Source organism: Amblyomma mixtum, chromosome 9 (assembly GCF_055824585.1).
Source record: "Amblyomma mixtum isolate Tamu chromosome 9, ASM5582458v1, whole genome shotgun sequence".
NCBI classification, from domain to species: domain Eukaryota; kingdom Metazoa; phylum Arthropoda; class Arachnida; order Ixodida; family Ixodidae; genus Amblyomma; species Amblyomma mixtum.
Window position 1 is genome coordinate 49,583,912 of NC_143020.1, and position 72,089 is coordinate 49,656,000.

The following is a 72,089-nucleotide window of genomic DNA, read 5'->3' on the forward strand; positions in this document are numbered from 1 at the left end:
GTGGTGAAGCGGTTAAGCGATAAGCCACTGCCCTGCTATTAGAGGCGCTGCCATCGGTGAGGCCTGTGCGACCTAGGTTGCTCTTCCCGAGCAAGACAGTCAATATACAACTTCTTGCTGGGCTAGTTGGTAATTCATTGTAAAGTAAAGGCGGCAAAAACCACACACACACACAAGACAGGAGAACGGGACAGAGCGCCACTCACAACTAGTTTATTTTGCAGAACCCAGATACATGTATACACAGCTAGCACCTTCGTGAGTAATTTTAAATTTAAATGCGTAATTTTGTTCCTCGCGCAGGCGCTGGCTGTGTATATATGTATCTGGGTTCTGCCAAATAAAATAGTTGTGAGTGGCGCTCTGTCCCGTTCTCTTGTCTTGTTTGTGTGTGTGATTTTTGGCGCCTTTACTTTACAAAACAATCGATAATTTAGCTGCCACTTGCCAGTTTGTATAGTTTTCTCACAATCCCTTGGGCAGGTTTAGGTGACGAAACAAAATTGCTTGAGCTTGGCGGAGGTTGCTTCTCTGGTGATTTTTTGCGGATTTTTCGCTCACGGTCAACGACTCCGATGACGTCGAGGATGACGCCGGATTTTCTGCTGCACGAGCTCCTTAAAGATATCGCATTCAAGCTGATTTTGAAGATTGGAAATGGCGCGGTAACTCTCTAACTTCGCAGTAGACGCATTTAGCAGGCAGTGATGGTTATCAGGAAATTAAAAACACAGTAATTGCCGCACTTCTCCGGAGACACCTCAACCATGTTAATGCATTTAGTTGGGAGAACTGGTAATTGCTTCCTAAACTATTTATCTCTTCTAGCGAATTTGCAAGCACTACACGACACTGCGCACACGCACACACACTAACACACACTACATATAACGTGACGTACACTCGACAGTCAAGTTTGACTTGGACACGATAGATATACATTTCATTCTGTACTCGCGGGTGCCTCATCACTACCACAGGTGTCACATCTGCCACCCCGGAGACACGCTGACACACTTGTTGCCCGCCCTGTGAATTTCAATCTTTTCGATAAGCAACCGTTCTTTATTTGCCCACCCTTGTGCATCACATACGAATCTTCGTTTACTGGGAAACAACCTTTGTCGTTCTTGTAATTGTTTGCCAAAACTATCGACGGCCAGTGGTGAAACAATCGTGTGGTGCTTGCTTAGCCTGTTGTTTAAGAATATTCTGGTTTGGCCTGTGTATATCTTGATGGCAGTAGGTCCCTTCAGGGCGAGAAATGCGAAGGAGGTGATTAACTTCCTTACGATGCACCGATGGTGCATCGTGCAATACGATACACCTTCTACATTGACGTCGAAGATTTGTTTTATAGCATTCCGGAACCTCAACTAATTGAGGCTGTCCATGGCCAATCAAAAACGGCCGGCTACCCGCGGGTAACTGTGTCTTCGGTGGCTGAGGAGCTGTTAAGAGAGCTTAGCGCCGGCATCAGCGCTGCGAAAGTGAAGGTGCATATAGGGAAGCAGAAACGACGGGAAGCAATACCGAATATCCCTCGGCTGTCACATTGCCTCAAAAAAGAGGCACAAATATATGGTCTTGGTGTTTAACTCACGGCTCCCAACAAGCTGGTCCGGCTATGCTCAGCACACCCTCAAAAGAAGAAAAAGCGCTGCCACAAGAACCATCGATAAGTTGTGGAAAGTTATACATAGGCCAAACCGGAAGATGCGTAAAGGACAGGGTACGGAAGCAGCGAAAGGTGGTTTTAGCAAAGGAGGGTCGTAGTTTATCTGTTTGTGATGCACGTGGAGGGGCAACAAAAAGAACGCAAGGTTATCGAAGCGCTAGAAATTCACGCGGCTGGCGAAATGTGTCTCACCACGCCGTAGATACCGGTGGCCGTCAAAGGGGTAGGTTATCCGCGCAAGCGCATGCACGCACGAGGGGGACGACAAAAGTGAAACCTTGTGCCAATGACGAGACACCTGCGAGTTTAGAATGAAATATATATTTGTCACGTGAGCTCAAGTAAAGCTTAGGTTGAAGCCTAGCGAGTGGACTGGGGTGTTACTTATAGTGTGTAGAGTGTCTGCGTGTGTATAGTTTAGTTCAGTGTCTGCAAGTTCGCTGGAAAAGATAGACAATCAAGGAACATGAACCGCACCGTGAGGGAAGAGAGGATGTAGGAAGTGAAAGAAGAAAAAGAAAGAGCGAGGTGCCGCAGTGGAGGACTTCAGAATAACTTCGGCCACCTCATGATCATTAACATGCACTGATATCGCGCAGCATGTGCAAGAGAGGCTCTTAGGTTTAGCCTCCATCACAACGCAGCTGCCGCGGCCGGGTTCGGAAGCGGCAGCGAGTTTCCAAATAATACCTAGAGGGAAGCCTAGCAGTACCGTCTATACGAATTTCTGAAATAGCGCACATCATCCCCCGCGGGAATGCCGGGTAGGCGAGGTTTCTTATTTGCCTCGGCTAGTGTTAGCCTCAGAAAATAACTACTCCTGGAGAAATAAAAATTTTCGCAAAAATATATTCCACGTAAAGGTTCTTTTACAATCAAGCCATCCGATAATGAAATCTGCCTATTGTAAATTGCAATAAATAAGCAGGAAAAATGATAGATGTAAACGAGCGCCGAATTTGCCCAAGGTGAGAGAGGGCTTTCTCTCTCTATGTGGTCAAATATAGCTTACTATCCAAACCATTTTTTTTTGTGTTCGGAAGACACATTTTTGAGGGCAAATATTCTTTCACAAAGGGCTAGCGCTTAAAATAGTACACTTTAGAAGCTTGCGTTTTGGGAATGTGAAAAACATAAATCTTTCATTAGTCTCGTATGCTTTTGCGGGTCCGCGTTTTATTTTCGTGCCATGGGAAACTTGCCTGAACCCTCACTCTACTGTGAGCATTTTTCTTTTGCGCGCGCAAAGTGCCGGCTCTATCCATGTCCTGGCGCTGTGCTTGTGAACTAGGAAGCGGCAACCCATCCTGGAAGGACTGACGGCTGTATTAATGCTGACAAATGTAACATGGGGGAAGTTCGTGAATTAGGCTAATTCATGAAGTCGAAGTCGCTTCTTTATGCAATACGCGGCCACCTCGAGACTTCGAAATCAAGCAAGCTAAAACCACGATGAGTCCGGTTTGCATAACTGGCACTAATCGTAGTACTTTGAGTTCTACCAGAAATCTTTAGGGCGGTCACAGTAGCATGTTGTTAAGGTTTCAATTCATAAAAAGCGTTGTTCTCCGTCATTCACCTTTCCATACAGGGGTACCCGCTTGACAAACACAGCTTGCTGCTTAAATGGCTCAAAGTGATGGGGCTAACGAACTTTAGGTACAGCAGACACCAGACACTATGGTCAGCTCACTTCGAGTCAAGCGCCTTCACATGTCCAATATTCTTGGACATGAATGTTGAAAAATTAAGAAGTGCAAGATGCTGGTATAGCAATATTCAACGTCCATTCTTCCCATATGCAAAAAAAATTTTCTTTCATATTGTGTACTTTGTTCGCATCGAGCAGTTAAGATTGCCATAGAAAACCAATGGGGAACGCTTTTTACAGTAACAAAATAGCGAAAAAAAATGCAAGCCTGCCGACGGGAGATTGAGGATATATTCATAATTAGAGTGAAATCTCACACTATAAGAAAAAATTGATCTCTTAATTTTTTTTTCCGGTTCAAAAATGCATTTGTCCCGAATTGTTGGGTACGGATGCTTCAGATTTCAAATGAATTGCGTGCGTAGTGTTGAAGATTGCGCTTGAATCCCACCGCTGCTGCCAGTGTTGAAGATGGAGGGGGCGCCGCAGGACCCGGCTCCAAAGGACAGTGTTGAACTCCGCTATGAAGGAAACTGTACAGAAGGTTTATTTTACATATTTACAGTCGAGATGGGAGTACTCCGATAACAAAACAATATCCCGCTAAATAGGCTTCGGAATCCCTGACTGGGAATAAAGTCCGCAGATCGATGCCCAATCAGATGGGCACATGTGGACACTGGTGGCACCACCCATGGCAGGTGGCGTGCTGGGCTCTCTCGCTCTCTCGCAGCTCGGTCGATGGGAAGGGAAAGACAGAGTCACCAAACACTGATGCGTCACCGTGACCACTGCTGCAAGTCTTCTGTGCGTTGCCTCCGCAGGAAAGGAGTCTCCCGCAGTCTCACCGCAGGCGAATGAACGTCCTCGATCGGCCCCGCCGGATGACCGAAGCACGAGACCTCTGTAGAGGACACAGCCGCCTTTCAATCAACAGCAACCGCTTGACCTTGAGCACCATCACTCGGTCCGGCAACACGAGGACAGACTCGGCCACACTACCGCTGCTGCTGCCGCCGTCGCCAGCCATCGCCGCATCTTTACTTTGCGATGAGTCACGTCCGGTACTCATTCTTCCCAGGCTCGTGTTCTTCGATCTTAACAGTAGCTAGGTAAGTAGGCCGCAGGGAAGCTCATAAAACATGAATGAAAACAGAACTGAACAACCAGAAAGCAATCCACGGAACAGTCAACAAGCCACCAGATGTCAAGCCGAAGACACGTATTTACGACATGCCCAGCGCGTCCTTGGTCGATGAAGTGGCGTGCTGCCAGCTTTCCCTCTAGTTAATAGTAAGAGACTCGATGGAAAACGGACGTGTCAAGTCGAGCCATGAGTGGAGAGGAGAAAAGAGCAAGTAAAGAAAAGAAAACACACTCTCGAGAGGGATTCGAGGCAACCAGAGGGGCGAAGACCGGACTTGGTGGGAGTTATTGCCACATGTACTTCCGGCGTTATGAATGTATATATCGCGGATGTGATGGATAGTGAGCAAGGTGTGTGGCTGTTCGTGTGAGGAAAACGGGGTATGTAAAGAGTTCGTAGATCAATGAACCTAGTGTGTGTCATGAAATAGCTTCATGTTCATGCATTGCTGCAGGATGGAACTATCGATCGCCCTAAACTTTTTTGTTTTTGCTGGCGAAGTTTCAAAGCTCGGCCGACAGAAGTCCCTGCAATCACAGGCCAGATTTTTCAGTTGCGTGATTCTTCATCTGGCCTTTGGCGTCCAGTGCGCTTGGCCACTGAGCCAAGGTAGCTGCGTTCGAGCCCGGTCACGGCGGCCGCGCTTCGATGGAGGCGAAACACAATAGACGCCCGTGTGCTGTGCGATGTCAGAACACATTAAAGAGCCTCATGTACCGCAGCGGATGGCCTAATGGTTTGAGCACTCCCCTCGCATGTGGGAAGTGCGGGCTTTGATACCCCATGCCGCCGGGTACCTTCCGGTGATACAATGGGTGCTAGCTTTCCCCTGCCTGATGCTCGGTTGCTTTTGGGTAACATACAAATTAGTAACTACAAATTGGTAAATACAAATTGGTAAATTGGTAACATACAAAGCTTTAATTCGTCACTTTTGGAGTATGGGGAGTATGGGTCAATAATCTGGAATCCTCATAAACAGTCAGATATCAGTAAGCTGGAATCCGTCCAAAGGAAAGCACTGCGGTTTCTTTGCCGACGGTATGACAGAAATTTTTCACCTTCATCCACTCTTCCTGCCGTAGGCCTTTCCTCCCTTTGTACTCGCCGCGACAATGAGTGTTTAAAATATTTTCATGGTATTTTTAATTCATCTCGCTTTGCTTCATTGTCTGCGTATTTGCATTTTTCAAAATCTTCATTTACAAGGAGCTACCACCAATTGAATGTAACACCCATTCACGCGCGCGCTGATATGTTCAAATTCAGTTTTTTTCCTCGTGTTATCGAACGATGGAATTCTTTACCCGGTGATATACGCTCCCTGGAACCAAACCTATTTTTCAACGTTGTTGCAAATCTGTAATTAGTCTGTTGAATTACCTTTCTCTATTTTAATGGTGTTCACTTCTGAATATGTTGTCCCTCTCTGCCTTTTCTTTTCTATTTTTTTCTTCCTCCCGCTCCTGTATTAGCCCCATCGGGGCTGCAGTATCTGTAAATAAATAAATAAATAAATAAATAAATAAATAAATAATTGGGTCTAGGACCCCATATTGTGAGGAAGAAAAAACTTGTGCCATGGCGCTCTTTGGCCACAGATGCCTTTGCGCTATAAAATTTAATCATCATCACGATCTTCCGGCGGCCAAAAGTTTTCGGGAGTGCTCCACTACGGCACTTCTTTCTCTCTTTTCTTTTTCACTCTCTCCTTTATGATGTCTTTTGAGAAGCGAGAACGTTAATGCGCCTTTTTCTTTCCTCACAATGCCCTTGCGCTGACAAACTCGGGACGCCGTCCACATACCTTCCTAGTGGTTACAACAATCCGAAGTTAAGACAATTTCTTAGAACAAACGTAAAATCTGTTTTGATATCGTCCCTGATCAGGACAGTGACGAAATGACCAGTGGCGCGGGATGAAGCAGTCGCGCCACGCCCGCAGCAGCCATTAAATAATATAAATCCACGGAGGAAAAAAAAACTGAGGGAGCGTCCGGCGACAACCTTGAAGCCTAGTCTTAACAAGTAAAGATATAGTAAAAAAAAGACAATAAAAAAGAGTAAAGAAAGAGAAAAAAAAGTGAAAAAGAGCGTTTGTCTCGCAGTGATCACGCAACGTGATAGCGTGCGGTAAAATCTAGCCCGCCTGTGCGCGCGCATGCGCGGATTAGCGTCGCAGACTGACAGTAGATCAACCTCCTTGCTGTAGACGCTCCGCGCCACAAGCCGCGCATACGCGCGCTGTAAAATCTACCAAAATCGGTGGCTCAGTGGTTACGGTGCTCGGCTGCTGACCTAAAAGACGCGGGTTCGATCCCGGCCGCGGCGGTTAAATTTCTTTGGAGGATAAATTCTAGAGGCCCGTGTACTGTGCGATGTCAGTGCACGCTAAAGAACCCCAGGTGGTCGAAATTTCTGGAGCCCTCCACTACGGTGTCTCTCATAGCCTTAGTCGCTTTGGGACGTTAAACCCCATAAACCAAACCAAGACATATAGGACTGGCTGGGAGAGCGAAAAACTGACGGAGAAAACGGCTTCATAAACACTCGGCTTGCGAACGCTGGCCGCGTGACGTCATGCTCCCTCCTTAGTTTTTTTCTTCCGTGTATGAATCATGCAATCACCATCAGTGAGCACGTCTTGTTCTTCTGGAGGCCGCCAGGTAACATAATTATTGCAGCTAATGTTTAATAATGTGCTGATTAAGCCTGCCAGAACATACTAGACATTGAACGACATTTAGCGTTGCGATTAGAATTTATTCATAGGAACAAAATATAATCGTTGACGTTCATCCTCATCACCATCAGTCTGACTGCGCCCACTGCAGGGCAATTGCCTCTCCCATGTCTCTCCAATTAACCTTGTCCTTCGCCAGTTTCGGCCACCGTATTCCCGCAGATTTCTTAATCTCATCCGCCAACCAAACTTTCTGCCGCTCGCTGCTACGCTTGCTTTCTCTTGGAATCCACTCCGTTACCCTTAATGACTTTACCTATGCTGATAAATTACCGCTGATGTAGCATCAAACGGTCTGCATGAAGTCAGTAGAGGAAAATGTTTAAATTTCCAGTGACTCTCGACCAGCTTTAGGCTAACTTGAAGCTAAATGAGCGTGCTGCGCCATCTAGAGGAGCGCGACATCAATGCAGTGTGCTCGTTTTTCGCGTTGCCAGAAGTGGCGCCCTTAAAGCATGAAGCGCGCCCTCGCCCAAATGCTGCCAAGCACACAGTGTACTATGTGCACGAATACAAAAGTGCACGAGTACAAAATTTTGCGAGTACAAACCGAATACGAAAAGGTCACTTCGACTACGGAATAAAATATTTAATAATGAAGAGCAGGCCCTTTAGTTCAAGGGTCCTTTTATTTCACATCTTGGAGCACGAGCGTTCTTACCCCGAACGTAAAACGTTGGAGCATAAAAGGCGTATTTAGTAGAATAAATTGGCTGTCTCGCCTGTTCGCTATCGTACTGCTGTAGGGAAGAAAAAAAAATTTCCGACGATTACGTTACTTCCAATTGCGACATTTCAGCGTAGCTGATCAGCTGTTTCAGCATTTCGATAGACTGAGGCCAAGAATTCGAGCAATACATGTATGTACAATTACAGACAACTTGTTACTTTTCACACATATTCCTTCTTCAAGAAGCACTCCTCTGACAGTTCTTGATTGTCATGAAGGAAGCTTTGTGGTCGAAGAAACAGATGGATATATGCTCGACGTGCTGCACCAATGCCTGGTTCTCAAAGACGAGGTCTGCGCAAGTATTTCGCGAGGTTGTCACACCTGTGGGAGCCGTCACGAGCGAGAGAAACGGGATGTTGTTTCCGCATAAGTGGTAAGAAATTCCCGCTTGTCTTTAAATCTACATTAAAGTCCCCACCCACGCTGCTACCGTGGCAGGTGGCAGCGTTTCTGGCACAACGTTGTCAATGCTAAAGCATGCAGTGCACATCTGTCACTACCGCCACGTGGCCTTCCCTCTGGTTTTCGCAGGTACAAGAAATCACGATGATGACCAACTGGAGGTCATCCACTGGAAAGTCATTAAGCTGGCTCTCGATCTCCCGGTCGCCACGTCCAACCAGAGATTTCTGGCCTTGGGCGTGGTGAACACATTCTGGGAACTTCGAGAAGCTCTCTTAGTCAACCAATACACGCGTCTTGCACAGACCACGTCCGGTCGCCGCCTCTTGGGCCGGCTACACATCAAACACGACTACTACATTGAGGAAAGGGAGAGAGTGCCAGAACCCTGGAGACGTGCCCTCCGGGTCCGACCCCTTCCCCGCAGCACGTCCAGAGAAGACCATAGCGGTCGTCGCCAGGCGCGCGCGGAAGCGTTGGCGCGGTACTAAGGTAACAAACAACACGTGTATTACGTGGACGTTGCCGGCCCACACCACGGGAGGTGGTACACGGCCGCAGTCGTACACAACACAAACACAGTTAACGGGCTCACTTTCAAAGCCTACAGCGCAACACACGCGGAGGAGATTGCCATTGCTCTGGCTCTCACTAATCCCAAGTCGAAACATATCACCGACTCGCGAGGGGCCTGTCGGAACTATGAGCTGGGATGGGCTCCCCCGCTTGCCAGGCGAATACTGGAATATAGCTGCCTATGTGAAGATCCAACTCCACGCAACCTGATTTGGTCTCCTGGCCCCAGGGACTCCAGGGAAACGAACAGGCCGATCAGGCCGCCCGCGCACTCTCTCTCCGGGCTATCTCCCTGTCCTTGGAAGGTTACTCCCAATCAGACAATCTGGCCGGGCTCGAAGTGTAGTGTAGGCTTCTGATTGGTGTCATGGTAATGTTTTTGGTGCCATTGAGAGTCGGTCGGGAACGACGGGGCAATGTGGCGGCATTCTTCGGCGTGCTGTGCAGCTTCGGTAACTGTGGTACATTCACATGCATCAGGGTTGTAGGACAGCGCAGTATCAAAGGGAGCAGATGGATGCCAACCGTAAAGCAAAAAGAACGGAGAGAAACCCGTGCTGGATTGCGTAACAGTGTTGTATGCATAGGTGATATAGGAAAGGACAAGGTCCAAGTTGGTGTGATCGGATCCGAAGTACTTCGCGAACATTTCACCGAGGGTGCGATTAAATCGTTCAGTAAGACCGTTTGTTAGCAGGTGGTAGGCGGTACAAGTGCGGTGAATGATTTTGCACTGAGCGAGCAGGGCTTGAACGATGTCAGAAAAGAAAGCACGTCTTTTGTGGCTGAGCAATTTGCGAGGAGCATCGTGACGGAGAATGAAGTTCTTCAATAAGAAACCGGCCACATCACGGGCTGTTGCAGCTGGGAGCGCGGCGGTTTCGGCATATCTCGTCAGATGATCGACCGCGACAATGACCCAGCGATTGCGGCAGCTGTGTACGGAAGAGGGCCGTAGAGGTAAATGCCAATGCGGTCGAAGGGTCTAAGCGGACATATGAGAGGCTGTAATTCGCCAGCCGATCGGTGAGAGGCAGGTTTGCGGCGTTGGCAAGCCAGGCACGATCGAACGTACCGAAGAACCGAGTTGTACATACCGCGCCAATAGTAGAAGACGGATTCTAGTGTAGGTCTTCAAAACTCCGGCGTGACCGCACTGCAGATCGGCGTGGAAAGCTGTACATATTTCGGCCCGTAGATGGCGTGGAATTTCCGACCACTTGAATTGTAGTTGCGCCGGTAAAGGAGATTATCCCGAATCTTATAGTGGGAAGCTTGGCGGCGAAGGGCGCGTGAAGGGGTAATCATCGAATGGTTCAATCAATCATCAATAAGAGAGGCAATTCATGGGTGCTTTCGTTGCTTGACAGGCATGCCATTGATGTCGAGCGTAAACGCCACAGGGCCCAAGACGGAGAGGCTGGCAAGGTCGGCTGGAAGCGGCGAGCGAGACAAAGCGTCGGCGTCTGCATGCTTGCGACCAGATCGGTAAACGACACGGTTATCATATTCTTGAACATTTAGAGTCCATCGTGCCAACCGGCCGGAGGGATCTTTGAGCGATGAAAGCCAGCAGAGGGCATGATGGTCAATGACTACATCAAAAGGACGGCCGTAAAGATAAGGTCGAAACTTTTTGAGTGCCCAGACAATGGCCAAGCACTCCTTTTACGTTACTGAGTAGTTCGTTTCGGCTTTCGTGAGAGTACGGCTGGCGTAAGCGACCACGTGTTCGCCGAAGCCAGAGGGGCGCTGAGCATGCACAGCGCCCAGGCTGACACCACTGGCGTCTGCGTGCGCTCCAGTGGCCGCCTGGGGGTCAAAATGGCGCAGGATGTGCGGGTTTGGTAGGAGGCGGCGCAAGGTGTCGTAGGCGGCGTCGCATGCTGTTGACCACAGCTAAAAGTCTGAGTTGTGTCCAATTAGCTGAGTCAGCGGGGCGACAATGGAAGCAAAGTTCCGTATAAAACGCCGAAAGTATGAGCACAAGCCCAGAAGCTCCTGAGTTCCGTATAAAACGCCGAAAGTATGAGCACAAGCCCAGAAGCTCCTGAATTGCTTAATGGTAGTAGGTTTCGGAAAGGCAGTCACAGCTCGATGTCTGGCGGGATCAGGGCGGACACCCTCCTTGGACACAACGTGGCCTAAAATAGTCAGCTCACGAGCAGCGAAAAGACACTTTTTCAAGTTGAGCTGCAGACCGGCGTCCGCAAGAGATGTCAGGACATGCTTCAGGCGAGAGAGGTGGGTCGCAAAGTCCGGGGAGAACACCACGATGTCGTCAAGGTAACACAATCACGTCTCCCATTTGAGGCCACTCAGAATAGTGTCCATCATACGCTCTAATGTAGGAGGAGCATTACAGAGACCGAAAGGCATGACGGTAAATTCAATGAGGCCATCGGGGGTGACAAATGCGGTTTTAGGGCGATCTTCCGCTGCCATGGGTACCTGCCAGTAACCGGAGAGTAAATCAAGCAAAGAAAAGAGTTCAGTGCCTTGTAAAGAGTCCAATGCATCATCTATACGCGGTAGAGAGCAGACGCCTTTCCGCGTGATTTTATTTAGGCGACGGTAGTCAACGCAGAAGCGCATAAAACCGTCTTTCTTCCTCACCAGGACTACAGGAGAGGACTACGGATTGTTAGAAGGCTCGATCACACCATTATGAAGCATAATGTGAACTTGGGCTTCAATAACTCGGGGCTCGGTTGCAGAGACACGATAGGGGCGCTGACGCAGAGGAGTATGGGAACCGGTGTCGCTGGTGGGCGACAGTTGATGTGCGGCTCAAAGCAGGCTGATGAAAGTCGAATGAAGAACCGAACTGATGATGCAGTGCGAGAAGTTCAGAGTGTTGAGGGCCAGGAAGATTTGCATCGATGGAGCGAGGGAAAACGTCGGGAGAAGACTGGTCTAGCGCAACAACAGGTGGTGTGAGTGCAGCTAAGCCATCAGGCTGTGAAGCGGTTGTTGCGCCAGCGGTGGAATCAATGAGGTGTACGGTGCGGAAGCATTCACCACGACGCAGGAACACGGGAAAGGAAAACGGATTAGAAATCCAGAGTGCGGTGAGGCTAGCTGATATAGAAAGTATGGCATAAGGCAGGGGAAAACTTTTGCGGTTAAGAAACTGGGCGATGGTGTCAAAAGGACATCGGTTCTACGGTGGGTACAAGAACGAAAGAGGACGCAGGGAGGTCAGTATCTTCGGCAACGACGACTTTGGGAGAAGGGACGTCCGGCCACGGTTCGTTATGCGCAAAAAACTCCAGTCGGGCACGAGCTCAGTTGATCACCGTATTACTACGCGACAGAAAATCCCAGCCCAAGATAAGATTCAGATTTCTTTTATGCGCACAGAAAGACGACACAATAAGACAAGGTAGACAGGACGGAGATAAGATCATGAGAGCAGGAAGGCAAAATGACGAACTCTATTGCGTACACAACTTCCTGAATGACGACTCGTGCTGTGCACACCGCTATAGGCTCTACAGGCTGGGTACTTGCCGTGCATAGTGAGAATCCTGAAATAAGTGTGGTTACTTTGCGCAATGAACGGTAAAGACTTGCAGCCATGGGAGAAACAGCAGCGCCGAGAGCCACTACTACAACGCCCTCAACAGAAAATTCGAGCAGATTTGCTGGAGATACGTGAGGCCTTTGACAGATCGCTCGTTGCGCTGTTCTCGCCTCAGGAACTGCGGCATTCAGTTTTCCTCTTGCGGAAGATTGGGACGCCGTCATAGAGGAGATAGGGAGCAGCGACGCGTCGAGGTTGATCGGCGAGGAGAAACGGTGGCACGGTCATCCGCGACGGAACTTGCAGACGGATCGGCGGCTGCGTACTGATTTCGGGGCGGCTGCCAGGAAGCTGACATTCGGCGCGGTACAAAATCGTCGGGAGTGCGATTTCTGCAGTACCGGGCAACATGGCCAGCAAACTCACAGGAATAACAGATGGGACGGTTGTCACTTGTTCGCCATGGATTGCGGCGCTGCAGACGAGGTGGAATAAAAGGCTGTGGCGCCTGAAGAAATTCCTGTACAGGCCCTGGAGGCGTAGCGTAGACCAAAGGGCAGCTAGCTGGCCGTGGTCGGGCAGCGACGGCAGCGTACTTCAGCGGTGCGACAGAAGCGGGCGTCGTTGGTGAAACGACAGGGACGTCGGCGCATGCGAGGGGCTCAACGGCTGGTGCGGGCTGAGGCGTGAGAGCTGGCGGAGCGACAGAGGGAAGGGCCTCTGCCACGCGGTCGGCAATGACCTGTCGAAGGGGCGCCAAATTTTGGGACAGTTCGCAGTTCGTGGGAAGTAACGATATGTGACGAGCAACTTCCTCCGGATGAAGTCTTTGAGCTGCTGCAGTAGGGTGGAGCTCCCAGATGCAGAGGAGAGACCAGAAAGTGGTTCCACAGGCCCGGGAGGCGCTGGAGTGGTGAGGCGCTGCTTGCGCAACTTATCGTAGCTCTGGCAAAGGTTGATTACTTGGGCAACAGTAGTCAAATCCCGGGATGTTAACAATTGAAAGGCGTCATGTTCGTTACCCTGCACGATGTGCTTTATTTTGTCTGTCTCGGACATCTGTGCGTTGACGCGACTGCAAAGATGGAATGTAACTTGTAAAAGTTTCGCCGAGCCGCTGTGATCGATCGTGCAGGCGTTGTTCGGCGCGGAGCTTGCGTACAGCAGGACGACCAAACACGGTTGTAAGATTAGCCTTGAGTGAGTCCCATGTTGTGATATCGGCTTCATGGTTACGATACCACAAGTTGGCAACGCCGGTGAAATAAAAGATGGCGTTTGTTAACTTCGTGGCGTCGTCCGAACTTACTGTATGAACTCATTCGCTCGTACGAAGGAAGCCAGTCATCAGAGTCTGTGTCATCAGTTCCGGTGAAGAGCGCAGGGTCTCGCTGGCGTAAGGAGAAAGCGCAGACAACCGGCGGGGTCATCGTGGCGGCAGGTGGGTGTTCGTCTTCACCCATACGAGTTACCGGGAGCGTTCGGGTGCAAAGCTCCAGCGTGAGGCAAGGATATCAGGCCGCACCTCCACCAAATGTAGAAGGACGACGGGGCGGCGTCGAGGTCGGCGAGGAAGCGGGGTGATCAAGACCAGCACGATCTGCGGGATGGCAATTCCACAAGGGCTGCATCTTGGTCGGCGTCCAGCGAAGGGGTTCATCTCCTTCTTCACATTACTAGTAAAGCTGCATGCTTGTTTGCATGTGTAATGGGAACGATTGTACGCATTGCTCGCGCGATTGAGTTGCGATGAGCTCAGTAGGTCGCGAATCGCAGCAACGCTAATTCCATTAAATTTATGCCCGCAGCGCCGCGCGAATGCCATTGAAACTTAAGATACTAAGCATTTCATGGCATTAAATTTGTCCGTGTGGAACGGACTTTTCTTCAAGACCGGGATATTAAAAAAAGAACGAGACCACTAAAAATCTCACCTTTCTGGACCTTGGAGATGGCCTCACTTAGGTGTGAAGTTGACACACGTGCAAAAAAATAACAAGCCGCTGCAGAGTACATGCTTATTTATAAGACGACTAAAAGTCTTTGAAATGCGGTCTTTCCTGATATCGTCGAAAGGACATCAGCATTTCGTGCTGGCCGAGTATGAAATCGATTTAGCCGTCTCCGAAGGAACGAAATTGCCAGTTTCAGGAGGCTGCGGTAAAGCGCTTTCCGATGGCTGGGAGGGTCCGTCGCTGGCAGCGACCGAGCCATTCTTGGAGTCCCTGCGGGAGCGAGACCGATGACCGCCGTCCAGTCCGGCGATGGCGTTCTGCTCCACAATCTGCTCTCTCTTGATCTGCAGCTGCACCGACTGCGGTACGTCCGGAATGAGGGCCGCCACCAGTCCAGTTACAGAGAACACCACGTGCTGCGAAACATGGCAGGCGCAAAACATGTGCGACCAAAGGATTCGGTGTTTCCGTGGAATGGAACACCGGACGGCTTAGGAATACAGCGTACGGCTGTGCTAGAATGCATGCCATTAATTTCTCCCTTATTACAGGGTTAAACCGTGCCCATAGAGTCAGACCTGTCATGCTCGATGTTTAGAAGGGTACGTCTTTGTCCTTAAAGCTACTGCGATATACTAATGATTGCAAATGTTTTTAAAGTGCAGAACTCTCACGGAATACATTTGTAGAAATTCAGGTTCACTCAGGCAGCTCATCGCGTTGCTCTGATTCAAAGCTCACAATTTCAAAGCGAAAGCCCTACATCATGAGGTCTAACTGGCTCACCGAGTTTGTGTGGAGCTTAACCTTGAAGATGACCTTGGGCAAACCTAGCATAGCAACAGCCTATGCAGAAGTAAAAGAAATATTGCCGCGTCTGCTTTTTCGAAACCGCGGCGGAGGGAACAAATCAGCTTCGCTGGCCATTGCACGAGAGCTCTATAATATTGCCGCAACCGATTGCGCCTTGTGCTGAACTGCAACACACTCTCGCGCTGGGCATTGCACATTGTCGTGTTCATCTACTAATTAATACCACTATCGATCTAATATTGTTGAGAGACGTACCGACGAGCCAGCAAAGCAAAACCATGAGCCAACCAGGCTAAAGTCATGCTTTCACACGTTTACTGCGTTTAACGACGTTAAAAACCCGCCACTTTTTTTCTGTGCCACCGTAATAGAGCATGGTGCCATTTTTCCTTGTATGCCTTCTGGTCGCAAGGTGGGCTCCGGTAACAGAAAAGTAGCTAAACAAAAAATTACACTAAATTTTACCGAATGTCATGAGACGAGATTCGTTTGACCATGCACGCCAAAGCGAGCAATGTGTTTCAGACAAAATAACGCACACTACCTGCATCAGTCGTTTGTTTTTTGCTTACTGCTCCTGATGTGCATGCTTATCTACTTTAGCGTCCTTTAAACATTTGTACAGCAGCGGGACAGAAGTGTCCAACTAACATCAAGTGCTGGTAAACGGAAACCTGTGCTCCTACGTATCATATGTTTGCGTGCTTAATACTACCGAATTCTCAAACAAACCATTCAGTGTATTTCTATATTTCGCTAATAGGCCTCACAAGCGTTGTGTATGTTTTTAAAAGCGCGGGTGTACAGGCAGACAGAGACGTATCTTGGCGGGGAAAAAATATAGCACTAGAGCGTTTTCTGTCTGTCAGCTGCGTCATATTATTGTGTGAAGCAGTTTTCAATTCTAATACAAGTTATCTAATACACCCACCAGACTGATGTAAGGATACGTGGCACATTTGAGGTCCTTCTATGCAGTCACCGGCAGACAGCTGTACTACTTTTTTTTCAGCAAAACCAGTGCTCGAAATGCCTTGAAAGTGATGGTTTGCCATTCTTAAAGTCAGTCTGAGTGCAATTTTGCTATTTGTTTGCATCTGAACAAGCACAAAGCTTGTGCCTTATAAAAAGTTAAAAAGAAAACTCTAATTCCTGATGATGCAACAATGGCCTGTGTACTTCGACATGCTCTCTTGTTTTTTTTTTGTTTGTTCCGATAATACCCGACATATACTACTATCCCGCGTTGCACCTTTCGCATGCCATCTCAGACGAGCAATGCGACGCGAAAGGGTATCACGAGGAGGAAAAAAGTTATTCGCTAAAAGCAGTTACGAAGAAAGGCTGCAAAAAAATTTAGACGTGAATTCACACTAAGCGTATCAAATGGCGGCAAGGAGAGCGTTTCTGCCAACAATGCGGGCCAAGTGTAAGATTGGACAAGTTGGTTCAACATAATCAGAACTGCACAAAGACATGGATGTGGAAAGAAGACAAAGAGAGTGCCCTCGGTTTTTAAGATGATGATGATTATGATGTCCTCAGGCTTAACGGCACATACCCACGTGGGTGGTTGGCGCTGTGTTTGGGTGTTTTTTACTTCCACGTCTTTGGACCGTTTCAATATTGTTCCATTTATTTATTCACATTACCTGCAGTGCACGAAGGCATTACTGCAGGGGGAAAAATACATATGGTTTGCATGAGGTGGGCGTAAGAAAAGAAAGCAAGAAGAAAAGATAGAGGCCTAAAAATTAAAAAAAAAGAAAAATAGGTAGCGAACAGCAAATTAATGAAAAACAAATGCACCACGCAAGCTAGTATACACCCGACAGCAGAGCAAAAAACAGCATTTGACTCCGGCAATTAGTAATTTTCTGTTGTAGCTGATTTTATTCGTTCGTGCTGTGTGGAAGAAATGAATAATGAAAGACATTAGTTCGACACTCTAAGTCTCCTATTTTCAATTGATGGCCACGCCTCACAGACGTAAAATGAGGATGCAAAAACTAAAGTGAGTTTCCTTGTCGACTCTAACTATGCCCAAATATATTCTAAAGAACATTTACAGCCGCAAGCTTCTTCTGCGACTCCTTATAGTTCCCACCCAAACCCATCCTTAAGGAATGTAACCCAAGATGCAAAATTATAATAATTTACAAGCAAAGCAAGCTGCACGGTTTTGTAGCCTTTCAAGCATGTCGGAAAGAATTTGAGTTTCAGAGGCAATTTAGTTAGTTTAGAAATGGATTCTGGCTGCAGCTAATTAAGCTAGAAAAAACTTTCACTGTTGTTTCAGAACACTGTTAGCATTGCTAACAACGTTTCTGCGGTGACTAGGCCCCAACCACACAACTGTCGAAGTAGTAAAGTTTAAACAAACCCAGGCACGAAAAAAAGACAAACTTTTAAGCAGCTCAATTAATACGTAAAAGCGGCCAGTGACAGCTGAGCTTGTACTTCATATGTGTTTTTTTTGTAGACTGTCGAAGTTGGCTTTCAAGGGAAAGCAGCCTCGTTGCGTTCAACGTGTTAATTATTCGATATAGGCTAAAGTGCACAAATCCACAGTTGCTATTTACTTGATAGCGTAAGTGGCAATGAGTTTCTTTGAGCACTTCGTTAACATACACCCAAATTGATCGAATCTATGAGCAAAGGAAAGAAGCCTTAACTGTATTCTAATGCATCCCATGATATGGATCTTAAAGGCCTATTATTTCGACATGGAAGGGAGGAGATGAAAGCGTACCTCAAATATCACCACGAAGATGAGCCTAGCGGCGAATATATGCCAGTAGGTGAGCGTAGGACGGTACTCGTTGTCCGAGCCTGGAGGCTCACGGAAACCCTTGTACCTGAGTAAAAAAAAAATGCAGTGGTTTAAGCTCTGGTTAAACCGGGAGGATTGCGAAAGCAACGAGGACAGAGGGGCGATGGAGAGCGCGCGGCAGCGGCGGCGGCCCCGGCACGCTAGCTATGCGCTGCTACTGCGCATGCGCAACTGGCGAGCGCGGCGGCGGCACCTCTGAGTCACCCGCGCAGCGACGGCGGCGGCGCGCCAACTGTGCGCCGTGTGACGTCACTGCTCCTCGCGCATGCGCAGTATGGCCTTTTGTCAGCTCCGCGAAATGGCTCGGCGACTTGCGTAGTGTTGCTTTCGCAGCAAATAAGAAACGAACTGCGTTGCGACGCGACAGAAGTCGCGGATACTTCGCCGACTCAAAGGCGAAAGTAAAGTGGACTCCGTAATTCTCTGGATGATTATATCTTTCTCCAGTAAACAAAGCTGCTTCCGGTTTTTGGGCCTAGAGTAGTTATTTACAAATCACAAGGACAGCGATTTGGGCTAGTTGGATGTAGTTCATCTTGAAAACAAAAAAAAAAAGAAGACGAGAAGGCAGCTTATGGGTATTGAGCGTTAGCAATATCAACGAAAATTGCGTCCTTAGCCATATTCGCTATATCCCGCAAAATGTTTCATTATATCCGGATATCTACTTTTTGATGCCAACGTATACATCGCAAGAAGACAAATCGTTCGACACCACTTCGAATGTCCAACGTCAGTTAGCTTGGCCGTAATGATCAAGAACTTCGCGGGTTGGGGAACCCAAGATCATCGGCGCGAATCGCTATGATATGCTGCGCATTGATTCGGCCAGTAATCTTTTTCTCCGTAAAACGCAGAATTGTTTGATACACTCAGAGATATCTATGCCAATGATACCAATGGTAGCAGCCACTGGTCCCACTTGAATGATCTTGTGTTACGTACTAACGTGACATTGAGTAATGCGATCATTAGAGCTAACGCTGCACTCGGACGAAGGACAAAAGAGAAGGGTAGACACTACAAGCGCTTGTAGCGCCTACCTTCATCCTTTGTCCTTCGTCCATGTGTGCTGGTTTTTGTTTTCAAGGTGATTTACAAACCAACTTGGTTTGCAAATCCTCCTCTGATTTTCTGTTGAACTGTTATTCAGTTCTAAAGCCGAAGGCGAGAGAGCTCCCTGAATTTGCTGAAATATTGTTGTAGTTGAAGCTGCTAGTGTAAATCCCAGGGCATTGACTAATTATAGACGCAAAACAACGGTTCGCTTGAATGCACAAAAAGAAAACATAGGTTCAGTTCACTCTCTAAGCCTTAAAGCATCCCGATAGAGCAAGCAAGAAATAAACACTTCTGTTACGAGTCAAAGTGTTTTAGACAAAAAGAGATGCTTATTTCCGTGCAAACAAGACTATATACATTATGGGGGCTCAAAAATTGCGTTACGTGTGATATTGACGTAGTGGAGCCAATTCGTCTCGCCAAGGTGTTTTTGCAGGCCGTAAATTTCCGAAGAGAAATTCACGTTGTCATTGCGACGTGTACACATTAGCGGAAGGATGAAAAAAAAAGGCTACAACTACGCCATGAGTGTAATATAGCACGTGGTTCGAAAACTTTTAGTGACGCATCAAAAATATATGACACTCGCACGGCATGAACGTTAATTCAAAGTAAGATAAATTTACTACCCTAACGTAGTTGCAGTATTTATGCACCACCTAACCCTGTGTTCCGCATTGATAAACATTAGTCAAACAGATGCGACCAGTTAGACGCTGAACGCTACGTCAATCTAACATTGCTCGAATCATGTTGTTTAAGGGGACTATAAACCACAGGGACACAGAGTGGTCGCATACAATCTTCGTGGCTATATTCGTGTACCTTACATGACTCCGTCACCAACCTGCACTCGCGTACGGGGACGCCATCCAGCGTCGAGTTGTCAGGACGCGTTTCGTTGTCGAAGTCGCTTGTGTCGAAGGACGATAGCGTGAAGTTTATGAACCCGCGCAGGCTGTAGTCGGGGCTATGTAGCACGCGATAGAGAAGCCGGGGGATAAAGTCACTTGTGTACGCGATCTGGAACGCCTGCAAAGTATACACAACCTTTCACTCTACGTGCGGACTCTCCCGCGATCAATCAATCAATCAATCAATCAATCAATCAATCAATCAATCAATCAATCAATCAATCAATCAATCAATCAATCAATCAATCAATCAATAAATCAATCAATCAATCAATCAATCAATCAATCAATCAATCAATCAATCAATCAATCAATCAATCAATCAATCGAATAGTCGAACAATCGAACAATGGATTGATTGATTGATTCATTCATTCATTCATTCATTCATTTGTTGTTCGATTGATTGTTCGATCGATCGATCAATTGATCCATCGATCGATCAATCGATCGAACAATCAATTTAACAATGAATGAATGAATGAAGGATGTCATCTGTGTATGTTCACTCAGCCGCTCCGCCCGCTCAAATGGAAGCGAAATGCTCGGGAAACGCGTTTGTCACTACACCTGTTGAAAACGAAAATAGCTCATGCCATGGCTCCCTTTGACCAAAGTTGCTGTTGCCCCATGAAAATTCATGATCGTCATCAACATAAAGTTTTATGAACACTGAAAAGAAAACAATGCACCGATTTAAAACCGAGCATCTTTTACTTTACAAATTTTCTTCAGACGTTTCCGCCGCGAAATATGAAAGGGTGATTTATTTATTTCCAGCGCAGTGCACGGATTCTGCAATCTTCAAAGAGAAAAAAAAGGAGAAAAAGACACCACAGGCAGGCTCCAGGCTCTGATCGCTTGGTTGGCTGCTCAAGCACTTCCAACAACCAGTGCCATATACCGACGTGTGACGCAATTACGTCAATAAAATCACTGCCGCGATATAAAGGCCACTTTACGCTCGATATGCGCCTCATACTTACGTTGCATACGACGGCGAAAATCGACACCCCCTTCACGATGACCTGCCAGGCTCCTGTGTAGGAAAATGCACAAAAAAAAATTCAGGAGGCACTTTAGCTCTCTAAAGTGCTGCAAGGCGAAAGCGTTTCCTGGCGCACTGTTTACTTATTTACTTTTTATTTTTCATATTTTGTTTATTTATTCTTTTTTGTTTTTGCTCATTTCCTTATTTTTTTATTTTTTTTTTATTTTTATGTTCATATCTTATCTTTATTTTGTTATTATTTTTGTTTATATTCCTATTTGTATTTTTATTCTTCCTTTTCTTGAATTTATTCCTTTTATTTTATTTATGAAACCCATGCGTTCACTAAATGCGCCTTTATTCATGCTCGAACCTGGAGCCTTCGTGGCGGAGTTGTAGCGTCTCCGCTTCAAAGCCAAAGGCCCTGGTTCGATTCCCACCCTCGGCGAAGTATTTTTAAGCAGTGACGCCGAAAGGCGGACAAATCTGCCGACACGGCAGCCGACACGTCTGTCGACATTGCTGCCGACGCGTCTGTCGACGCGGCTGCCGACGCGTCTGCTAAAGACAGTATGAGGCATTAAAGGCTTTCGCCTTAAAAATTCAGGGGGCACTTTGACTGTCTAAAGTGGGTAAGCGTTTTCCGCACCACCTTCGCTGTTTCTGTGGCACTGGTGGCGTCACATATATTTGGGTACTAATTACTAAGTCATGGCAAATAACTAATTAATTGTTAATTATTGATTAATGCCTGCATGGTAATTAACTGCTAATTAATGACGCTTAAGCTTCGCCTTTAGGAGTGGAACGCGACAGCGCGTTGTAGCGCTGCCAGGGAGTCCACGGAACGCCACTACCCGTTCGGCGCGATGCCTTGCCCTTTGAACGCAACGCTTTTTGAGGAAAGGAAATGGCGCAGTAATTCTCTGTCATCTCAGTGGACACCTGAACCGCACCGTAGAGGAAGGAAGGTGGGAGTGAAAGAAGATAGATAAAGAGGAGCCGTAATGAAGAAAATGAAAATTGTATTTGAGGAAAGGAAATTACGCAGTAACTGTCTCACATATCTCGGTGGACACCAGTCAAAATTCAGGGGGGGGCACTTTTTTTACCTAAAGTGTGGTCACTGATGTGTGGTTAAGATGTTAAGCTTCGCCCCTAAGAGTGGAACGCGACAGCGTCTTGCAACTCTGCCAAGGAGTCCATAGAACGCCATCGCCCATTCGGTTCTACGCCTCGCTCGTCGGTAAATTGGTTTTTGAGGAAAGGAAATGTATCTGTCTCTCATTTGTCGGTGGACACCTAAACCTCGCCGGAAGGGAATGGAGGAGGATGAGAGTGAGTGAAGACACCGTATTCACTAGACGCGCCTTTGTTCATTCCAACCCATCGAGCTGGCATGGTGGAGTGGATATCGTGCTCGTCTCTCACGCCGAAGACCGGGGTTCGATTCCCGAGCTCGACCAATTTCTTAATCGCTTTTATTTATTTATATGGCCTGACTAGTAAAGCTAATTAGGCTAATTGGGTAATTAAGCAATTACCTAAGCTTAGTCCCACTTACTTGGAGCATCACTATACGATCCCTTCTATTGGTTGTATGGTTACTAGCCAAAGTGCAATTGGCCCCGTTTGAAATTCGCGCACTGTGACGTCACGACTGTTTCCACCAATTGAAAAGCGTGACATTTTTTGTCGACAACTGCTGCTTACAACGATGAGACATTAAAGGCTTCCGCCTTAAAAACGCAAAAAATGTGTGGCAACACCTAAAGGTGCGCAGCACAGGCGAAAGCCGCTGCACGCGGATCGAATGAGCCCGGCCCGCTAAGGCTGTAGCAGTGTGTAACAGAGTAAGAAGATCAATTACCCGTAAATATGCGCTTCGAATCACAGCCCACTTCGGGCTGAAAGATCGCTCAGCAAGGTTGTTCTGCAGTGGGTTACGGTTATTACAACGTTTAAACGGTGCACTTATCTGCGTTGCCTAAAAGTAAACAGAAGAGTGGGTGCTCTGCGGTGATGGCAAAGTGAAAAGTGGATGAGTTGCGCCATCTGTTATTATTTCGGCTGAGCTTGTACGGCATAGGCTAACCAAAAGACCAAAAAAATTAGGGGCGGAGTCACGTCTCAGCGGTGACAGATGGCGACACCAGCGTCATTCTTATGGGTCCGCACATACCATTGAGTTAATATTACGCACTATGGCGCGCAATCAGCGAGCGCACTCCCATGCACTCGCCCTCTACATTGTTAATCGTGGAGGCTGCTATTCTTGACAGTTGAATGTTGTTCTTTGGATCAGAACGGTACATACTAACCCGGCAACATTAATTTTTGAAGTTACTTGGTGTGGATAGCACGATGGCCACTTTTATTATAAAAAAAGAAATTGAGAGACCATTTTTCAAATGTTTATAAAGTACTAACAACTGGGGTGTACAACATATCGCCTTGAAACTGATTGCAACGCGTTTTGAAACAACGAGTCGTTCATTTTGGCGAATTTTTTTGTGCAAGAATTTTCGTCAGTACCATGACGGAGCAACCGGTAGTTTGGAAATTTAATTGAGACTTAGTAGGCCCGTATTAACTCTACCTTGGAGACGCCCTGTGCCCAGCAGTGCAGTGCAAGCGTGCAAAGGAGTCGTGTTGTTGCGACTGAGAGAAGGATGAAAAGGAAAGGGCACGGGCCTGCCAACTGGCTCAAGCCGAGCCACCACCGCTGCCACGTGCAGATAGAAGAGAGTTGAAAGATAAGAGGAAAGAGTGAAAGAGACAGAAGACGCGCGGCGCAACAACCGCCTCCGCCGAAGCGGACGCTGGTTGAAAAAAAATTCAGTGCCCGGATGAGTGGATCTCGGTCTCGGCGTGACGTCACCACACTGCCGACAACGGGAGCTAAAAGCATTTCATGCTTAAAAAACACATAAGCGGCCGTAGCCTCCCCAAAGGAGTCTTCAGAGACCAAGACGCTGCCACTGTCTCGAAGGCTCCGTGGCGCAACAGTATTAAGCATGAAATGCTTTTAGCTCCCGTTGTCGGCAGTGTGGTGACGTCACGCCGAGACCGAGATCCACTCATCCGGGCACTGAAATCCACTCATCCGGGCACTGAATTCCAGTTATCCGGGCACTGAATTCCAGTTATCCGGGCACTGAAATCCACTCATCCGGGCACTGAATTCGTCATCCGGGCACTGAATTCCAGTTATCCGGGCACTGAATTCCAGTCATCCGGGCTCTGAAACGAGAACATCCGGGCACCGTACGAGACTTAACGAGATTTAACGAGACTCTCTAAGCCCTCCTACGCGACCGGCATGCAAGCGCCGGTTGGTCTCCAAACGAGACAAAAAATAACTGCTGCCAGTGCCTTCTCAATGTTTATCAAGATATCAGTGGAGCTGTGGGTTTGATAATGCACGGAATTATAATTTCCGATTTCTAATAACGCGTGCAAAAAGCACATAAATGCCACGTTACACTTCGTTGGCATACGTGATCCGGGGGAGAAGCGCTGCGTTCAAAGGACAAGGCATCGCGCCGAACGGGTGGTGGCGTTCCTCCCTTCCATTACGGCGCGGTTCGGGTGTCCACCGAGATGGCAGAGAATTACTGCGCCATTTCCTTTCCTCAAAAAACCTTGCGTTCAAATGGCAAGGCATCGCGCTGAACGGGTGGTGGCGTTCCTCCCTTCTTTACGGTGCGGTTCGGGTGTCCACCGAGATGACATTAGGCCCGTAAACATTCCATGCTTACTCTACTCTCGGTTACGGGAGAGGCAGAGAATTTTTTAAGCATGAAATGCTTTTAGCTCCCGTTGTCGGCAGTGTGGTGACGTCACGCCGAGACCGAGAGCCATCATCCGGGCACTGAAATACACTCATCCGGGCACTGAAATCCACTCATTCGGGCACTGAATTCCAGTTATCCGGGCACTGAATTCCAGTTATCCGGGCACTGAATTCCAGTTATCCGGGCACTGAAATCCACTCATCCGGGCACTGAAATCCACTCATCCGGGCACTGAATTCCAGTCATCCGGGCTCTGAAACGAGAACATCCGGGCAGCGTACGAGAATTAACGAGATTTAACGAGACTCTCTAAGCCCTCCTACGCGACCGGCATGCAAGCGCCGGTTGGTCTCCAAACCAGACAAAAAAATAACTGCTGCCAGTGCCTTCTCAATGTTTATCAAGATATCAGTGGAGCTGTGGGTTTGATAATGCACGGAATTATAATTTTCGATTTCTAATAACGCGTGCAAAAAGCACATAAATAATGACACGTTACACTTCGTTGTCATACGTGATCCGGGGGAGAAGCGCTGCGTTGAAAGGGCAAGGCATCGCGCCGAACGGGTGGTGGCGTTCCTCCCTTCCATTACGGTGCGGTTCGGGTGTCCACCGAGATGGCAGAGAATTACTGCGCAATTTCCTTTCCTCAAAAAACCTTGCGTTCAAATGGCAAGGCATCGCGCTGAACGGGTGGTGGCGTTCCTCCCTTCCTGTACGGTGCGGTTCGGGTGTCCACCGAGATGACATTAGGCCCGTAAACATTTCATGCTTACTCTACTCTCGGTTACGGGAGAGGCAGATAATTTTTTAAGCAAGAAATGCTTTTAGCCCCCGTTGTCGGCAGTGTGGTGACGTCACGCCGAGACCGAGAGCCATCATCCGGGCACTGAAATCCACTCATCCGGGCACTGAATTCCAGTCATACGGGCACTGAAATCCACTCATCCGGGCACTGAAATCCACTCATCCGGGCACTGAAATCCAGTCATCCGGGCACTGAAATCCAGTCATCCGGGCACTGAATTCCAGTCATCCGGGCACTGAATTCCAGTCATCCGGGCTCTGAAACGAGAACATCCGGGCACCGTACGAGACTTAACGAGATTTAACGAGACTCTCTAAGCCCTCCTACGCGACCGGCATGCAAGCAACGGTTGGTCTCCAAACGAGTCACAAAAAATAACTGCTGCCAGTGCCTTCTCAATGTTTATCAAGATATCAGTCGGGCTGTGCGTTTGATAATGCACGGAATTATAATTTCCGATTTCGAATAACGCGTGCAAAAAGCACATAAATGCCACGTACACTTCGTTGTCGTACGTGATCTTTTAGGGGCTTCGCGCATCGAAGCAAAGCTGCGCAGGTGCACAGGGGCCCGGGGGAGAAGCGCTGCGTTCAAAGGGCAAGGCATCGCGCCGAACGGGTGGTGGCGTTCCTCCCTTGCTTTACGGTGCGGTTCGGGTGTCCACCGAGATGACATTAGGCCCGTAAACATTTCATGCTTACTCTACTCTCGGTTACGGGAGAGGCAGAGTTTTTTTTTCTCCTCTTTTCAACTGCTTGAAAGCGTTTAGAACGAGTTTAGAAAGACTACTTGGAATCGTTTAGAAAGGGTTTAGAAAGACTACTCGAAAGCTTTACAAGAGCGTCTCCTGTCGGGTTCACTGAGCCAAGATTCCTAGCCCCTGAATGAGCAGACAAGACCAGAATCCTAGCATCGTCTACCTGTCCATGACGCTCGCGAGAGTAAATTGAATCTGTCATGCCGCTTTAACCCAACCCAACCGGGTTCATGTACACGTCTTCGATGAAAATCTGTACGCTGTGCTAGAAATGCCCGGAGTACAGCTGTGCTACGCAGGCTTTGTAGGCAATGGAGTGTATATTGCAACCGCGCAAAACGACGCAGGATGAAGAGAGGAAAGCACAGGACAAGACCTGCGTCGCTTTGCGCGGTTGCAATATGCGCTCCATTGTCAACCACCAACTAGCCCGCCTTCACTTGTTACTTTGTAGGCACTTTGCGCCTTCATCTCGAATTAGCTATAAAGCTTGAACGCACCCTAACGGGGAACATTGAAGGTCAACGCGGGAAACATTTGTCGCCACCTGCGATGGAGTTTCCCTCTTTGGCAAATATTCAGCTAAGAATTACTGGATCGACAGTCGAACACGGTCGCATATGGGTGCGTCGTTAATTTTTCTTGCAGACTCAGGACTTTCTACACCTTAAGAGATGTTTCCTGCTATGAAATGCTTCCTTAAGGGCCGACCTTCCGAAGTTTTGGCATTGTTTTTAATGGCGGTTGATGGCGGATTAAAACAAAGCTTACAGGTTTGCTCGAGGAGAAAAAAAAAAGACTAAGGCAAGGAAGCGAAAGAGCTACGAAAGGAGGCGCTGGCCACAGCAGTGGACAAATGGTTTTAGGATTCATCATGTAGGTCGAAGGTAAAGGGTTTGATCTCAAATGTCGCCAGGTAGGTACGAATTTTCCAGTGGGCAAAAGCTTTCCTTTGGCCTCGCGCTCGGTATCCTTGGGTGAAATTCTTCGGAAATGGGTCTTTCCTTCCACCTAGAGTACATTTTAGACAAGCTGCTGTTCTTAGATTAAAATTTATCATCATAAAAAGAGCGCCCTAACACCGATACCCGACGTGGCAGCAAGAGAACAGTAGTTGATTTAGTATATTAGGTGAGCCATGCGGTCTGAAAAGAAATTGAAGTTGAAGGCATGCTGCTGCTGCCCTAAAGGGTCCCGTGGATTTTCTGAGCACAAAGCAGTAATGCTAGCAGTTGCTCACCGATGTTGGACACCCTCTCGGCCAGTGGCCTGCGCAACTGCGACGTGTATTTGTAGGCGTCCAGGCGGATCTCCACGATGTTGTTGAGGAGCGCGAACAGCGGCGCCAGCGGGAAAGCAGCCACGAACAGGGTGACGAAGCCGAACTGCACGGCTGCGGGAACAGGGAAAAGGTGCTGCGGTGGCCGTACATAGACGCGTTTGTGCAAGCTGTTGAAAAATCCGTCCCGTGTCCGACGTACCTTTCGTAATTCGTTTACTCGGACGGTTGACTTAATAGCTGTTCTAATGACTTAGGCTGGTTGCTTCAGCTTAAGTTGAGGACAAAGCAGTGAGCTATGGAAAGAAAAATGACAGGTCTAACGTTAAGTGATCAGAAGCGGGCGGAGTGGGTGAGGAAACAAACGCGGGCTGATGACATCCTAGTCGAAATCAAGAGGAAGTAATGGGCTTGGGAAGCGCACGTAATACGAAGAAAATATAAGCGCTGGTCCTTAAGGATAACGGCCAAGATAAGGCAAACGTGGGAAGAGAGGGAAGGCAGAATGTTAGATGGGCGGAGAGATTAAGAAGTTTGCGGGCATACGGTGGCCGCAACTGGCAAAGGTTAATTGGAGAGACGTGGGAGAGGCCTTTGCCCTGCAGTGGGCGTAGTAAGGCTGATTATGATGATGTTGATTTAAATAGCGCGCTTGCACCAGCAAGCTGTCCCAAGAACATGACAGGAGTCAGAAGCTTGCATTCTTCTTTTTGTTAGAAAACCAGACCAAAGAACTTGCAGGGGTCGCCGCCGTGTTGGTCCCAATAACCCTCGCCTAATTGAGGACATGTGCTAGCAGTGGCGGGTCGCAAGGGTCAAGCGACGTGTTTTAGGCGCATCACGATGGTCGTGAAGTGGTAAAGCAGCTTTTAGGGACCCTTCGATCACTTCATTTTCTTTGCTTTCTTATTTTTCGGCTCTCTGATTCTTTGTCGCAACTTTACTCGTCGAATCAGTGATGATGCTGAAACTGGTCTGGCAGGTAACACCTATTCACGTCCGTCTCGCAGTGATTACATTTGAAATTATTGAAAAAGCGATTTCAGCCATTGCCGCGAAAAAGAGGACGCTTAGCTCTCATGTCAGACATGAGTCATCAAGTAACCGAACTATTTCTCCTCAGACATAAAGCATACCGCAATTTCTGCTGTACAGTCTACTCTCGGTGTATAATTCGCAGCGTTGGTTTTTGCTAAAAGAAATATATTCTGTATTGTCAGCACCCGGAGGAGCAGTGTGTACGACCAGAAACACCCTCCCCAGAAAATGTACCTGAGCTCACAACGCAGGTATACAAAACGTTTTAGTTGAATAAGAGTTGGAAAATTCGCTCCAGATTGGGTTAGATTAAATAAAAATACCGGGTAGCCCCAGCTCATAGATAGTATGCAAAGCACAAAATTTAACTTTTAAATATGCACACCTCGCACACTGCGCACCGGCTTCTGTGGTACTTTTATTTTTGCCCACAAGACACTGCAAATGGAGGTAAAGCATTTCCACTGCCGTTTTACTGCTCAGTACATCAGAACATAAAATGGTGTATGTAGGACACGTCAGCCTGAATGCGAAAAACAGGTGCACTCCTCTGTGTAAGTTCCACGTAACAGTTGACAGGTCTTCGAAAAAGGAAGCCCTACACCTCAGTTGTACTTGCATGACACTTAGAAAAAAAAATGACGTGTCAGCCAGCACAGCTTGACGGCGCAGACTATACCCGTAAGGAGCGATAAGTATTAACACTTGTTTTCCTTAAAAAAAGTACCAGAAGAACTGCAATTCTTGTTTTCTGGCGCTTCAAACATGAAACAAACAACACGCAACATAATGCGAACGCTTCAGAATAAAGCATTCAAAAGTTGCATTTCGCATTGCAAAACGAATTGGTTGCTACTTGTTGCATACTCAAGCACGTTTCCTCACTGATAGTCACGGTTTACTTATATTCGCGACGGTACTGGCGAGACCTTCGTGCCGTATTGCTGGTCATGACTTGAATGGAAAAATGCCCTGGAGAGTTCGTACCCATTTCGAGATATTCGTCGAAAAGAGACATCGAACGCCACGGTGTCAGCACGTAGTCTTCTTCCCAGCGGGCCAGAGCCCCGTTTATGTTCGCGCTTCTTCGAGTCATGCGTTTCCGCTGCCAAGACCGCCACCGGTTCATGAGCAGCCTGCATTGATGCACAGAACCCATGATACACACATTTGGGCAACAGTTGTCATGAAAGGTGGTGCAGTACCGTACGATTTGTCTACAGCGTTTGTGGAAGGTATGTATTTATTTCTTTATTTCAATACTCTGAAGGCCCGGAGGCATTAAAGAGAGGAGGGGCATGCAAAATCAGAAGCAATTTTCTTAAAACTTTCGACATCAGCCCAATGGCACATCTTGATATAATTGAGCCAAAGAGAATGTGATAGGGAATACACGAAGTTCGGTTATCCTGCCGATATAGGTATTTACGAAAGTATTGCGATAATAACGAGATAAAACATTAAGGAAGCAGGTAATACATTACATTGTTAAGATTTAACGGAGGTATACATTAGTTTGCGTCAACCTCCCGACTTTAAGGGCACTTTAGTCATCTCGTATATCGGTAGCAGCGTAACAGTACAAGATATCAGCGCAAATGCGCAAATAAACTTTCAACAGCAGGCATTGCCGCGAACTGGGAGCACCGTGCACTATATCGTTAAATTCACTAAAAGTGCACAATGCGTAGCAAGTAAGTAAAAGCCCAAGCATAGCGAGATTAATGGCATTGGCGACATATACGAAAATGCACCATATGACATTCTGCCTTCGGTCCTCCAGCGCTGGTTACGCATGAAAAGACCAGGCATTTGATTTTCCGAAGTGTAGAAAGGAAGATTGAATCGAGCTTTATTTACGAACACAGAACTGAAATGGCTTTGAATGGGCAGAAAGGAAAGCGGGAGCTTGAAGCAACAAGCAATGGCATTGAAAGGGCAGCTTGTTTGTTTGTTAGAAATTCCAGAAATATTTTCAAACAAATAAATAAAAAGAAATGAAAACGGGGCAAAACTATGAAAAACAATTACCGCGAGAGAGAAAGAAAATCATACAGGAGTCTTACAGTTGCGCGAACTCCTGGATGTTGTTGACAACCTGCTTTCCAACCATTACAATGGCCAACTGTACAGAAACCTCGTACAAGCAGCCACCTGCGCACTGGAAAAGTGTCACACCAGCCACTGGTAATTTGTCCATGAAAGGTAGAAATACTGCAGTGCCTAGTGGTTTATTAGTCAAGCTGGAAGCATGGGCAGAATACCAAACAAAGCAACCAGTTAGGTGCGTCCGTTACTGTAGAAAGATATCAGGGAGGGCTGAACAGCGAAAACTACGCAAGGGCTAGGAGGAAAGCTTCCATCAGTTGGCTAAAGTTTAGAGAACACCACTCTGTGCAGACGAAGACACTTTATAATCTTGGAGATTTGTTGGAATTACACGTGTCTTGTCTGCCCAAAGTTCTGGCCAATGGATCACCTACTTTGGAAACTTTTTCTTGGGTGACTCGTGAACGCGGGAGTTACGGCTCAGATAGATAATGACCTTGGAGGTCCTACCCCAGGAGAAAATGCGAGAAACAGCTGTTACAGTGCAAGAAAGAAAAAAAAAACGAAAACTCTAAAGCTTCCAAGCAGAATTCGAGCTGTAGAACAGACAGGAATTTTCGTTCTTTGCTCCTCAGGATTGGGAGGAGAGCACGAATCAGAAGTTAACTCAATAGTTGATGAATGCATGTGCATGGTCAGAGGGGAGTATTTTACCTCTCTAGTTATATGCGAGAAGTTTTCTTTGTAATGAACGGTGTCGAAACAGAAATCTGCCGTGATAATCTGCTCGACTATGGGAATGTTATCCATGGGAGACTGACCATTGGTGGACATGCCGTAACAGACGGGGGCGCTTTAAAAAGTGTGCTTCTGTAGCCATATGAGAGGAGATGAGCTAAGAAGGTGCTTGTGATTGGTTTATTGGGTTATAAAGTCCCAAAGCACCAAAGGCTACGAGGGACGCCGTAGTGAAGGGCTCCGGAAATTTCGACCACCTAGGGGTGTCTGTGATGTCCAAGTGCTGTACTACTATTACTGTTGCCTCTCTGAAGAGTGGACTTCAATTAAACGAATAGTTTTAGGTCGACGCATGCGAAAGGTAAGTTTTAACCTCGTACAAGTGCACTTGCTGTTGACTTATTAGAAATACCCGTTGTAGGTTTAACCTCTGCATTACTAAAAATGAAATAGTTTTGAACAAGTTTCCAAAATACCTTGTCCAGGGTGTAGCCGAATAATGTTCCTTGCTGGCCTGGGTGGTCAGAGAACCTTTTTGGACAAAACAGAGCGCATCTAATTTGCAACAGTTCGCTTAGTCGTGGGGATCTTTTCCTCTAGCAAGGGACTCCGTTTAGGCAGGCTCAGTAAGTAATAGAAGTTATGCAAATGTGAACTTTAGCACTGCTGCAATAAATGCATCAAAGACAAATTTAAGAGGCTATTGTGAATGAGAGTGATCCTAATAGGGGTCCCGTTATGGAAGATCCTGTTTTTTGTATCTAGACCTGGGGAGTGGTCAAAGTAGCAATCAATAACGGCAAATTTAACTAACCTTAACCTAACCTAACCAAATATTCAGCACGAGGGTGTACTTTCAATTCAGTACGGAGAAGATAGTTTTAACACTGGTATTATGAATACGATAAAAAGAGTTCGAGGAATGGTTATTTCAATATTGCAAGTTCTTTGGCATGGTGCATGTGAACGCTGAGCTCTGCATGACAGAGATACTATGGGCCTTGCCGTTAGAAGAAATTTTACTGTAAAAAAGCAGCTTGACATCGATACGAGAATACAGTCGCTATTCTCAGGACATACATTTCAGGCTTCCAGATTTGTCGACGTACCTTCCTTTAAAGAAAGCAATGTATATGAGCGAAGAGTACGTATTAAGAAAAGTGAAGAGGAACATCTTAAGCGTAAAGCTGTCTTCATATTCCTGTTGGGTCCTTGGCCGCTCTGAAGAAAAAAAGAAGTACAAAATGATAAATGCGTTTTTGTATGTTCCAAGTGTTGCAGGAGAGGAAAAAAGCTAAATAATGAAAATAACACTGTTCTAAGATACAATATTTGCATGTTTCAAAGCTTTTACTCTGAGTGTGTTTGATAAGATGCCGCAGGTTTTAAGGATGTACAAACAATAACAGAAAGAAAGATAAGCAATCCCTGAAGGAATGGCTTAAATATTTTAAGTTAAGTCTGTGAGCTTTCTTTAAAGTTTTCTTTTGAGTAACGTTTTAAAGCTTATTTAATAGGTTTTTGTTGCAATTGTAAATTACGCCGACGCCTACCTCTTTATTAGAGGTCCTTCAATGACTATTGAGTAGCTCTGTGACTGAGGAGAAGACACGAAATTGGTTTGGAATAAAGCAAAACTGCAGTCTTAACAGGCCGAAGTGGTGACCGCAGAAATCTCTAATCGGCTTTCTAGGTGAGTTTGACAAATTGCATGTACCTACCCATTTTAGTTAACCGCGTTGCGAGGGGCTGGTACACCTGTAATTTCAAGAACAGAATGCTAATAAAACTAGAACTCATCGAGGGCTTCACGGAAGAGCTGAGGACGAACCTTGTTCATGAGCAGTATGATGACGAGGTTAAGCAGCGAGGCGGTGATCGCTGTGGTTATGTGGGCATGGGAGCGCCACTGGGGACTCCGCGACAGCCAGCCCACCGATATGATGCGGTAGCTGATGATGGCGAACACCGAGCACACCACCAGGCACAGCTACGAGGTAAACACAAGAGGTTCAGATTTCAGCGGCTGCATGAAATGAAAACCGAATAATGAGTGGCGTCAACATTATTGCCTGTTAACTGATTTATTAAAACATGAAAGCCGGATTGCTATCCATGCCACACCTTTTTGCGATCTCGAAATGTAAATGGTGGATTGAGTGGTTTAGGCACTAATGGCTCCTGTACAGAACTCTGATATTGATATTCAAATACGCGTGTCACACTGGCTCTTTGTGGTCTGCGTCGTATGTTTTAGGAGTAGTGGGTGTTCTGGAAGCCACATCGGCAAGGCACAGTTAAATGAGCTTCAGATAGTAGTTTCTCGAGCCATGTGGACACCATTCGCTTGCACTGTTCAGCGTGTGATATACTAACCATCAGCAAAACAACGGAATTGGCTCCCGATATCCTCGCTACCTTCTCCCAGAAAGGCACGTATGGCTCGTACGTCTGCAAAAAAAAAAGAACATGTGTTACGCAAACGAACCACACTGTGCTGTGTCGTGAACTGCAGCATAGGATATTGCAGCTCAAAAAAGCCAGCCCTTAATGCTGTTTGCAAACCAATGAACATATAGTATATTACAGGCGTTTAATTTTACAAACTGCGCTTTTTGTTTCCAGTGTTAACACTTCTTCGGTCTCGTGAAGTGACTGCTCAGCGGATGATTTCTTTTCAGTAATGAAAAAAATTCGTTATTTGAGGCGCACGCTCGACCCAACAGGAAAAGATGGCTGAATCCTGCTACAGATATAAAATATTTTGTCGTTTCGTCGTAACCGCAATACTTTTGTAGCATTGTAGTAGTAAGGGTAACGGAGTGGATTCCAAGAGAAGGCAAATGTAGCAGGGGGCGGCAGAAAGTTAGGTGGGCGGATGAGATTAGGAAGTTTGCGGGAAAACAGTGGACGCAACTGGCAAAGGACAGGGTTATTTGGAGAGACATTGGAGAGGCCTTTGCCCTGCAGTGGGCGTAGTCAGGCTGATGACAATGATGAGTATTTTTGCACAGTAATGTATTTTTCGGTAGTTCTTCCGTTATGAAGGGACAGCTCAATGCTACAGAAAAGCCAGTTGTTGCTACAAAACCTTCTGCGGTTAGTACAAGTTCATGGCCATAGAAAACTAGAAAAAGCTGTGCGTGAACGCAAATTCTACCGGGGGCGGTCATCAAAAAGAACAACTGAGATTATACTTACACTGATTTTACATTAAACTCGCTGCAAGTCTGTTTTGCGTAGTGTTTTGCGTAGCGCATGAATTCCGTCATATTCTAATGATCGGAAAAGGTTTTAATCTCGGTGTTTACTAGGCATTCGGGATACCGTTCAGTTCACTTGTTCTGGCACCACGCGGCGCATCACAAGAAAGTAACGTATGTATTTTCTCTTTCGGGCAAAAAAAAAATACACAATGGTACCGGAGGCTTCATTTAAAAATATTTTTACTTGTCGGGTGTAGCCCGACAGATAGTGTTATTCGGGTGTAGCGTTAGAGCAGTCGGCTACGTCGCGACATACGAGTGCGCGTATAGACGCATATACGTATACCAATATGGCGTGAAATGTGGTAACGGCATTGTAAAAATGTCTATTTCGGAAAACTTTTCTCTTTCTTTCGACAAAAACGACATCCAGAATTAAAAAGCCCTGTATCTGTTCTGTTTGAAACTAGAAAAAAAGTAGTAGTACGTGTACATTCTTTAAAAATCATGTTTTTTGACCTATAATGGCTTTAAATGTTTGCTGTATTCATAGACGGCCATTGTGTCAGCTTTGATAGGTTTGAGAACATATGCTGGGTGAGGCATCGAGACGCCACTGACTTTGACGTCTGGGGAAGATAGCCTACACATGAAGCCCATGGAAAGCCCAGTCTCTATTGTGCAAGATTATTTATCGAAAAAAAAAACGCGGCTTCTCCTATTGCGGTTCTATAGGCTACAAGACTTAGCGACGCTAGCTAGGAGCTGTCACAAATTTCTTATAACGGTAGTATTCGATGGAATTCAATGATGTCAGTCATGACGTCCGTCAGGATAGTTTTAGAGCGCTGTATTTTTTGGAAAAGCTTCTGACCATAGTCACTGGGTTCAGCTTGTATACGGTGGCTCGGGCCTCATAGTCCGGATACACAACGTCCTGGAAAATAAGAAAACGGTTAAAAAAGATCTCAGAACGCTCAGTCTACAACAGCGTGAAGAAGAACGATAGCGGCGCCACAGCATCCCTCTGAGAGAGGCTGCTCGTTTGTGTGCCCACATGGACCACGTAGACACGCATAATGTGACCTTTGATTACACTAGAGATTTCGCACTCCCTTTCTACTCTTGCATCGCCCAAATGCTTCACATCCTTAATGAGCGTTAAATGCTTGACTCAAAGCGGTACATTTTTATTACGACACTAATCGAAGAGGCCATGATCCCCGGTCAACCTCGCTCCTAGCGGCATCTTTGCAAGACGTTTATTTGTTGCTAGGGTTAAGTGTTGCTGCGGGAGCTACAACGGTAACACCGCTTTGAAAGCAAGAAATCATTGTAAAACCTGTACTTCGTAACAATGACCTTTCAGCTATATTTCAGAGGGAAATCAATTAACACCGAATTTGAACAGGAATGATTGGCTAAAAAAAGTGCAGAGTAGCCCCCCAAGATCTATTGTTCTGCATTCGTAAAGCCTCGCTCGACCTTTACCTGCCCTGCCTGAGAAAAACATTCAAACCACATTCCATAAGCGTGTACTTCTCGTCATCACAATAAATTTCGAGCAGTTTCTGATTGCTCGCCATTGTTTCAGAGCTTTCCCAGTGTAAGCCGCCCAGTAGAATGGCGAGAGAAGACACTAGTAATGAAGAATTTTTTTGGAACTTTCATTCCTTCTGCGATAGACATCCCGTTACGTTAAGTTGTCGGGTGCTGAAGACCTTTTTCTCTTCACTGCGTACTTCAGGCAGCATCAAAAACCGGCTTCCAAGCAAGAATACACAGTAGGTACCATTTCTACAAACGTTGCTTGCTGTTGGATAGCAGTGGAAAGATGCTGAAGTGAAAACTATCTCGAAGTGATTAGCACTGAGTATTGCTTAGCAAATGCGGCCTTTGATGCCTTAGGAACCTTTCATTAAAACTAATGATTCAGTGTTGAGGACATTCAGACAAACTTCTAAGATTAGCCCGGCCATTCTGTAGTTGGCTGCCTGTTGCAGCAATGAGTGCCGGATTGGGCGTAGTTTCTTTGCAGACAAGAAAAAAAAAGCGAAAACCTAGCATCTTATCATCGCTCTCACCGTTAGCGTGTCGATGTGTGAGAGATTCCACTGCCAGCCAAGAACGCACTGCCGCCGCTTCCAGAGCTCCATGAATATGGTGGCTGCAAATGATTTAGAGAAGGTTAAAAGTAAGCTTTCTTTAGTGACATGATTCCACATTTTTCCGGAGTCAGGGAAGATGTTTCAAATTTCTCGTATGAATCTCGCGGGAATGACATAAAACAAAGTCAGCCGGTGTTTGCAAAGTAATTCTATTCCTTGTGTGTGCGGTGTTTGCAAATACATGTGGGGGCGGTAAAAACAGCCCTTAAAAATGTTAAAATTAATGACGCAAAGCGTAACCAAGCGATCTCGAAGTATGTCACAATTTGAAAGGGGAAGTAAACACTTTTTCATTCGAACACAGATGGTATGAATATATCGATTTGATATAACGTTGTGAAGATTATTTCACATTTAACGAAATTGCCTTGCAGAAACCGAAAGGAGACATTAAAGCTAACGATCGAGCACTGACCGCGTTTTTTAAAGGTTTTCTGTTAAGTAAAATGGCCAAAGAGTTCGCATCTAAGCCTTGTAATAGAGCACTTGCTGCTTTGAAGCCCTGTGTGTTAGACAAGCATGGAGGACTATAACATTCACACCTTCATGAAATTTGGAACACTGACCACGTGTATTGAGCCAGAAAGCACTGCCCAAAGGCAAACATTTTTTTCGAAGACATTCCCTGTATTAACGAAATAAGTGAACATATTTAGGAACACCGTGGCGTATGCTTCTTCGTGAAGAGGATGTATCGAAAATAACGCTGTGCTAGAAATAAATGTAGATTCCAAGACAGGTTTAGTTCTGCCATTTATCGCTTCTTCTCTTGTCCTTGAGTTGGTTTGCACAGTTCTAGCTGTTTGGCTCATATTAACGCCGTTAAAAAGAAGCCCATCAATTTGTGTTTAGCAAAGCTACAGTAACCTTCTCCGCCCTAACGCGAAGCGCAAATTTGCCTTCTGCTCCTCCGATCTTTGCCAGAACACGAGCATTTAACTTCAGGAAGAAACTTGAAGAAGAATAATGTTGTCAATCCTATATATAAACAGAGTGAGGTTAAGAAAACTAAGGCGACAACCTAATAAAGAAGACACCCTTTGTACAGCCTTCACTTTGGCTGCATGAATTCTCAAGTAAGACAATTTTCAGCCCTGTATGTCCGTGCTTTTGTTCACCTTTTAAGTATTGCGGTGCTTATTGAACCTATTGCCCACTTTCTTGTTGCCAGCGGCATTTCTAGTCGCCAGGAGCATTAACAATATTTGCTGTGTACCGAACCTAGCGAAAGCATGAACGAAATTAAAGAGAGCAGTTCAGTTCTCTTTAGGTGTACGGTGCTGTAGTTATCCTGCTTTGCGCGAGTTGATGTTAGTGACGTTGCGCTATTCTGGGACAAACAGAAAGCACCAGATGAGACACTTACCCCAGAGAGCCATAAATACCGAGAAAGCAGCGGTCGCCGCGTTGTCTACAAGGTACACGATCTGGAATGGAAACAGAATGTGAACACTTTCAGCTAGGTAGCGACCACCTCGAGAAATGTGATGGTGGATCATTATTTGTTTATGAAAACCACACTCTGCATGCCATTGCCTTCACTCATCAATAAACACATCGTCTAAATAAAGGAAGTGTTTATGGTGCGTCTCAAGTGTGCTTGAATAACCATAATGCTTATTTGGTGCAGGCGGTAAAACTTAAGTTATGGGAACCCTGTAGAACTAAACTGAATTGGGCCTTCACATCAAGATTTAAAAGAATATGCACATCCACTTCTGAACTTTCTTTTTAAATCGGAAAATGCATGAAAATGGGGAGAAAACATCAGTTGAATGCACTCTCATTGTGTAATTTTTACACAGGGCGCACACTCATCAAAAGAATGCTTCCGAAACTCCTCTGTAGACAAGGCTATTCAGGAGGGGTTCACGTGGCTCAAAAATCCAGTCGACTTCGACCATGTTAGGAAAAGGTAAGTGACGCCAACCAAGTAAAATACAGAAAAAAACACGATGTTTCGGGACCGGCTCGGCCCCTTCTTCACGGTGTGACTACGGGCGAGCGCAGCTTGGCTTTTTTAAGCCCCTGCGTGGAGGACCTCCGGGTCAATGGCCGCAGGCCATGGACGTAGGATGAGGCGAGTGCCCCCAGGGAACGATTAACATTCTCTCGTGTTTGCTGAATGTGCCACGACTCGAGTAGAAGCCTCCTGCGTGGGTTAGCTTCCGTTTCCAATACAATGGTGCTGTCGAAGTCAATTGGGTGGTCGCACCCTTCGCAGTGTTCGGCCACGGCGCTGCGTTGACGATTCATGTGACGGACGTCCGCTTTGTGTTGGCTCATCCTTTCCGCGAAGTTCTTCGTTTCCCCTATGTACGACGCCGGGCAGACGGAACACGGAATTTTGTACACGACGCCCTGGTCCTTTTCTTTGGGCTGCAGGTTTTTTGGGTGGGGGAGAAGGCGACCGATAGTGCTGGTCGGTTTGTGCGTTGCCAGCACCCCTTCTTTTCCGAGAATGCGAGCCAGCGTCTCGCTCACGCCTCTCACGCCTCAGAGGCGTGAGCGAGACGATGGCTCCAAAAGCGCCGTGTTCGGTGAGAGTGGTCACTGTGTAATCAGGACGCAGTAGACTACCATACAGGCCAACTTCAATTCGTCTGGACTGTTCTTTTAAGCAAAGCGCATAAGCCATAGATGTACGGGAAATATTGTGACGAAGACGAAGCTGGCAGTGGCGCGGGACGGAGCGCTCGCGCTAGGCCAGCAGCCATTAAATCATCTCTTGGTCATTGTTCACCACGTCTCATTCTTCGGCTGGCCGCCACGTTACATTTGGTGTGAGGTGCTGGGGTCCCTTCATCGCAATCCTTGTCACGGAGCTTCGGCGTCCTGGGCCTGCCGTGGCCGTCAGCCATGAGTACCTGGTCAGCGCCGCACGGCCGTGCCCCAGCCCGCCCGACCTGAACCGACCTCGACGCTCACCCCAGCCCCGTCCCCCGCCCGGACCACACGACACGACGACACAAGACCCCACCGACCCAAGATCGCACCGACCCAAGAACCCACCGACCCAAGACCCAAACATGAAGACACCGCCCCCCTGCCCCCGCCGTTCGGTGCGTCCAGAGACCTCGGCCGTCAGCTCCTGGCACCCTACGGCGCGGATGCTTCGTGGACTGGGACTCATTCTTTCATCTTTCTCATCGTTGTGCGGCCAGCACTGCACCATCTTCTACATATTGTTCGATCCTTCACTCAAGACCATCGCCATTTCACCGTCTGTTCGTCACCGATCGGGACGATCGCTCGGAGGCCCCGGGTAGTGTGACGAAGACGAAGCTGGCAGTGGCGCGGGACGGAGCGCTCGCGCTAGGCCAGCAGCCATTAAATCATCTCTTGGTCATTGTTCACCACGTCTCATTCTTCGGCTGGCCGCCACGTAACAATATACTCAGCAACTGTACTGCATCTCTGCCTTGCGTTTACATTTTTCGCGCTGTGTTTTCACCAAACCGCCTTTCTAGCTACTCCATGGATTTTATAAATAAGTGATCGGAGACGCTCCCCGTTGGTACCATGTTCACGGAGGTAGTGAGTACTGAAATACCTTATTCTCTGCCTGTTCGTCTTTTGTGCCATCACTACCTTCGTTGAGGCTACAAGCGGTATAGCTACCTGAGGGTCCTTCACATGAAAAGGATGCTTAAAGCTACTGTTGTCTGCGGCTAATGAATCGCTCGTAATCTGTAATGATTCTGTGCTCTGTGAATGCTGCAGGTTTGGTGACAGTGAATGTCAACAAACAACGCACGAAATCTGAGTTGTGGAGGAGATTTTTGATTGGGGAACTAAGCGCCACATGGTGATGTACTTTTCATTGCTGGCGGACGGGGAAATTGGTGTTAGCTTATTTGCGGTTGAGTTAACAAAATTTGAGGCAATATTAACCGTGGTATTAATAATGAATATACCTGTTGCATTCTCTGCGTACGGATATGCTTTGGTGCGACACATCACAATGCCCTGGTTAACCGTGGGGCATGAAGAAAAACTAATCACTCTCAGGTCGAAATTCTAGAGGCCCGTGTACTGTGCGATGTCAGTGCACGTTAATGAACCCCAGGTGGTCGAAATTTCCGGAGCCGTTCACTACGGCGTCCTTCATAGCCTGAGTTGCTTTGGGACGTTAAGCCCCAGTAAACCAAATCAAACCAAACTCTCAAGTGCAATTTTTCGATCCATTTAGTTTTGCCAACACTGGCTGCCGTGATATTCACCGGCTCGTATTTAGAAAGCCCATGCACGTCGCTAAAAGACGTTAAAGCAATTGCAGGTCTGGAGATGGCTCCTCTAAGAATTATTGATTACAGATTATGGTCACGGTGGGCACACAATAAAGCTAACACCCACAGATATGCATTCAGGAATGCGTCTAAAGACAAGTACCTATTTATTATATTTAATTCCACAATTAATAAATGACCAAGGTATGAACAAAGGAGCTTTGCTGCTGCTGATGATATGTGAGGTACAACGACCAGAAGAGGTCCACAGTGTTAGAGAGACGGTTCCGGATTAGTTTAGAACCCCACGCGTCCGTTAACGTATACTGATGCGCACGGAACACTAGTAGTTTTGCATTTCGAAGGAGGCGAAATGCAAAAATGCCACTTATAAAGACATTTTATTCCATACTGCGACGTTGCGATCAGCTGTAGAACGCGAAAGCTACTCAGCTACTGCAGAGGATGAACTAAGGGTTGCGTTGTTTCAATAAAGCTCCGACGCATAACTACCACCCGCGCAGTTTGGCGTTTTGCTGCAGGCCAACCGGCAGGATTAGAGCCAGCTATACTGAAGAACCAAATGTTCCTGCGCTTGGGTTTAGGATTTAAAAGTCTCTCAGGCACTGCAAGACATGACGCGGAGCTGGGTTTAAGCATAAAACCTGCTGGTAGCATGAACCTTACACGACGATCTGAGAGTTGTGTTTTACATTGCCGAATTATAAACGCTATGAAAGGTTACTAGAAGCTTTCTACGTGCATATGAAGAATCCGCTTACCATACTAAAGGTGCATTTGTCGCTCAGATAATCGTAAGGACAGGTCTTGTTGCACGCAGGGCACAGGATGAAGTTTCCGGCTATGGTGCGGTCACAAATCTCAACCCTGAAATGGAAAAAAACAACAACTAAGACCTTGGTACTGAAATTTTTTCAAGTCTCTATTTAAGGCCATGATGCTTCAGAATGCATTTCTTTCTTCTAAAAAACTGAGAGGAAGAAGCCTGAGTGACACGCTCATCTACCGTGCTTGTATACAATCAATGTATACACGCATGGGAGGACAGCGGCAGGAAAGAAATATAAGCAAAAATAAGTACGAAACATTTGCTATATGTTCCAATGATTGAACTGAAAAACAAGCTCTACGTATAGCAGAAGCTTATCGTGGAAATAAAAGAGCTCCATAATGTAAAAGCGATCTTTGTAAAAAGATGGCGTCAAGTTTGACATGGAGAGAAAAAAAAGCGATCCATGATGTCAGTTAAAAAAAAAAAAAACAGTGGTAGGTAGCAACTGCTGTATCAAGATATAAAATTGTAAAAACCGGTCATGAAAATTCGTACAATTTTATTTTTCTTATACGACGAGGCTTTCTAACTTTTGCACCTCACAGGGGCATGACAAACACTCAAAATAGCCTAGCTTATTTTTCGATGGTCCTTGAGTCTGGAAGCGGTATCTGAAGAACGCTGAAAAAAACAGGCGGTGAAGGGCTTCCCGGTGAAAGATGGTGCATCAAAGGAACTTAACAGACCCTTCTGTTTCAGTGTGGCTTGCATTTACATAATACTTTGCAAAACTACACAGTCAATGCCAAGGGTTACGGCTGTTATGGTTCTAAACAAGCCAGTAGTTACCGAAGGAGTTGGCCTTGACTAATGTTTTTTTATTGGTATCTAACATACCTAAACACCGAAAGAAAGGGGGGGAGGTCATTGGAGAACGCCTTTTATTGTTATACTTTTAGGTTTCTTGGACCCAACAAATAGCGCATGACAACCATGCGACGGGCGTCACAAGTAAAAGACGTTAGTAAACTGGTGTCAGCTTTGTGCTCAACATGCACAAACGATTATAACTATAAAGGCCTTGCATCATGGTGATATGAGCAGTGTACAGAAATACAATTTAGCGGATGCGTGGAAGCAGGTTGCAATAACGACACCTGGACCGAGTGTATAAGGACTGAATCTTGAAGGCGTAGTCACGTTAGGATTAACGGTAGGCGTGCACAAAAGTGTGTATTCACCGATTGCGTGGCCGCTTACTCACGTGGGCGTGTTCGTGGTCATACCGATGAGGCCATACAGCGTCGTCAGGACACCCACCGCAGCTGGCAGGGACAACATGGAAGTGTAGAATCCAAGCCAGGCGAAGTACAGACCCGTCTTCTCACCAAAATAGCGCCTAGAAGACACGTGCGAAAAAGTGTACCATATATCTAGCATAATATATTTCTTCTGTTGAAATTTAGGGCCGAAGCATGTCTGATAGCCTAGGATTATTGTTTTACTAGCTTCCATATGTCGGTGCTTCTTCGCAGACGAAACAATAAATGCCATTTTTTTTTGTTTCTTGGTCATTAGGATTCAAGAAGAAGCGTTAAGGCAATACGGTAGCCGCCTGGTATTTCCGGTGCGAAGTAAGTAGTTAACCTCAATTCAAAACTTTGTCGAAAAGCATAATGAATATTGCAAAAATGAAAAAAAAAGCAATAGAAAAATCTAGACTAGCTGAGACTGTCGTCATAAAGCTCTCTTGGTGCGGACGAAGTTTCAATGACAGTACCCGGATACAAGAATTGTTTAAAGCAAAATGGATGAGACCGAGTTTAAAGGCTCTTTACACCGCGGTGACTAAAAACAAGGCTTGTTAAATTTAGGTTTTGTTTCCACTGGGTGAAAAGGAGATGGGCAAAGTAAGGATTATCTTTCAGCCTTAACAGATTACGCTAGTAATTTTGCAATCATAGATAACATAAACTCTAGAAAGGAACAGAAAATTACCCTATGGTTTCCATCTTTGTGGTAACGTTTGGATCCCATAATACGTCTACGAATTCATTTAGTTCTTAATAAACGCTTGCGGCAAAACTACAATAAACGGGAAAAGAACGGCTTTGTCCTTTGACAGGTAACATAACGTAAAGGCCTTAGTGCAATAGAAGTGGCGACATGACAGGCATTATTGCAACAACTGGACATTCACTGATGCATTATGCGTCGTGAGATTCGCATTTTTTCATTATCAGAGCTCTTTCCTATCGGTCCCTTATGTCCTTGAACGTGTTCGCGCTGCTTAAAATATGATCCAACACCAACTAGCCCGACAGCTTGTGTTATTATTCTATGAGCAATGGTGAAACGAATGACGGTCAATTTGCCTAGGTAGTCAAAATTCGAATTAGGTGCGATACCTCTGTGTGGCCACTATTTTACACCGTTTTTCGTCAATCTGCCACCTAGGTCACGTAACCTTGTGACGTAATCTGAACCTGCCAGTTGGTTATGCAGACACGTGCGCAAGTTGGTCACAGCCGGTGAACAGGTGGGCAGCCTGTCGCAAAGCAGGCTTCAATTAACCGCAGTGCCAGCTCAGTAAAAGTGTTTTTATTTCTGACAGAGATACTAGATGTGGAACAGTAAGTGATGAAACCAATTGAAAGAAATCGGTCCGTGGGCGAAAAAAAATACAATAATGTTGACGAGAGAGAGAGAGTGAAGCAGCATATCGTTCTAGATTTTCCGTAAACCTACTCCTCTCAGGTGCCGTATGTGAAATGTCTAAGATTTCCCACGAGATCATTCAAATATTGGTTTGTGAAGAAAAATATGCGTTTGTGTCGACGACTTCATGAGCAGACAGCTAGTACACGACACTGTCCATCTCAGAAAACAGATTCCGAGGACGACTTCAGCCAACCTGATGAGGGAAAGCGGCTGCTCCTTGTACCAGGATGCTGGCCGGGCCCATTCGCTGTACAGTAACTGCAAAGAAGAGAGAGATGGACAACAAAGGGAAACGAAGAACGGCTGTCACCTTTAGAAGTGGCTGCAATGAAGATGTATTTTCGGTAAAGGAGCTTACCCTCCGTTCGGTTGCCGCTTCCTTGGCGGGATCGAACGGCCCCGTGCCGCAAGGCCCCTGCATACAGTTGTAACCTTTTTAGACGTCGAAGGCACCACAAGTTCTAAATCACATTAAAAAGGTGACATTCCTACCGTTTGCTTTAACGCAGGTAGTATATTGTGAAGAAGGTACACTGGACTTATTAATAAATCATCTCTTACGGAACAGCGCAGAAAAGGACACGGAGCTCGTGGCGTTGCGTTCTTTTCTACAACCCTGCCCTTTTCTGTGCTGTTCCATAAAGGAGTATTGTGCCTCACGAGGCAGATGCTGAAATGCACTGATTATGACGTACGCCTATTATGACATGCGCCAAACAGTTTTACAGGATTGTTGGGCCGCCAGAAGAGGGATAACAATTTAATAAGCATGTAATAGATAAGCGGCGTAGGAGTACTATATCCGTACATTCAGCCCGATTAGAAAGATTATCTGCGTTGATTTACAGGTCGGCGAGTAGCGTGTTTGAACAACGCACACAATTTTTTTCTGAAAACTCATACTTAAGGCGTGCACCGGAGCTGTGCCAGGTCGTTGAGTGACGTACAGTATTGTGAGATTTGAAGGTTGTTACGTTCGTTACGGCTGAAGCGGAGCTAGAAATATTTCCAGACGTGATGGCCACTTAGTCCGTAGCAAACCTTAGAATGTAGGCTACAGAAATCCTTCAGCTAGCTGAGCCCATGTGTTTGTTGTAGCGTTCTTGCGATAATGAGCCGTGCTAGAACAGTTTATTCTGGCCAGGTTAAGCCTCAAGTGACTACCTTCAGATCTTGATAGATTATGCTGCTCAAATGTACTGCCCCGAAAGAACGGGGTTGTTTCGTTGCAAACGTAAATGGCAAGCTTGCAACCAGTTTGTCAGACACTTACGTCGTGCAGTGGGTAAGCTTCTATGTAGGTGTCTTCGTCAAGGAGCCTGTAAATACCTGCGATTGCACGTGAAAAATTTCGGTGCTGTTACTTATAATGAACGTGGAGGAATACCATTTTTTGGTTTATTTGCAGGGTAGAGGATATCACGATAATAACATATCCAAAAGGCACTGAACGACTTCTAACGCTACCAGAAGAATGGATTGCGAACGTACTAGGTGAAATCATTGTGCTAAAGGATATTTTTCGTTTTCAGATATTCAATGAGGGTGTTGAAAGTTTACATATAGTTCGGCAATCTAACTTTGATGCCGAAATTATTACAATCTTTTGGGCGACAGAAACAAGACTTTCTCTAGCCTCGTTTCGTGATTGGCTAAGGAAGATTCGAGTCGACGACACGAGAAATGTTCAATTTTTATTAGGACCTTTTGTTTGTGATCTCAGTGCTCATAGCTACGTGACCTCATGCTCAGCAGTATTATCCGTAACCATAGCGTTATAACTATTTCCGTATTAAGCAATTCGACGTCTTTTGGTACCGTAGATAAATAACACCATTGAAAATTGTGATGAGAGGTGCAAAATTATTGCATTTGATCGCTGATTTCATACAAAATTTATCCTTAGTTGCACTTTTTCTGGATATAGAACCAGCAGCTGTGCCAATCACATTAGCCAGCTGTTCAGAATATTTGGTAGCGCTGCTTACTATTTATTTTGCACTAGTTTTCTTCATTATTACTTACTCTGATATCAAGCTACTCGAACATGACTCCATTATGAATAAAACAAGGGGTCCAACGAAGCTATATTTTAGTAAGTAATTCTCTACAAAAACGAAGCGAAAGGTGCTAGAAATGAGAAATTTCAAAAAACGTGGCCAAATGAGCTGGCATGAAGGTGTAAAGAAATACAACAACGATTTGATTACGCTCACTTTATTAACCATATCCGCTGATTTCAGATGGGATGCGCTTATAGCTAACTCTGCCTCAAAAGCAGTACGCAGACTGTTTTCTTAGAAGGTGCCTCCATTTTGCATCAGTGCCTACTTTGTTCCGCTAGTTATCTCTATAGAATTTAAACCTACAAAACGGTAGGTCCTTGGCGTAATCGACTTTTCAATAGAATGCATGAAAATGTTGAAAAATCACACGCATTCTTACCTACTTGTTTCCCGCTCTCATCGAACGCAGTCCGCATTAGAACTTCCCATGTTATCCTGCTCCGCATGGCTTGCGAGAAAAAGGACTCCTTGTTCTCCATTATGTACCTGTCGGGTAGCGGTTGCATAATTGAGATCCACTGTCATGTTTCCACCGCCTTAGTGTTCAAAATTAGCTACATTTTAGTATGCTCTGATTAAACTTTCTCTGCTGACATGCGGACATGTAAATTTTCTCTTTGCATCCAGTGAAGCGTAAGCCTTACACCATTACAGAAACCAAAGATACGGTATACGTGGCATTTGCTTTGTTCTCTACAGATCTGTCATTTAATAGAAGTGAAAGATGCGACTAAGCGGTTGGTTGTACAGCACGTGAGTGAATGAGTCCGTCAAAGCAGGTAGTTTAATTAAAGGAATCAGTTATTTATTATTAACCAATGAATCTAGAATTTTTTCTTTTGGGCACAATATTATATTGCGAAGTAGGAGGCCCTGAACATAGAAGGAGAATCCAGTCTTAAGAATCTTAAGATCGGAATAGTCGTTCGAGATATCAAATGAGCTCGAGATTTTCTGTTTCAGCACTGGGTGCTTTGCTAAGGTCTGGTAACGGCATTTTTTTAGAGATTAGTGAAGTGCAACTGACGACATGTCTAACTGCGAGCGTTGATATTTAGCTTTTCCATATCCATAGTTTTTTGTGGCTGTAGATATTGAACACAAGGGTATGATTTCGTGTTCTAACGTTCAGCGTTCGTGCATTCGGGCCAGCGCTTCTGATATGGCTACCAACTTTAAGTTTGAAAAATACTCACATTTTTTCTCGCTGTCGAACAAATTCGGCAGTGAAGAACTGCTTCTCGTCGGGTATTAGCTTCTTGTCGTAGGGGAATGGCGTACATAACCTGGCCCACAAGGCTTCTAGTGCATTGAGCTTGCCTTCAAATTCCAGCTCCGTAGAGCCTTCTTCCAGCTGCAAGAATAAAATATAAATTGAGAAGTACGCGATAGTACGAATCACTGACACACACAATGCTCTGTGAATGTGCAATCACGATAGCTGGTACAGTGTACACCAGCAACGAAGTAGATATGACGTGGTTGCAAGACCTGAACTAAGAGATAAAAATAATGTGACATGAAACCAGATTTATGCCCTTTGAAGTTGCGTTAAGCTCTACGTATACTGTTGTAAGCTACTAGTGTAGTGCTCCGACTGTAGGAGCACATGCAATGCAGGCTATTGCGCATGCGCCTAGCCGTCTTCACGATGACCGCAGTTGAGAGTACAAAAATTACTAGTGCAAAATCAGTAGGTACGTCGCGATCTTCATAGCAATATTGAACATGGTTATGCCTTTCCCGGAAAGTATGTGCTGCTTTATGAGTGTATCGTGTAGTGCTCCATGATACCGCTTCCTCTCTTGATGAACACTAAGAACTCATGGATTAGAAGGAAGCTGAGTAATGACTGAAATTTTCACGAAGTTTTGCAGGAAAGTTGCTAATGGTCATTAGATTCGTTGCTGTGCAACTCTATAACAGAAAGGAACTATGCTATAATTATTGGTACTGTTACGGTTCCATAAGTGAAACAAAACTTGATATTCTACCTTTCAGAAGTGTTCTACGCGCTAAATAATCAAGCTATAGACGTGATTATAATTAGTGCGCATCTGTCACTCACCTCCTTGAGTGTAGGAAGGACAGGTGCCTCGCCCTCTGAAGCAACCACAGTGGGTAGGTCGGCCACTTTGCCCCTTTTCTGCGAGTATTGCAACGATCAGTTAAGTGTCGCAAAAAAAAAACGGGAGTTAGGCTATAAACATACTCGACTATTCACAAATAAGAGGAGTAACCTATTTATAGTGCTATTCTCTAGTGAACTGCCATGAAGTGAGCCGGTGACTACATAGCTGCCGCTGCTTTTTTTATGCTATAAGAAACGCCTGTCAAAAGCTGAGCGTCGAATACACAGTGGCAGGGCAAAACATGAGAAATGTTAAAAAAAGACACGTGGGGAAGCCAAGGGTGACGATTGCGACATGAGATCACGCGTGCTAATTTCAACGCAAATGCTCCATGGTATATGGCGCTGAAAAAAAAAAAAAAAACTAGCCGTGCGGGGAGTCTTCGCTGCGTATGCATATGCAACTGAGGGGGGTTTTCATACCTCCCTTCTTCGGTCAGCTTGTGGTATACAATCTATTTTGTTAAATCTGAATGCTGGAAATTTGGGTAGAAGGGCAGGGAAGCTGTTAATATGAGGCTACAATCTCTTTTAGGTTGACGCAGGAATTTAATTAACTGTGCACATTTGCTGTTCAGTCAGCGTACTAGTAAAACGTCTCACTGATTTAGACAGTGAGCACTGGGTATTTAAAATACCAGTGGCTTAAAGTGGTTTTCAGTAATATTTGGAATTGCGTTATCAAAATTTGACTCAGTTGGGCGACCCTGCTGGTACTGACACATAGCTTGAACTCAAAATTCGAATGAAGTGATTCAAGTTGAAAGTAAAGAGATGTAGCATAGTGGTGACTTTTGTGTTTTTGGTGGAGGATTTTTTACTTATTTGAAGCCTCAAAGAGAAGCCCAGAGGCAAAGGGCGCAGCTATAAAGTCCGAATAAGAAGCATTGTTGCCACTGCGGGACCCCGCTTGCTTGCTAACTTTTTCTAGGCTGACTCATGCCAGCGATGACTACATGCTTCAGGGCTCCAAACTGCGCTTGAACGAAGATGTGAATTTTATTGAGAGATTTTTACCTACATTCTATCGTTCAGCCTAAAGTATAAGTCAATAGCAAAACTCATGATATCTCAGTGAACGTGCTCATACGGTAAACGGAAGCACTGGGACGATGGACGAGGGGGATGACAAAAAATGATCGGGTTGAAATAGTGAAGGACAGTGCGTAAATTTAATCACGGATCGATGGGGGCGATTAGCGATTAGGTGAAAGGACCATTAAGGGAAATGAATCAGTGTTTGTTTTAACTAAAAATTAGACGACGATTACGTTTGTCGGTAATATTGGTTTGTAGCCCAGCCGCAGCGGTCCTAGAGCCGTAGGCGACCGCATAGGGAATATGCGAGGTCGAACGGAGGCGGCACTGGGTTTAACTGCTTAATTGCCTTTGATCCCCCATTACTACCTTATGGTACACTGCTGAGGGCATGGTGATACCCTGACGACGCCATAAGGTTTTTGGCGCGCGACTTCTTGGTAGACATCAGGTATCGCTGCGGATGACTTTTTAATGCTTTCGCGTTAAAAAGTGGAAAGCCGAAATAAGGGTTGCATTGATACCTTGATGGGCATCCGAAGGTGAAGATTCTCCGCATACTGCAAAAGCACCTCCCATGGAGCGTGGATTTTCAGGAAGTTCGTCTTTCCGTCCTGGGATGTCTGCACAGAGGCAGTAAGGTGTCACGAGGGCAGCAAGTTTACTTTGCTTAAGCCCGACCATTCCTGTGTCCACTTGTGGGCAATGCGCATAATGCACAATTTAAAGAACGTCTACTTTGTCAATCAGGTCTAATAAAGTTCTACGTAGTGACCGCAAGCGCGATAGCACTTTCGGATGTTTTAATTCTTGCGCTGTTGAGCGCGTATAGAAACTGAACAACCGCTCACATAGCTTAAGACACATCATCATCAGCTGAACTACCTTTGAGGGCTGCCTCAGAGCGGAAGTAGAGAACAGACGCACGTAGGTACTTGTATTGCCAGATGTGATGTGAAAGTCCCCTGTATGTCATTTCTTGAACGCATGGACCGAGCTGTCAGACGGCGAATGAATTAAACTCATGCGTCGTTCATTGAAGTTAAAATCAACGCTGCACTTTGTTCAGACTATGTGTCCTCGAAGCTGCTGTCTATACCTGAAATCTGCAAGCTATCTCTGCACTGAAAGTGTAAGAGTCTAGAATGCTGGTCCTAAAATTACAGTTATAAAAAAAAATGAAAGCGCAGTAAGCGCATTCAACAAACTTATTTCTGCAGCGCAGCGTAGGTTCTAACCACTGCTTACTCTGTATACATCTTGAAAACGTAGCAGCACAATAAACGGGGACAAAAAAGACACAGGTACGACATGTCCTGTCGTACCTGTGTCTATTTTGTCCCCGTTTTTTTTGTGCTGCTATGTTTTCGAGATAGATCAATACTAACTGGCCCAAATTTCGGTGCTTTTACTCTGTACAACATACCAGCTTCAAAGGTAGAATGCACTAGGTTCTGATCAGCTTTCTATTGAGCTTCAAGAAAGTTGAACATCCTGTTATTTTAGCAGTCAAGTTTGGCACTTGTACTAATTTATTTACTCAGTGCTTCAGTTTTCGCACGAAACTAATTGAGGCGCATAAAACTACGTTAGCTAAGAACAAAATTTTCACACTGCTTAACGCGGCGAACATAAATATTTAATTCTCAGGCTTATTTTTATAGAGAGCTTTGTAACTGATAAACTGTTCAAACAAATGATCTGCTACAAAACTTGAAACGTACGGCAGGAAGTGCGCGAGAGGCGCTCAGTATTTTCGCTACGACGTCATCCACATTGCCTCACCGAAGCGCCCTCGAGTTCCAGCTGCAAGCCTTTCTTGAGGAGGTTATCTTCGAAGATGCGGCGATGCTCCTCTAATGCGGGATCTTCAAGCTTTTCGTAGGCCAACACGAAGTCGATACGGCGTTCTCCGTCTTGAAAAAACAGGCTGCGTAAAGTGTCGTGTTGAACGGGAAGGACTGCGTCCATGGGACGTGTGTTTGTTTCGGCTCCACTTTGGGTTTTATTTGCGTCTTCGGCTGCGGCTTGAAATGACGCCGTTCTGGCTCTGGTTGGTAGAACACCAGTCCCAGAATCCGTGTTCTGCTAATGAAGATGGAACATAGGTATCTCAAAGAAATGATAATGATGTGCAGCATAATTAATCCAGTAGCCACAATCGAAATGATTCTCGTCGGCTTAGTCTTTGAAGAGCAGCGTCAATTTATGATGCAAGTCTGAATTGCTAGATTTCACGCGGAGAGGCCGCAGAGATACCTGTTGGCAGTAGAACTTTGCCGTGTGTTTTATATCTCCTGAGCGCATAAGTGAATAAATTTTTAAGCTCTACTTCAATTTCATGCCATAAGTGCTTGCATGAAAATAGTTGCACAGGGAAGGACGGACAACATTTCTGGGATAAAGTTCACACTAAGTAGGAGAACAAGACTCTAAGCGGCCTGATGCAGAAGGAATAATCTTTAAGCAAAATGGCGATATCGCAAGTAAGACAACAGTAAGGGAAAGAATATATATGTGCTCACTGGCAACTGAAGTCCATTTAGCTGAAAAACTTTGTGGACACTGGAACCCACTTAAGTTTCTTTGCTTTTACTTTGTTGCTAAACTATGGTGATCTTGTACGTTTCCTTACGCACGCCAGGGAACGCACTAATGCGGACTGTTGTTTTCATGCAGGGTGTTTCATCTAGGATTCTTGGTTTGGTTTGGTTTATGGGCTTTAACGTCCCAAAGCGATTTAGGCTCTGAGGGACGCCGTAGTGAAGGGCTCCGGAAATTTCGACCACCTGGGGTTCTTTAACGTGCACTGACATCGCACAGTACACGGGCCTCTAGAATTTCGCCTTCATAGAAATTCAACCGCTGCGGCCGGGATCGAATCCGCGTTTTTCGGGCCAGCAGCCGAGCATCGTAACCACATAGCCACCGCGGCGGCTCATCTAGGATTCTAAAGAATGTTTAAAAATAGGCTTTTCCAGTTAGAAGAGCGCTTTTTTCGGCGTATAATTGTCATTGGTGTAGCTCGTCAGAATACAGCTAAAAGGTGCTAGCTAGAAGGCTGCTTAATTATAAGTCAATTTTTCAACCATTGCTTTTAGTCTCCTTAATTACTGAGAGGCGTCTAGGACGAGTAAGTAATATCCATATCAGTTTTTAGAATTGCGAAAACGCCGTTATCCCCGGCGCTATCTCGCAACAAACTTTGGCTGTATACCTCCAAATACACGCATTTTCAAGAAACTTGCGGGCCATGCAACGCATCTAGCGCACGTAACTTCTCGAAATATTCAAAATTCGTTCACCCACAGCCCCGAGGGTAATCTAGATTTCCAAATTCTAAAACTTATATGGATATTACTTACGGTGGGCTACACGATTCTTAATAATTAAGTAGCCAAACAGTAATGATTAAAGTTATATATCTATATTGATTAACGAGCCCGCCAGTTAGCACTTCTTAGCTGTATTCTGATGTTACACCGCTTACAATGCTATGCCGAAAACAGTGTTCTTATAACTCAGAAAGTATATCTTAAAATATTGTGCAAAGTCTGCGGTGAAACGCCCTGTATATTGGGCTAGGCCATGGCAGAATTCATGTGAAATGAAAGCTACTTTTCCATGTTTAGATCCTTAAAAGAGAAAATTTTTAATTAGATCATCTAAAGGCAAACTACCTATAACAATGCAAAAAATAAGTGCGATGCTTTTAAATAGCTAGCCTTACGTCTATGAATCAGGTAGAGAGACAAGCATATAGAAAAGTCTTTCCGTGCAGAAAGTTCTGTCGTTCCGAAGTGCTGCGCTGCGTTCCGAAGTCGTTCCGCTGCGCTGAATGAAGATCGCAATATTTTGTTTAACCCTTCACATAACTGCCATAACTGCCGATTTCGATGAGGGACATTTTTTTTCTAGTATAATAAATCGAGTTTTGAATATGTTGCCAATTTCAACATGCTGCCACACTACTAACCCCTATAGTAGCGCTGTACTGCGACCGAACTGTCTTATTTGAGACTAGGGAAGCCTTCTAGGTGCAAGGGGTTTACGCCTTCCTCTCTCGAGCTACCTGCTTTCTTGCGCGTTCAAGCAGCGTCTTGCGCGACTAAGTAAACTTCCTTGGCACGTTAACCGTTTGTCGGTGACATATTTGGTGGAGTTTCTGGGTGCTGTCTCATGTACGCCGACTTTCAGGACACCCTTGACGCCATTTCTCAGCGCGCGGACACAACACCAGTTCACAAGGTTTGCCACCGTCAGCAATGCCTACCGCCAGAGTTCGGTGAACTGCCAACACCGGTAAGGAACATGATACCAAAAACGGGTAGCCAGAGAACTGAGTACTCCGGGAATCCCCCACAGTCCGTCTTCACACACCTTGACCGTCACCATCGTTCCACGGTGACAGGCTCGAGGACGTCGACGACTGGTTGGCCAGCTTTGACCGTGTGGCGGGCTTCAACGAGGGGGATGGCGAGCGTAAATTGCGGAACATCTACTCCACACTGCAGGACTCGGCCGAACATGGCTTGAGGTTTTTTTGCCGATAGCTGTTAACGACATTCAATACCAGCGAGAGAAAGCAGAAGGCTCAAATCGCGTCGAAATCGAGGTCGCAGCAGCCGAACGAGAGCGTCGCCAAGTTCATCGGCGACTCTTCAGTCGCGCCGACCGTACTATGTCCGAGGCCAAGAAGGTACGCTACTTAATGCGCAGTGTAAGAGAGCAGTTGTTTGGCGGGCTGGTCCGCGACCCACCAAGAACAGTGGCCGACTTTACCAAGAAAGCAACGTGTATGGAGCGTTCTTTGTAAGAACCGACGCACACTACGGTCGTTAGGCTAGTGCAGAAGCCGCTGACCACTGCACACTACGTCGCTACCCGCTGATGAGCTTCTAGAGCTTCTTAGGAGCCTTGTGCGCGAAGAACTCGCGAAACTTCGCCACGAAGCTCCAGAGGCAAGCGTCGCTACTGTACGGACCTGGTCCGTGATGAAATCCGGCGAGTTCAACCACCACCAGCTCCACAGCCGTCACCGTTTGTGATTACCTACAGCGAAGCACTACGAAGTCGTCCTGGGCAGTGATGCCAGCCTTTTCCCCCGTCGTTCCTGTGCCTTCTCTGAGGTACCCAATGGCAGCAGTACCCTCCGTGCCGCAAGAGTCCAGGCCGACTATGAACAAAGCACACGTTTGGCGTACGCCAAACAATCGCACAACTCAGCTAATACTGCGGGGAACCCGGCAACATCCTCCGCCACTGTCCCTGCCACAGAATGGATTTAAGAGAGCTTTCGCCTGACACACCTCAACCACACTACAGGGAACGGCTGCGGGATATCGAGCAGCACCTGTCCAATAACGTGCAGCCATCGAACTCGCAGCGACGCGAGTCCCAGTCGCCATCCCCAAGGTGGTTCTCCTCGCCAGACGCCGTCGTCCTCTGCCCTGTTCAGAGGCACGTCCCCAAGAGGGAAAACTGAAGACAGCGTCCTCCGGGGGTAGGGCCGCGGCTACTGAACCGAGTCAGGAGCCTCCACCAGATGATTCGCTGCGACGATCCGATCGACGATGATCTCACCCGAGGACCTCAACGACAACGACGTGCTGTGTCCGACTGGTTTCTGCCGAAATCCCGGTAACCGCCGACAACCGCGGCGTGACCGCACTCGTGGATACCGGCACTGATTTTTTATTACTGAACAGTCGGCTAACCACGGCCCTCAGGAAGGGTCTCAACCTTTGGTCAGAACCACAGAACCGCACGGTGCTACTTTCCTGGCTGCTTTGCTGTGCTGCCTGAGTGCTCCAAAGAACTGATATGCGGTTTGAATTTCCTTAGGGAGTACGATGCCCTCACCAACCTTCAGGAGCTAGTCATCTTTTCCCACCCAACTCCATGTCGACGGCGATACCGAGCCGTGCAAGACTAAGTTACACGTCTGTGACGACCATATACTGACCCGGCCAAGCGCCAGCGTGTTTTTTACCGTAGAATACGATAAAAGCCCCGGAACTCGCCGCGTCGCTGAAACTAACATGTTGCTGCTCCTTGGTCGGCAGGTCTGTGTTGCTCGCGGAGTTATTCAACTGAACGAAGGGCTAACATAGCTTTTGGTCAGCAATTTTGGTTGTAAACCTCAACGTTTGCCTAGCAAAAGAGATATTGCGTATTTCAAGAACTTGTCGAATGAGCTTGCGTTGTGTGAAACTACGCCATCAGTGAGGCGCCGAACACTACCACAAAAACTGACGTGAACCCGAACCTTTAGACTAATCAGAAACTCTGCCTTGAGAGAATCATCGAATCTTTCCGCGACTGTTTTGTTCGACGTCCAAGGTTATGCAGGCGCCGCTCACAAAGCATCGCATCACAGTAGATGCAAACCAGCGACCGTAATGTCAGCCGACTTATCGAATCTCTTCGAAGGAACGTGATGCCATTCACCGACAAGCTCAAAAAATGCTCCCGGATGACATGATATAGTCCGCGACCAGCCCGTGGGCTCGCCTGTTGTCCTGGTGGCGTATAAAGATGAAACCTTGTGGTTCTGTGTTGATTATAGGCGCCTAAACAAGGTCACCAAAAAAGATGTTTATCCTTTACCGCGCCCTGATGACTCCCTCGACCAGCTTCGCCACGCCACGTACAGGTGGCAAAACGTTTGCCTAGAGCACGTTCTGGGCGTGTTTCGGTCTAAACACGCGATACCTAGCAATTGCCTGTGGTTAGAAATGGTCAAGATGTAAGCATGTTCAGCTAAACTCATAGGATTTCATCTTCATTGTTTTCCTGTTCGCGGCGGATATAGGATTTGCGGAACTCAGTTCGGTTGGTCTAGACATGTGTTTTGCCCTCTGTACTTCTCATCACTTTATTTACGTAGTGCCTACTGGGTAACTGAGGTGGACGAACGCCACCGGGAAAAGACCGCTTTTATTACCCCGGGTGATTTGCACAATTTCCGGGTGCTCCCATTCAGTCTGTGCTCGGCTCCTGCAACCTTCTAGCGGATGATGGACACCGTACTTGCCGATCTGCAATGGCAGCCCTGCTTCGTGTACCTGGATGAAGTTTTAATTATCTCCGACACTTTCGAGGAGCACCTGCAATGCCAGCGCAGCGTGCTCGAAGCAATTCGTTCGGCTACTCTTTCCCTCAGGCACGAAAAGTGCCATTTCGCTTTTAAAGAGTCGAAGTTTCTCAGTCACATTGTGAGCGCTCAGGGAGTAAGCCCAGACTCCGCTGTCGCTGCTTTTCCGGTCCAAACCTATAACCGAAATGTGTGCCGCTTTTTGGGTCTATGCGCCAATTTTTGGTGTGGAGAACTTCTTCCACATTGATGAGCCTCTGACCTGCCTTAAGAAAGATGCCGAACCGTTCTTCTTGGGCCAGGAGTAACCACAGGTCTTCGGAGACCTCCCAACTCGTCTAAAAATGAAGCCCATACTTGCACATTTCTAAGAGTCCGCTGACACTGAACTGCACACCCACGACAGCAACATCGGCCTTGGTACGGTCATTGCGGAGTGGTAGGAACGTCTCGAACGCGTAATCGCATACGGAAGCCGCACCTTAATTGTCCCAATCCGAGGCGAACTATTCAGCCACCGAAAAAGAGTGCCTGGCAATTGTGTGCGTCGGTGACAACACGCTTCTATGGGCTCTACGACTTCATTTCAACATTTAATATCGTTATAATTTTGTGATGCAATGGACAAAGAAAAGAATGCATGCACACATATTACTGAAAAGAGTGTTAGAATGTGTGCAACGGTTTGGTTTACTGTATGGATCCGTGTGAGCCAAGCAAACATTGGGATATTTATCACGCGGGATAGAAGTGTACCGGATTGAAGTTTCTCGCCGCCGCGGCCCGTTTATAATAAAGACGCATGAACATGCGCATTATCACAGTTTCGGCGAAGGTGGTATTTTATCGCAAAACTACTTGTTTTTAATATTTTCTTACCTGCCTGTTTTGATGTGGCCGATAAAGTATGTAGTTTGCGAGGCACGAAGAGTCGACCTGCAATACTGTGCCAATATGACCAAGCTGTGTTTTGATCATAGGTTTAAAGCTTTTGGAAAAATCGGGTATCTTCGCTGATCCCCATTTCATCGTTTCTGCATTTTGTTCGTCTCAAAGTTGAGATAGCGACTGATATGAAACTAAAAAAAAGTGTTAATTTTAACGTCCCGAACGACACATTGGCTACAGGGAACGCCGTAGTGGATGGCTACGGAAACTTATCGAATTTGACTCCACCGAAATACGGCTGGCATGGCCTAGATGAAACCACCGGCTATGGGTTCAGCAGAAGAATGCCGAAGTCACTGAGCCACAGCAGGGGTTTGCCTTGAATTACAGCGCGTCTGTGTGCACGTCTTCGACTCTTCATCATGTCATAGCATGTAATTGTAAAGGCCCCGCCGGCAAGCAACAGTGAAATGAAGAAGGATTTAGTAAATATATATATATATATATATATATATATATATATATATATATATATATATATATATATATATATATATATATAAGGGATAACAAAATCTTCAAGGCAACTGATTAAAAATATAATAAGTTGGGGAAGTCACATTGAAAAACTTAACAGATTTATTCAACGTTTCGACCAGGGACTGGTCTTTTTCAAGAATGATCATACAGTGCATGGAAGGGTCTTCTTATAGCAGTGAACATGGCACACACAGGGCTTGAAAAAGAAAAATGAGAAAAAATCAAAGGGGAAAGAGGAAGACAGCCAAGACACGAAACCCAAACGCCAAGGTGCGCCAGCAAAGGCGCCGCCGTGAAAGAGGTGAAAGAGGGTGGTGGGCCTGGGCGGGCACGCGACTAGTTAAGGAAAAAAAAAAAAAAGAGCGTAGGGGTGGTTAACAAAAGAAGGCAAGTGCCTGCCAATTGTGTGCGTAAGTATCGCCTCTAGCCACCTCTGTGTGGCCCCGCGCGACTCCAGAAAAAAGCACGAGAACGCACAGGTTGCGGTTGAGCTAAGTGTCTCCACGGGTGGCACGCGGACCCCCAAAACCAGATGAGGTTGCATATGAAGACCATATGGAAAGCTCCTTCTTTACAGGAGTAGAAAAAAAGAATAAGTAAAGACAAAAATGGCACTGCGATGGCCGAAGGAAACAAAACCACATGAGGGTCGCACGTGAGAACCACATGGATAGGCTCCTTCTTTACAGGAGTGGGAAAAAAAAAGTATAAAGACAGAAAATGGCACTGCGATGGCCGAAAGGAACAAAAACACACACACGCAGAGGCGACATGAATACACAGAACATACACAAAATTGTGTCACTTTTGTAGCATTCTTTAGCAGAGGATATGTGGGGAAATGCGTAAAAGCCCACAAATTAATTAAAGGCAGCGCCAGAGTGTTAGAAAGTGTACCAAAAAGGCAAATTTCATTACAGGAAACACCGCTTAGGAATAACACAACAACAATATTAGAATAAATACAAATGGCACGCGAGATAATACAGGCGCCCAAAATAATAGAGTTCAAGAGTGTGAAAAATTGTCCCAAGAAACAAAGTTTACCCAAACGCCGTGATCAGCACCAACAAAATGATAATAATGCGGTGAATACACATAAGAGAGAGCGTCACAGAATTCGTGCTTAACCACAACAAAAATAATGTCAGTACCTCGACTAGAAATGAAAGTGTTAAATACATAACAAATCGTTATTCAACTGTCATCATAGTAGATTTAAGAAACAATATTTTCGATGCAAAAGAGTTCACAAGGAAAAGAAAAACAAACAAACAAAACATTGCAGGAAGATTTAGCCAGAAAGGCAGGAGAGTTTGCCAGGGCTTTCATTAATTCCAGCCGACAAGGTGTTAAATTTAAATATTAGATATGATTCACAGGCTTCCCTGTCGTAATGTGTCTGGAAGCCAGATTGGAGTATGGTGGCCTTGAAGTTTCCAAATGAATGGCCTTTTGTCGTTACGTGTCTTGAAAGAGGCGGGTCTGGCAGTGATCTTATGTGTGCTCTGTGGTTATTTATTCTCAATCGGAAAGGAGTTTCAGTTTGCCCGATATACTGAGCACGGCACACACCGCACTCGAGGAGGTAGACTACGTTGCTGGTGTCACAGTTGAAATCTCCTCGAATTTTGAATGAGAAAGACGACGCTGTGCTGCGAGCTTCTGTGACCTTATTCATCATTGGACAAAGTTTACAGCGCGGTTTATTGCAAGGTGTGCACCCTGAGACTTCACCGTTGTCTAGTTTCGAGGAGGTTACGGCATCTTTGATATTTCTTGCCCTCCGATATACGACACGGGGTGGTTCGGGAAGCAAGCGCTTCATTTTGTCGCTCTGAAGGAGAATGTTGTGATGCTTTCTGAGAATAGCGTTAACATTCGGTGCTGTTGGAGAGTTTGTTAATATCAGATTAGTTTTGTAGTTCGTCTGCGCAGTCTTGGTGTTATTTAGCATTGTACGGCGGTCTTGTACTGCAGCTTTTTCCAAGGCATCGTCGATGATAGGCTTCGGGTAGCGCTGTCGGACCAAATCCTTGCGGAGTTTCTCACAAGCCTCGTATACATGGAGCCCGACGTTGCGGGTCGGGTCGGGGTGCGCCAGATGTCGGGCTGACCAGCCCGACCCTACCGCGTATACATGAACCGGTTTTCTGTCGGGCAGAGACCGTCGCTACCCCTAGCGTCGAGCACGCAAACTACACGCATGCTAGAGGAGGAAAGACGCCCAGACGAAAAGTTCCCTTTCCCGCTGCTGCTCTTTCCGGCCGGTTGGTTCGCCCGTTCACGTGCGCGCTGTCTTCGAGGCCGGCAGCGGCTCGCTTTGATTTCTAATGGGTGTCTCCGCTGCCGGAAAAAAAAATCTCCCAGCACGGCCGGTCTCGACGCGCGCGCTTTCTCGCTCTCTTCTTACTGCCTGAGCAGGTGCCGAGAAAACAAATCACGGTGAAAACCACTATCCAAAGCCGGGGTTTCTAGTGATTCCGGCGTTTTTTTTTTTTTGAAAAGGCGGTCAAGTATCTCCCACGATCGAAATTCTCGAAGTCTTGTAACTAATCATTGAACCACATCTAGAAGATTCACCCGTCCTATGCTGCCCGGAATGGGTTGACAGAAGCCACACCAAATGCTTAACACACCTCATTTCTGAGAAGTTTCTCCGAATTTTTCTCGTCAACTACACAAAGAAATTGACAAACCAAAATGACAAGCCGTCTGGTTTCATCCACAAGCCAACGCGAAAGCATTTAAGGCTGTAACTGACATCCCTTGAACTGCGAGCCGCACAACAATGTTGTATAGGTCATTACAAGCAGCGCCTGTTATTGTTTTCAGTCCTTCTAAGTATGTGAAACGATATCGGAGTTCCAAAGAGCAAAGGATCTTTCTGATCTGGTGTGTTTCACGCAGTGAGAACAGATGGCACAGATACTTCGAATGTTTTCAAACGGCAAGTGCTATTATTTTATTCATACATTTCCAAGTATCAACAGAGATTGTGCCAGCCCTGAAGATGAAAATAAATGTTTTCCTAACCGTGGCTTCGCCCTGTAATATCTTGCCTCACTTTTATTCCTGCTAGACGCAAATGATACAGCCCTATTCGCTAATACTATGCGCCATCATTGCATGCCGACTTCAATGTTTTGAGATCCATCTACTAGTTCCCTGCTTTGCGTGCCGATAGCAGTGGCTGCATAAGATATGGTCGTCAAGTTCTTCTTCAGTACTCGGAGCAGCCGTTCAGCAATATGTGCAAAGTAACCGAACCAGCCCCCGGAGAGTTGCGGCGGTAGATAGCAACTGCCCCTCATGCACAGGCCGTTAAGAAAGAGCGCGCGCGCCGAGTGCTCCGAGTTCCTGCACAGCGCGAGCCAGACCGGAGAGGAGGCAGGAGAGGAGGCGCTAAGCCGATGCGGCAGCGTATACATGCTCCTTCCAGCCGGGTCGGGCAGAGCCAACCCACCCCCTGCAGTCGGGCTGGCCCAGATCGACTCGACGGTCCCTTTGCTCGACCCCCTAGCGTATACATGAGCCCGACAACCGGTTCTCGGCCCGACAGCCTGCTTAACCCGACTTTTGTCGGGCTCATGTAAACGCCCAGACAGTTAGAAGCGAAGTCCTCTTCACGGGAGCAAATGCGTTTAAATCTGAGAGCCTGGCTATATGGTATTCCTTTCTTGCAATGATTTACGTGGCTACTTTTAAAATGCAAGTATTGGTGCCTGTCCGTTGGCTTCCTAAACACGGAGGTGACAAGCTTGTTTTGCGAGATCTGAAGTTTGACATCCAGAAAGCTGATCGAAGGAGCCTATCCATGTGGTTCTCACGTGCGACCCTCATGTGGTTTTGTTTCCTTCGGCCATCGCAGTGCCATTTTTGTCTTTACTTATTCTTTTTTTCTACTCCTGTAAAGAAGGAGCTTTCCATATGGTCTTCATATGCAACCTCATCTGGTTTTGGGGGTCCGCGTGCCACCCGTGGAGACACTTAGCTCAACCGCAACCTGTGCGTTCTCGTGCTTTTTTCTGGAGTCGCGCGGGGCCACACAGAGGTGGCTAGAGGCGATACTTACGCACACAATTGGCAGGCACTTGCCTTCTTTTGTTAACCACCCCTACGCTCTTTTTTTTTTCCTTAACTAGTCGCGTGCCCGCCCAGGCCCACCACCCTCTTTCACCTCTTTCACGGCGGCGCCTTTGCTGGCGCACCTTGGCGTTTGGGTTTCGTGTCTTGGCTGTCTTCCTCTTTCCCCTTTGATTTTTTCTCATTTTTCTTTTTCAAGCCCTGTGTGTGCCATGTTCACTGCTATAAGAAGACCCTTCCATGCACTGTATGATCATTCTTGAAAAAGACCAGTCCCTGGTCGAAACGTTGAATAAATCTGTTAAGTTTTTCAATGTGACTTCCCCAACTTATTATATATATATATATATATATATATAGTCCACACGTCCATTTAACAGAAGCCAAGGTCCTCAAGACAGCCAATGATTTTATATATTAAACTGTCTTCTGTGTCGCCGTCCAATGGAGAGGACCTGAGCGCACTTATGAAGGGCGAGCCGGAACAGCTCAAAGTAAAACTGCTTCCAAGCAGTGTACATTTAACAAGAAGCCCAAGCATAAAGCTAGCAGCTTGTAGCGTAAATTGGAGATTAAACGCCGTGACTGTCTAACTCACCTTCTGTGCACTGCTGCTAGATGCCTCTTTCTTGGCGTCGGCCAAGTCTGTCTGGCTCTGTGACAGCGTGTCTTTCAGGCTTTCTTTGCGCTCGCCTGTAGAAAAAGAGGCATGCAATGACATTTAAACACTAAGAGGCAAATTGGCAGTTGACTGACACATCATTGAGTAGTAGACAACGCTTCCGAGACCTATTTTACATCGAAAATTAATGAAGAAAACGCCTACTAGTGCATAAAACACAATTTTTTATAAAATCACTTCCTAGCGGCTAAAAACATCTGCCATGTTCGTTTGTGGAACTTTCCCTGGGTGAAAAAAGCCCCGACGCTTTCGATACGGCTTCATCTTGCGAGAACACATCTTGTCAAACGATATTCGGCAGCACGCAGCCCGGTAATACGGGTCAGCACCACAGGAATACATTTTTTCTTTTGTCACGAAACCATTAACTATCCCAGAAAAAAGGCAGGTCAGAAAACTTATGGAAATCAATAACAGCAACTCTTATTTACTTTCATTGCATTTCAAAACAAGCTTAGATAACGCGTATTTAAGGGCCAGAGCCGCCTTGTGGGCTATCGTACACGTAGCGAGAGAACCGCGGTCAGAACAATTACGAGGATCTGGGTACACGTACACCGCCATGTTTGCCCCAGGTTAGCAGTCCATCGCACATAGGGCCTCACACCTTAACCTGGTAGCAGCCTTTACCAAGCGAACCAAGTGTTCCTCTGCTTACCATTTGTAAGGTGATCGCTTCCCGACCGCTGGTTATCTGGACGGAAAGCTATGCTCAGGTGGTCGTCCATGGCTGCCCTTCTTTTCCTGGGGTAAAAATTATGGCTACACTTCTTAGCCGGTTCTTTTCTTCTTCTTTTTCTCCACATGAAAATGGCACATACCCACGCGGGGGGATTGGCCAAGGCACGGTGGTGAATAACAAGGAGGTATATGTGCGAAAAAAAACAACTAAGTAGAATAGTAGAATGATTGAAATGAGAAAATATATACGAATTGTTAAAATTTTTAAATATATAAACAAATCAGATATAGCAGGAATAAAATAAAATACCCTTTTGGACATGCGGTGGAATTTTATACGGAGTTAACAGGGTAAGCGACCAGTTGCAATGATGTAATCATGAAGGTAGCCACAAATAGTTCTTAACGAGAATCTCGTGGCGCTCTTCTTTGCCCACTTCTTTTTCTTTAACTCAGTGCTTTTAGTGCCTTTCTTGCACCTGTATGCAATGGCACGAGATTACAGTGGGGATTGGACCGACAGGCGGACGGTTGAATCCAAGAAAGTAACAAAAGTTTTCACTCGCATTCTGTAAGAATTCGGCCAACGTATAGCGGTGATATTTGAACGTGCAGTTTAAGGCTTTATACATGGACAGTACGATAAACAAGAAAAAGAAAGAAAGGTATAAAATTGCAAAAAGACCAGCAAATGCTGTACAATATTGCACGGCAAACCATGCGACACCAGGATAAGGGGGTTGTCATAGGTGCGTTCTTTTGGTTTACTCGGAACATACGCCCAAATTGATGAAAGGGCAACAGGAATAGTTAGGTTCCGGGGTGTATGAAGAAATTTACAGAGCTCCTGTTTTCATTGCTACTGGCTATGAAAACTGAAAACGCTGTTTGAAATGTATTCAACCGATGCAGGTTGTTTGGAGCAATGACAAATATCGGATTCTGCCATTTCAGAATTTTAGATCAGAGTCTAGACTAGAGCGCAAATACATGGTGGAGAATTAAAGTAAAAATGCACAAATAGTGCATCGTAGGCCTGAGTTTGGTAAGAATACGGATAATTTATACACGTTGCAAGGAAAAGGCTTAAAAAAACGAAACCAACATAATGTCATCATCTGACATCCCGAGACATCTGCTGTCCATGCAGAACAATTGATTGCTAGCTGATGCACAGATGTCGGCTCTAGTGGAAAAGATAGCATTCCAAAGCCTCCTCAGTAAACTTTTGACGTTCCCCAACCGTGAAGCAATGGCGTGCGGGCGCATTCCCGGCCATCCTGGATAGACAAGATATTTCCTGCTCATACAGGCGCAAATAAAGTTTTTCTCTCTATCATTCGGAAATACATAAACAGAGCTATGTTGGAAGAAAAATACCAGTATAGTAAAAAAACGTCTTAACACACACCTAAGACCAACGAGTTCACAGTCATCGAAATAAAAGGGGCGCAACTTAAGCAACTTGGGTGTAATGTGAAGGTGCCATGGGGCACCATAGGGACAACGGCTAAGGTCCCTAGCACTGTGGTGTTAGGAACCCCAACGGCGCCTAGATACAAGCCGCTATATTTAGCTGGGTGTGTTGAGGCAAGGACGGCCGGCGAGCTCCCACACCCAGTATCCCTGCGGTTTTGCGTAGAACCACCTTTCGACGATAAATCAGTGGCGTGTGTGCGTGTTTGAGGACGCATGCTTTTCTGCACACACAATTCAGTTTCAGGGTGAAGGCGAAGACGCTTGCGTGCCTTGGGGATTCACGTTTGAGAGGCGTAGGTTTGAGAGACGTAGTGTCCGTTATTAAGTTTGGCATTTGCTGTCACGTCTACTACGAAATTCACACATGTAATGAAAGAACACCAGCGCGACATGCAAGAACAATACCCCGTCCATCATGACTGCACAGTGCTTCTCTATCCAAGCAAAGCCGAAAGTTAGGCGAGTTGGTGAATGTTCATGATGTAAAATAGAGCGCAAAAGAAACAAGAATGACAGACAGGACGACGCAGAAAAGCGCTAACTCGCAACTGAGGTTTATTGCTGAATGTGCGAAATTTATACACGGCACGACGAAAAACATGAAACAAACTGGTCCCCTCGGAAGCCGAGTCAAAGGTTAAAAAGAAACGCGTGCAGAACGTGTCACTCATCACGTGAGAAGGAGAAATTAGCATAAACACACTTTATCAATCCTCGCCGCGGTGACTCAGTGGTTAGGCCACTCGGCTGCTGACCCGAAAGACGCGGGTTCGATCCCGGCCGCGGCCGCTGAATTTCGATGAAGGCGAAATTCTAGAGGCCCGTGTGTTGTGCGATGTCAGTGCACGTTAAAGAACCCCAGGTGGGCGAAACTTCCGGAGCCCTTCACTACGGCGTCCCTCAAAGCCTGAGTTGCTTCGGGACGTTAAACTCCAATAAACCAAACCATAAACCAAACTTTATCAATACCCAAGAAAGACATAGAGCAAAAGGCGAACACGGACGTAGTGAGGGAACAGTACGAGCGCTTTACTTGAAACAGGCTTTATTTCACTACTATCGATTGCATAGATCCATTTGTACCCATGCACCATTCGCACGTCAAGAGCTATGAAACAAGAAGAGGGATCATTACACGCGCTTACAGAACTGTGTTAAGAAATGCCAACAGTCAGCAGTCTAGCTAGGGAACAGCAGTTCGCAATTGGTAGCAGGTGCTGGATGTAGTAAGAGAATATGTCTAGTTAGGGCAGGTAGTGACCGCTGATCCGGATCATGAGAGGAATATAAGTAGAAGAATAAGAATGGGGTGGAGAGCTTATGGCAGGTTCTCTCAGATCATCAATGGTAGCTTACCAATATCCCTGAAGAGAAAAGTATACAACAGCTGTATCCTACCGGTACTCACCTATGGGGTAGAAACGTGGAGGCTAACAAAGAGGGTTCAGCTTAACTTAAGAACAACGCAGCGAGCTATGGAAAGAAAAATGATAGGTGCAACGTTAAGTGATCGGAAGCGGGCGGAGTGGATGAGGGAACAAACGTGGGTAATGATATCCTAGTCGAAATCAAGAGGAAGAAATGTGCTTGGGCAGGGCATGTAATGCGAAGGCAAGATAACCGGTGGTCCTTAAGGGTAACGGAGAGGATTCCAAGAAAAAGCAAGCCTAGCAGGGGGTGGCAGAAAGTTAGGTGGGTGGATGAGGTTAAGAAGTTTGCGGGGATACGGTGGCCGCAACTTGCAAAGGACAGGGTTAATTGGAGAGACATAGAAGAAGCCGTTGCCCTGCAGTGGGCAAAATCAGGCTGATGGTGATTTAAGAAACGCCATTTCACGCCCACCATGGTCAACAGAGGTATCACGGATACAGTTGCCTCCTCGTTTCTTGTTATAAAACGCTTCTACACGCTTCCGTTCCGTTTTCAGGCCGCTCTTCAGTAACACTGCAATCCGACAAGCGAGGGCCACCGGTCACTCGATTCTTCTTCGTGCAAGCTAAGCAGTGTTCTCAAGATGGGAACCTTTTTTTGCTAGTGAATTTTTGCGCTCACGAATCGGATCATTAAGGTAACGTCCGGTTTGCTCAACGTATAATTTGCCGCATGTGAGCGCAAACTCATATAGAACTCCTTTCCTGGAGGCTTCATGGCGTTTTTATTGTTTTACACCGAACTATTGCACTTTTTTTCCTACCAATATATGAGCACAGGCTGGCGAGCTTTCGAGGACCAGCGAGTACCACGTCTACCCTGTACCTATTGGCTTCCTTCTTGAGGTTGTGGGAGGTTTGGTGAACGTAAGGTACGACCTCCGGCCTTGATCACTTCCTTGTGTATTCTGGAAGGTTGTTCTGTTTGCTGCCGTTTAACGTTTTTGCAGCAAGGACTACGTCACGGCGAGTAAGAGACAGGCAAAGAAACCTGCCTTCTGCAGCCTGGAGACCTGTGACATAAAGCTTGCGTGCATAGCATGGCTACATAATTTAGTAAGCGAGGATGAAATGCACTGAGAAGCGATAGCCCTCTTTAGAGTCTAAGAATTATTGGAATGATATGGCTGAAAATCTTTCTTTGCGCGTGAACAGTGTCTCCAGCTAACTTGTGAAGGGCGAGAGGTTAGGATGATATCTAAATAATGAAGTTGGTTATCACTGCTATGCAGTTTATGAGTGATGGTGAGTCTCCTGCGTTTTCGACCAAATATCTAAAACATCACCTACGGATTCAACTAAAATCGCTTCCATTGAAAACTACTAGGTAATCGTCCACATATGTAAATACATGGACCACGCAGTCTGTGTCAAAGGCTTCACTCAAAGAGCGATCTATTTCAGATAAAAAAATTGTTACAGAGGACGGGGGCTACACAGGAGCCTATGAGAATACCTTCTTTTTGTAGACACATTTGGTAGCTAAAATCAATAAAAGTGGCATTCAGGTAGAGCTCAAGTAGGGACATGAAGTCGTCCACATTGACACTGGTAGTGTTTTGCAAGGCTGCGACGCTATTCGTTGCTATACAATCACGCACAGCAGTAAAGAGGTGCCCGTGTTGGATAGAGTAAATAAGATCCTGTACATCAATCTAAAAACCAGACGTAGAGCTTTTCTCAGGCTAAAGAAAAGCTGGCACCTCATCCGAACTCTTCGTAGCATACAGGTCTTCAACTTGCAGTGTCTTCAGGTGCTTGAGTAATAACTGACTGAATTTTCGTTCCCAAGTGTTTCTTTCACTTAGGATGCTCCGAAACGCCATTTCGCTGTTGTGTGTTTTCATGGCGAAAAAAAAAACAAGGCAGTTCTTTTGAGCCTTGTTGAGGGCTTGCATTGCGCGAACAACCTCCAGGTTGCTGTTCCCAATCATTAATTTAACTGCCACCTGAACGATAGACCCGTGACGTGGTGCCAATCTTGTGGCGTCCTGACAACCTGCCCACTGTAGCAAGTGGCATTTAAATTATTGATTGTTCACGGCAAGTTTCTCAGGAAGAGCAACCGTGGTGCCACAAGACCCACCGGTGACTGTGGTTGAAGCCACCTACCGGGGTAGGGGCGCTTCACTCAACCCGTTCACCATTGCTCCAGATGTGGTATGATGACTCCAAGAATGACTAATTCTGCATATACGGCAAGTAAGCCGTTCAGGCTTACTTGCGTTATAGCCTTAAAAAGGAGCTATAAAAGGATGAGCAACAACAGAAAGTGCGAACGCATTCAAACGAGCCGCCGAGGATCGCCTAAGAGGTTTTTTTTCTGAATTCACGGCACCGTGTTCACCTTCTGATAGAAATTTTCATTATTTATCGGATGATAATCTGACAGATGTTATTATGAGTATCTGAAAACTTCTGGCTATTGCAACACTAAGTACCAAATTTCTACACGGCCGCAAAAAATTAATGCAGCAGTCATGGGTTAAGCGCTAACAAAATGTCCCTCTTGAGGTCTCGATATACTGCCCAGGCTGAATAATGTTTCTGTTGAACTGATGTAACATGCTGTTTCTGAGGTGACTGACACTAACGTTTCTTTCACAGGCAGCATTTCAGGATGACGCCCTATGCTGACGAGACGATGTGAGCTGCAGAACAGATTGTGAAGGCTGCAAGCGCACAGAAACGATAAGTTCGTCGACAGGATGGAGCGGTGGCAGCGATTATCGCCATGACGACCGTCGAAGGGAAAAAATAAGATAACAGTGCGCCTCATGGGGGCGGAAAAAAACCATTCTTCAAGCCGTCCCGCAGCGTGCGGGCATAGGAGCGATGGCTCTCGGAAGTGCCCAATACACACTGGTCGGTTTTTCCGCTGAACTTGACTGGAAGCCACTCATCTTCGTCAAGCCTATCCCACCGAGCCGTATATGCTGCGCCTGTGGCATTGTGCGCAAGAGGACCGCATTGCTGCCCTGCATGCACGTTCTGTGTGAGTCTTGCTACGAACAGTGCGCCCAGGACGGCTTGCTCTTGTGTCCGATGGACGGCGACAAATTCCACGACGAAGACGATGTCGAATGGAAAGTGTTTCCTGAGGATCAGCTTCTCAAAAGAGAGGTAAGTGGCTAGGAAAAAGAAAAAAGAATTGAGCGAACTTCTCTTTTCTCTACAGGAGGAACGTCGATCCTCCTGTAGAGCCTCGTACGGAGCTCAATAGACCGGTCCTCGTAAGAAAGTGTGCACTCGTTTAGTCGACACTGAAGCGTAATGTTTATAGAGAAATAGCGACGCTCGTAAGAAGCAGCAATTTGAAGGCATCCTTATGGCGAGGATTAAGTACAGCCGTCCGAATCTTTAGCTGGCGTGCGCGATCGCCGCTTTTTCTGTGCTGCTGCGCTTTGGGAAGAACAAACTTGCGGAAAGCTCAATATTAATCACAGGCTTAGGGAGTTCGCGCTTAAATTGGATATTTTCGCAAGTTTGCTCCGCCATAAGCTACAGGAGCGCGGAAAACGCGGCCGTCACGCACGCCAGCTAAAGATTTGGCCGGCTGTACGGCTTTGGTGTCAAGCTATCAGTTAAGCATCTGCAACTTAGTGTCGAAATTTTCTTGGATTCATATCCCTGGCATTACTTAGAAGAATTGAGTCGCCATGATTTAAAGGCGAGAATCGAGGTAACAGTGAAGCTAAATGAAGTGTTTCTGAAGCTATTCCTTGAGGTTCAGGCAGTTGACGTCCTCAAATATACCTTTTGAATCCGCGAACGAAAGTGTAAATGCTTTCAATTATTATAGTACGTCTAAAGCACAGAAGTCACAAAAATACACAATTTTCAATTCTGAGCCGCCGCGGTGGCTCAGTGGTTATTGCGCTCCGCTGCTGACCCGAAATACGCTGATTGGATCCTTGCCTTGGCGGCCGCATTTCTTTGGAGGCGAAGTTCCAGATGCCCGTTTATTGTGCAATGTCAGTGCACTTTATAGAACCCCAGGTGGTCGATGTTTCCGGAGCCCTTCACTACAGCCTCCCTCATAGCCTCAGTCGCTTTGAGAAGTTAAACGCAAGCCAAAACCACTCTTTGTGCAGTTCTTAGTCTACCGCGCTAACTCTTTGCACACTCCAGTGACAGGCATAAAGCAACACTTTAGTTCACTTGTGCCTTCCTTCCTGTTAAGATTGGTCTAGGGCAGGGGTTCTCAAACTGGGTTACGCGGATCCCCTGTGTTCCGCGGGCTGTCTTCTTGTGTTCCGCGAGAACCCTCACCGGCCCTGACCCGGCAGCTGATATGAGACTGGCTCTGAGTGCTACTGAGCCACGCTTTGACTTGCTCTTAAAAGGGAAGCAGTACCACCCATCACATTAGTATTTGTATTAATCTGTGCAATAAACATTTAACCTTTGCAACTCTCTCTTTGCAAAAATGCACTCGACAACATTGCTGGTAAGTGAAAGCGGGGGGGGGGGGGTTCCTTGGAACTTATTGAAGGCTTTTGGGGTTCCTCCAAGCAAAAAAGTTTGAGAACCCCTGGTCTAGGGGAGTTTATTGTTCCAAAGGAAACTGGGCTTTGAGTTCACATTAAGTGTGAATAGGACAGAAGGGGTGGCAATTGCAGCCAGGAAGCGCGTGCAAATTTCCAGAAATTAAGGTTGCGCGCATTCGCCCATGTCCGGATGCATGTGCACATATAGATAATACTAATTGTATCCCAATCAGCAAAAGCTAGTAGACTTCGGCTAGAGCAGCCACCAAGCCTGCATCGCTAACCCCATCACCCCTTCCTCCTATGTGGAAAAATAAGTTTCTTCCTCCTCCTTATCCATATCTTCAGGAGTTTGATTTTTGGCTTTAGGGAAAAGATAAGTCATATAATATGCGGGAAACATTCTCAGCGAAAATAAAGCATATTCGCCATAATTTCTATACATAATACATGAGAAGGGCTGAGGCATGTGCTGTTACCTCTCTTTTTGCTGATCGAGGGCGCAAATAGCCTCGAGGAGATGATGTCACAGTCGATATTCTACACTGCATAAAACCTTCCTAATATAATCTCTGAACATAACGTCAGCAGAGGAAGAAAATGGCCCTTTCGGAGTGCATTTGTCACGAAAATCAATTTCAGTCCACAGATGTAAGTACAATACCAAGAGAGGACCACGAATGAGTACACCGGGAAGCGTTGTATTCGCTTTCTGAATGCACCGTTTTTATTATCGCAGGTCAAGTGCTGGAACGAAGAGTGTGGCTGCGATGCTGTAATGGCCGCTTCGGAAATCTCCCGACATTTCCAGGGGGAATGTGTACACCACTCAGTTTCCTGCCTCAAGTGCTCGGCCATTGTTCTTTGCAGCGAAG

General features: G+C 46.3%; 2 protein-coding genes across 2 annotated transcripts in view; one reads left to right on the forward strand and one right to left on the reverse strand.

Moving 5' to 3' along the window:
- Positions 1-14,536: 14,536 nt before the first annotated feature.
- Positions 14,537-50,393, reverse strand: LOC149328940 (anoctamin-4-like). Its single transcript, XM_089559145.1, has 24 exons — positions 50,367-50,393; positions 48,742-48,819; positions 47,870-48,027; positions 47,053-47,159; positions 45,881-45,936; positions 44,966-45,022; positions 44,801-44,865; positions 43,151-43,285; positions 41,876-41,981; positions 38,231-38,291; positions 36,781-36,863; positions 35,571-35,633; positions 33,867-33,941; positions 33,322-33,480; positions 33,212-33,248; positions 32,600-32,711; positions 31,967-32,021; positions 30,770-30,864; positions 29,691-29,839; positions 27,627-27,779; positions 21,020-21,072; positions 19,967-20,151; positions 17,977-18,082; positions 14,537-14,827 (listed from the first exon to the last, which is right to left on the reverse strand). The coding sequence occupies exons 1-24, from the start codon at positions 50,376-50,378 to the stop codon at positions 14,537-14,539; spliced, it is 2,451 nt and encodes an 816-aa protein (XP_089415271.1). The 5' UTR covers positions 50,379-50,393.
- Positions 50,394-69,532: 19,139 nt separating this feature from the next.
- LOC149328941 (TNF receptor-associated factor 6-like) overlaps positions 69,533-72,089 on the forward strand; it is a 3,737-nt gene continuing 1,180 nt past the window's right edge. Inside the window, exons 1-2 of the mRNA XM_089562021.1 lie at positions 69,533-69,847; positions 71,954-72,089. The exon at positions 71,954-72,089 is cut by the window's right edge and continues 1,180 nt beyond it. Of these exons, the coding sequence (XP_089418147.1) occupies positions 69,560-69,847; positions 71,954-72,089 (424 nt within the window). The 5' untranslated portion in view covers positions 69,533-69,559. The remainder of the gene's footprint in view (positions 69,848-71,953) is intronic.

What these genes read in the sequence shown, in the direction of transcription:
- LOC149328940 (XM_089559145.1), bottom strand. An exon ending in GGTATTTATGGCTCTCTGGG is followed by an intron (nt 36,864 to 38,230) that starts GTAAGTGTCTCA and finishes AATCATTTGCAG; the next exon opens with CCACCATATTCATGGAGCTC. An exon ending in ATTCCGTTGTTTTGCTGATG is followed by an intron (nt 33,481 to 33,866) that starts GTTAGTATATCA and finishes TTTACCTCGTAG; the next exon opens with CTGTGCCTGGTGGTGTGCTC.